Source organism: Carassius auratus, chromosome 12 (assembly GCF_003368295.1).
Source record: "Carassius auratus strain Wakin chromosome 12, ASM336829v1, whole genome shotgun sequence".
Taxonomy (NCBI): Eukaryota; Metazoa; Chordata; class Actinopteri; order Cypriniformes; family Cyprinidae; genus Carassius; species Carassius auratus.
Window position 1 is genome coordinate 8,124,655 of NC_039254.1, and position 60,948 is coordinate 8,185,602.

Here is a 60,948-nt window from a genome sequence, read left to right on the forward strand (position 1 = left end):
GTGTGTGAATGTTTTTCATCCAAAAATTATCTGAAAAGGACACAAAGTGCTCGAGGTTCCAAATGACAATCTGGGTTGCACAAGATGATTCCCCAAATGAAAGAAATGAACAAAAAGTGCTTAAATGGTCAGTTGTTGCTACAGTTACCTCCTCAGGCAAACAATTTCTTTTTGTTAGCATCCATTTACTGCTGTTGTTACAGATCCTATGCATGTGAAAGCTGTTTGTAATACCTAAAACATAGCGTGTCATTGCAATATTATTCTAGCTAATCAAAAGTAATTTACATCGCAATGGAACTGAATTAGCATCATGTCTTTTCTTACATATTAAGATGTACATCCAATTGAAATGGATTATCAAAAAAGAAAAAACATGTAGGATGATGCACTTAGTTGTGTCCACTGGTTGTTGATCTGATAGATTCAGATCTGATTGTGAGTTTGCAGTGGATTGTAAGAAAAGGCCAGAGTAAGATTCAATGTTTGGAGAAATCTGGCATACGTCACCAGAGAAAAGAAGAAGATCGAGTTATACAATTTTGATAAAAAATTCCATGTATGGAAAAAGAAACATGCACGGATTAATCATTCATGATAAGATCACTAATATGCTGATCTTATCATGCTGAAAGATATGCTGAATTTTAATTTCAAGCTGACTTTAACCAATTATTTCTATGCTAAGATAGTAGTGTTAATACTTTGTGTGCTAACTTTTGTGAAATTTGTAAAATGTTCTGAAATATATTTCCACCTAAAAAGACCTTTTAAGTATGTGCTTAAAGTATTTTTAAAACCCTCCCAATCTATTGTTGTGGAACCCTTTGGCCTTAATTATTCACACCCCGATCTCATTTCCTTACATCCTTCCCAGTGTACACCAACACCGCATCAACTCCCACGATTTCAGAAAACTGTCCATCTTGTAACATTTCCAGCACCAACAGGTTTACAAAAGGTGGTTAAAAAGACCGAGAAACAGCCGTTCTGTTCTTTCTTATCACAATAGAAAGCACACCCAATCACACACATGATTTAATTCCTCATCAGTGATTTGCATAAGCGGTCTTGTAGCGCTGTGATACAGGCGGCAGGGGAAGACCACGATGGAGGCTTTCATTTTGTTTTTTTTCTGTCTGCACAAAAAGAGGAGCAAAAAAATAGGGTTTTCAGCCCAGCCAGATCTCCAGGCTTTGTGTGAAGGAAAGATAACAAAGCCCACCCCCCCCATAACACCATCCCGACAATACGTGCAGAGACACACCGAAATACACACAAATGCTAACTCTCAGCTGACCGTCGAGCTTTCCATTTTCATAGGAACACACAAACTCGCTCACACTCTTGCCTTCTTTTCCTGCCTACAGATCAAATGCTCCCCAGCCTTTTGGGGTTCAGCACTTCCTGTGGGAGAGACTAAGACGGAGCGGTGAGGAGGGGGCCGTGTTTTTAAAGGGCTTTAGCCTGTCTTAAAAGGCAGCTCTAATGATAGCTAGTTCCCCCCGGGTCCGCCAGATTGGACTGTGTCCACTCACTCATCCTGAGGGACGGCTCCCCTGCCCCTGCTCCTCAAACCTGTTTGATCACTTTTATAAGCCTCATTTTAGATGGAAAAAAGCCTTGGCGCTTTCCCACAGCTTTTTGAGTCCCTCAGTGCGAAGTTGATGAAATAGTAAAAACAGCTGATCTTTTTCCTCTCAGGACGACAGCGTTTTTGTCGGCTAATTAGGCCCCATTGTTGTGAGCACAGTTTTAAAGGCTTGTTGCATTTCCAGGGACCGTTTAGGGTCTCCCTGCCAAAGGATGTTTTTATTTACACCAGCATCCTCTAGCAGCTGAGAAATCCCTAACGCTTACACCGCGCAGGGAAAAAAATCTAACCGCATTCGGCGGCGTGCGTCGTTTTCGCTGTTTGTGTGTGTGTTTTCCACCCGTATTAAAATAGGGATGTAATCTGCTGTGTAATTCTTGTCTAAGCAAGCTGCACTAAAGGGACTAATAAGAGAATATGATGAAGCTCTTTGCAGCGGGGAAGAAGTCATCAATAAACACACCCGCTGCTGAATTATTAAAGAACTGGAGGTGAGGCGGCCGCTCGGTCTGTCAGGACCCCGTCTCTCGCCGGCTAAAGATTTCATATGCGATTGGGTTTACTCTTCAGTGATTTACAGATTTGATTTCAAGCATTCTTATCTATGGCCGACATCCCAGGCGTTCTGCAAACATCCCTTGCGGTGTTATGGGCATTGTGAAGTATGGACAAATAACGTGTGATAAAATTATATAGATTTTGAGAGGTTCTTTGAAGTATTGTTGGTAGTTGTTATTGATTGGTCAGTGATCCCACAGTGTTCCCGCTCTTTTTTTTCTCACAGATCTCTAGGCTAAATGCTCTCAGAGAGCGTTATCTGTCTTCTCTCCTTCCCTCTCTTATTTTTATTTCTTTTTTGGGCATCAGATTTTCCATCCCACTTGTACGTCTTGCTTTCATGCTATCACTCTATCCATGGCTCCGGCCCCCACCGGCCTCGTTACGGCAGGCCGATGGGCATCGATTTCAAAAAGACCACCACAGGGCTAAAAGTGGCACGATGATTTCAGCTAGGTGGGAAACCAAAGACCCTCCCAGACCACCATAATCCAGTCTTCCTCATCTGGTCTTTCTTTCTTTTTCTCTTTCGGTTCACGTGTCTCGCTCACTTTCCGTTTCAGCTGAGAGATTTCCTTCATGTGGCTTTAATTCTTTTAAAGCCTGTACAACTTGTCTTTCGAACTTCTCTGACCTCTGATTTTAGGTGAATCTCACAGAATTTGTCATGAACTTATGAACTCCAGGTAACATTACAGCCCAAGAAGAAAAAAAGAAAATAAAAAATAAGAAAAGTATTATTGTTTTCATTTATTTAAAATTGTATATATATATATATATATATATATATATATATATATATATATATATATATATATATATATAGTCTTAATTTGATGTATAAATTAAGCTTATTTTTAGGGCCATTTTACATTTTTGTTACATTTTCTCATTACTGTATGCTGAAAGTCTACCCTGATGATTACAATTATTTATCGAAACCATATATCACTGTTTATAATTAGAATCATCATTGAGAATAATAGGAAAAACATAAAGAGAATTTGTAGGAAAATGTGCTTAATTGTCATGAAGGAAAATTCTTAATGGGACTTTCTTTGTAAACATGCTAGACAGATTTCTTTGTTGGATCGTTTTGTGTTTTGAACATTTTGTAGCTTAAATGCATCACCCTAAAAAAAAAAGAAAGTTAACTTTTTTTTTTTTATGTAAAAAATATTTTTTGATGAGATGTTCTCGGACAGTTCTTGTGAGATTTACAGTTTTCTCCGCTGACTTCTGTCCTCTAGTTCGGTTTTGATCTCCTCCTGCTCTCTGTGCGCAGGTCTGTTCGTGCACCATGCATTTCCCCTCGGAGGGGAAAATTGGATTCTTTCCATGTTAGTAATGAGGGGATGTTTACGAATAAATAGATAGCTCAATAAACACTTTACTTCTTATTGCCTGTCTACCCTCCCTCCCTCTTTCCCCCCTTATTCAGTCTCTCTCCACGCCGATCTCATACTGTGCCCCTGCCTTGCCGTGACGCAACAAAATAGCAAGCCGTGGACACCCGCTAACACAGACACAGCCGCTCACACACACACACTCATGCAGTCTTTTCAGTATCCCCAGGCCAGCTTTGGCTGTCATGAATATTCAAGCTTCATTGGCTGAGTGGAGACTGAGCATGTGGCCTGCCCTAATGACAGTGATAAATGTTGAGAATTCGCCCTTCTTCATCTCTCTCTCTCTCCCTCTCTCTCTTTTTCTCTGTAACATGGCTCCTGGCATCTAAGCCTCATGTACAGAGATAAGCTCTCTGGTTAATAGCTATCATCATTGCTCATTCAGCCTCTGAAAGCACAAAGTGCTGTCAGGAAACAGCGGCATGCTTAGAGGCGGCTTTGTACCGTTTGAGGCTTTCCTCTTTCCCTCTCTCTCTCTTCGACTCTCTTTTTATTTTTGCTTCTTTACAGGTTTTTTTCACTTGCATCTACTGGGACAGGCTGGATGTCTGTTTTGCTTGGTCACTTTTGAATATACATTGGGCAACAGAGGCCTCTGTTTACACCTGATATTAACATCTGTCTCGAGTGATTTTCACTAAATACACATGGAAACAGGGTTTGTCCCTTCAACCACATTTGAAAGGATAAAAATAAAAAATGTGACCATATCCTAATGCAACTCAGACAACAATGATCAGTTGGTCAACTGATAGTAAATGCAAAAGTGCACATTGTGTCACTGGTTACTCATCCGCATAACTGACTTTCTTCTATGTAACTAAAACTGTTTGGTTACCAACATGTGTGACCCTGGAACACAAAACAAGACTTAAATCGCTGGGGTATATTTTTAGCAATAGCCAAAAAAGCTTTGCATGGGTCCAAATTATCTATTTTTCTTTTATGCCAAAAATCATTTGGGTAATTAAGTAAAGATCATGTTCCATGAAGATATTTTGTAAATTTCCTACTGTAAATGTATAAAAACTTAGTTTTTGATTAGTAATATGCATTGCTAAGAATTCATTTGGACAAATTCAAAAGTGATTTCTCATTATTTAGATTTTTTTTGCACCCTCAGTTTCCAGATTTTCAAATAATTCTATCTCGGCCAAATATTGTCTGATCCTAATAAACCATCCTAGATGGAGGTCTCCCTGTATATTCTTCTTCTCTGTCATTGTTAGATCAGATGATGTGATATTTCCTTCAATTCCTTTATTTCTTCTCGTTCTGTGCAGAAGACGACATGTTGACCTTTGACCTCCAAAGTTTGGCAACCCTAGCTGCTGCCCGGGCCTTGGAACTGGTCCCACCCATACCAGTAGACTCAACTCCACCCCTTCGCAAAATCCTCAATCTGCGCAGGAAGTGCAAGTGGACGCCACGTCCCGAACCGGTACACGTAACTCGTGTTTATTTATTAACATTTATGTATTTTACATTTTCTCATTTATTTATGGAGCACAACAAGTAGCAAAAATTTTTCCCATACTTAAAATAACGCTCATAAATCAGATGTTTTCAAAAAAATAAAAGCTTTAAGGACTCCCTGCATTTTTCTGCCAACATAAAAAAAAATATTTTTATCAGAAAAATCATAATTCGATTATTTTCCAAAATCGACTTGTTTCTTACACAAATGGTTTGGTTTCATAAGACTTGAAATATAATGCATGACTCACATAGACCAATTTTAAAGATCAATCACTGTATCCTTTCACTGTATGGGAAAGAGCATTGTGAACGTTATTCAAAATATCTCCATTTGTGTTCTGTGAAAGAAAGACAATCATACAAAGCGACACAATGTTGACTGGCATTTAAAAATGATAAACTCAATGGAGATTTTTCGTTCTATGTGTAGGTGTGTCCTGTTAAGGGTACCATGGAAACGCTGGACCGGGAGGAGCTAGCGATGCGTGTGCGGCTGGCAGAACTGCAGCGGCGTTACAAGGAAAAACAGAGGGAGCTGGCCAAGCTACAGAGAAAACATGACCACCAGTGAGCAAACCACAGACCACTTTCACAAATACACACCCTCCACATATAAATGCTTTCCGCACACCTTTCAAAACCCATTTACACACATGCGCGGAGAGATCGAACTCTCTTCGATCCTCCAGCACACACTCTTACAGTCTCTCTCCAGCTCTTTCTCTGTCCCCTCGCAACGCTCTGCTGAGACCACCCAGTGTGTGCTGAGCCCTCTTTGCATAAGCTTGAGCCGTGCTTAAGTCTTTCCTCTAGTCCACTCTCACAATTAGGATGGCTTAGTGTTTCGTTCCATTCAGCATCGTTAATGTGAATTAGAGTGATTGACAGGCTGTGTGTGTGCGCGTGTTTGTGTGTTTACAGGAAAGAGGAGACCTCACGCAGTCCGGCTCGTCGAGGACCCGGAAGGCCAAGGAAGCGCAAGTCCACATCGGCACCCCCTATCCCCACAGACGCCCCTAAAAAAGTCAAGTGAGTGTTTCCTTTTGTTCTAATTCCACTGTACTTACAGTTTCTACATGTTTTTGATGGCCAAATTCCTGAAATGCTTTACAAATGCAGTACAACTCACTTTCCTGGATAAAAGAAAGGACCATAATTGTGCTGTAATTAAATTTAATGATACCTCAAACTATGCTGTTGTATTTCGAAGAACTTACTCAGATTCGTGATTTTACCATAGAAAATTTATTTAATTTTTTTCTTTATTTAAAGTGACGTATCTAGGGCTGACGACAGGATTTATACACTTTAGCAGATGCATATAATATACTGTAAATTAAGAGCTGGGTTACATGTAATCAGGATTTCTTGTAATAACAAGACTTAAATTTGATTAAATTACATTTTAAAATACACGCCATCAGACTACAGTCACTTTTTTATTGATTACTTATTGTATATATTTAAAAATAGCAATAATTTTTTCATAATCCCTAAGTATTTTTTTTTTTTTCTTTCTAAAATGCCTGCATGACATGCAAGTAAACAATATATTTATTTTTTGAAGTGTTTCATTTTGACTGAATTTATTTTAGAATTATTTATTTTAATTTTACATTTTATGACTTAATTTAGCTTTTCATTAAACTGACAAAGCCCCTGCAGTTCCTTCACGAACCTCAGTTTGGGAAACCTATTTTCTTTGAATATCAGTAGTACAGTATTATCCTATTTAAAACAATGTGATAAGCGAGTTACGTAAAAAGTAATAAAAAAGAACTGATTAAATAACCTAATAAGTTTAATGTAATGGATCACGTTACTAAATACAAATGTCATGTAATTTGGAATCAGTAATGGACTACAATTCATAGTAGTTTACTCTCTCTCTCTCTCTCTCTCTCTCTCTCTCTCTCTCTCTCTATAAATATATATATATAAATTAAGGATTGTAAGCTCATCTAAGTGCTGTATAAGTATAAAGGCAGTTCTCACAAGCATAGATTTGTATGTTGTGTGTATGTTTAGAATCATATCCTGTAGAGCAGTAAATAATGTTATTGTTCTATTGCTATTTTATAATAATAATGTAATGTAATGAAAAATGTTCTTCCACAGTTTACAGAGAGAGAGAGAGTTGGGATTAAATTAGCTCTTAGCTGCGACCAGAATTAAGCCTGGCTCGGGAAACAATTCCTTACCTGTCGCCAAACGCTTCACATGCATTAATAACAGTCTAGATAGGAGATGTTTTGAAAGATTATGTTTGTGAACTCATTTGGGACGTGCATGTGCAATCTGACGCTACAACGCATTATGAGCGCGTGTATGTAAATAAGTCTAGAAGGCTCGTATCACTTCATACAAGGCAGACTAAGTACTTAATCAGTGCAAAGAGCCGTCATTAATCATATTTACAACTTCCATTGATTATCTACAAGTGTTGCGACTCCCTTCTAACCCATGACGCGTCTGCGATATTAATTTGATAAAGCGCGGAGACCAATTGCCTGCACCAAGTCAGGGCTTTAAGTTATCACTCTGATGGATGAGCGTTTTCCCCTGAGATACACCTCTGTTTACGCCAAGCCTTAGACATTTTGATAAACTCGGTCAAATCAAGTTTACCCTACCTGATTAACAAAACTCCCATTTTATTACTAGCCTGGTTGATTAGCAGCATGCTAATGAAAAGCAGGAGCCAGAGCTTAATTACACATGCTATACCCAGCACACATTTATCCCTGTCGTTAATAAAGCTCCCCTGTTAAATAAAACAAATGACAACTTCCCGCCGCTAAAATTTATCCGTGTCGTAAAAAGCCTTTTTTAGAGTCCTTTTAGGGAATGGCAGAGAGAAGCCGAGGTTTGACTTTCTCATCATGGTTTACGTCAGTTTGATGGCAGACAACATGAATTGTTGAGCAATTGAACGGTAACATTTATTGTAGTGTTTGTCAGCATTATTGGATTTGAGGTTATGTGTTGGGTGTGTGGGGTTTTTGTCAGTCCCTCATGCATTTGTGTACTAAAAAGTGTAACATCTTTTGGTGTCGGGCCAAATCTGTTTGAGGTCAGAGGTCATTAGACAAGGTTAAGGGTGTTGACGGGTCGTTGCGGCATTGCCAAGAGGATCAAATCCAATCTGAGAGTGAGGAACGGGCTTGTCATGTGATGTGTGCATGCGCACGCTGGGCATTTTGCCCCAGTGAATCCTGGGAGCATGGGTTGGAGACCTGCACAGTCTGCAGATTTGAGTCTGGACAACACCCAGCTCTATGTCTGAATATGCTTTGTTTTCTTTGATGAATACTTTACTGTCCCAAGAGGCAAAGAGAGACTTTGACTTTTCCAGGAAAAAATATCTAAAAGTTATTAAAAATAAACAAATACAAAATGCAAATACAAAATGCAAAAACAAAATCTATTAAGGCTTGTTTTTATAGATTCTATTTTAAATATAAGTGTGTCTTTCAAACGTTTTGAATTGAGTGTTAGTGCGGGCAAAATACACTTGCATTAAAGATACATTCAGGCAAATAGATCTTGTTCAAAGATTTTTTTCATATTTTAACTCAAATTAGACAAGTTAAATTTTTATTTTTTATTTTATTTTATTTTTTAAGCACCAAATCAGCTTATTAGAATGATTTCTGAAGAATCACATGACACTGACGTAAGTAGGCAGGAACAAATTACATTAAACAAATCAGTTATTTTAAGTTCCAGTATAATGTCATCAAATAAATGCAGCCGTGTTGAGCATAAGATACTTTTAAAAAAATCTTAATTTTAAATGGTTTTGTACTTTAGCCACAAAATATATAAGGACACTGTGTAAATATTATTGCATCAGCTAACACAATATAAAACCAAGCGATATTTATTTTAAGGAGGTGAAAAATAGCAAGTACACATTTTACCCGAGTGTTTTGGGTTAGACCAAAATAAAACATATTTGGTCACTTTGTGGTTGTCAAATGGTTTCCTGCACAAGAAAACTCAGCAGAGTGCTCAAATGCTGGGATTTATGCACATATATATTCATTTTCCGGAATGATTGAGGGTTTTCGATGGTAAATAATAGCAACATACAGCATCTTTTTCAGTTCCTAGATTTTGATTATTGGACTGTGAAGGAGACCATGGCAGGAACACACACACAAACATGACCGTTTTCTCCTGCTCTCTTTGGCTGTCTTCCTCTTCTCTTTCTCTCTTTATTCTTGATGATTGTGTCTTGCTAATCAATGCCCTTCCCTGAATAGCATTACTGTGTAATCCTGACCTCTCTGAGGGGAAGGGGTTTGTAATTAGAGGACTGTGAATTCTCCTACCAGCATACCCGCTCAAGTACACACACACACACACACACACACACACACTCTCTCTCTCTCTCAACAGCAGGAATGTGACATGGAGTTGACACAAGGACTAGAGGGGCCTTTCGGGGTCAGAAGGTCAGAAGGTCACCTTTGGGTGGCGACAGGCAGAGCGGAGAGGAGGGCGGAGGGCTGTCAGCTCTGCTCTTTAATAGACGCCCATGCCACAGTCCTCATCAAGCCGAAGCAACCGCACACCAAACCCTGCCTCGGACCTGGTGTCGGGTTACTAATCAGGTTTCCACGGTTACCTGGTCTCCCGGGCCTTGGGGGTTTTACAGACTCTGTGGCATTTAAATGCAGTAGAAGGGAATCAGAGATGCACACGGTCAGGGAGAAAATACCTCCCTGCTACAGACCAAAGCTTTATTCTCTGTTTTGACAAAAACAGGGCCTTTGTTAAGGCCCTTAACGACTTCATAAGGCCGTAGTTGAGGATCTGTAGATAGATGTACTTGTGCCACAAGGAGGAGAAAGGGAAGTGCACTCAACACTCTCTTTACTCTGTTCAGAGCTGAGCAGTTTACTCTTGGTAATGCTTTTGTTCTTTAAGATATTTCCTACAGTTCCACTCGGTGTTGTTGTGCTCAGTCTCCCAAAAAAACAATAATTAATCTCCAGGTGTGTTTTGAAGGGGCATTCGGAATAGGGATTATGGGTGATAATATGACGTGTTTGGATGAATTTATTGAATGCAGATGTAGAGAATGGGGCGTAGACGGGCATGTTCATGTTGCATGTGGTGGCGGGTCGATAGAGGTTAGTGTCCATTGATCCAGCTCCGGTCAGTCGAGTGACTCCCGCTGGATTGCTTTCTCCCTCTCTTTCTCTTCTTTCTTTCACTTCACTACAATTCCTCTGTCTTTTCTGGTTTTGTTTACACAGACTAAGTTGCATTTTTCCATAGTAATACTAATTTCCATAATTACTTTTTTTTACACAAGCAAATTACATGTTTATTTATAAATACATATATTTAATCAATTTAATACTTTATAAACGTTTTGAGTCGGTTCGATTTTAGCACTGACTCATTAAACTGAACAAGTGACAGTGAAGACTTTTGTGGTGTTACAAAAATGCTTATTAGCAATAAATGTTGCTCTTTTAAACATTGTATTCATCAAAGAATCCTGAAAAAAAAATTGTCACTGTTTCTAAAAAAAAAAACTGTTGGATGAGCATAATAAAATGTTGCTTAAGGGCCAAATCAGCATATTAGAAATATTTCTGAAGAATCATGTGACACTGAAGACTGGAGTAATTAAAAAATTGAACCATTAGAAAATAATGCCATCACAGGAATAAAGTACATTTTATATCAATATAAATGTAAATATATTTAAATACATTTATTATTTATTTATTAGTGTTTCACAGTAATATTGTTTTACTGTATTTTTGATTAAGGTAAATGCTTGGTCGGCATAAAACAACTATTTATTAAATATCTATATTAAAATATATAATAGATTAGGGTTAGGGTTAGGGTTAGGGTTAGGTTAGGGTTAGGGTTAGAGTTAGTATTTTTCACAGGTTGTTAGTATGTTTTATTTCACGTACAGCACCAAGACACGAAAACAGACTCGTGATGAGTCTGCTCAACCTTTGCAGATGTGTATTTGGCAACTTTGGTGAGCATTATGAACTATGTTATATTAGTTTAGAAAGTTGCAGTCTGCAAATCTATTTATTTTCACACACAAACATGATTGTAGACAAGAAGTTGATGTTCTGCTGAGGTTTTTGGACCATGGTCTATGTTTTTCCACCCATCTGTCCTGGTGAAGTATCTGTGCCTCACTGTCTCTGCGGGATACTCCCTCCATCTCCAGATAAAGCAGGGGCTCTTTGTATTGAGGAGGAGGGCAGGGGTCTATGTGTTGGGGACACTGATTCTTTCTGACAGCACTGGCCAGAGTAAAGGGCAGATAGCCAGTGTTCAGACAGCTGAAAAGAAGAGTGGAACAAAACACAGCCAATGCTGGGCCTGTGCGGTGAATGTGTGTCTGTGTAAATGAATGCCCTCATGCATGTATATATGCATCATACATTTCTGTCAGGTCTTCTTCTAACTGGATGAGTAATCAATGAGTAATCCTGAAATATCACATGTATTTATTTTGTTTTGATATTTCTATTCTTTGCATGTGCATGCCAAACTATTCTTCTTTATCTTCATGCAGCCTTTTTATTTAGCTGCTAGCTGTATGAGAGGCTAAATGCTCCAAAAGTAGCTCAAAATTGTGGGCAGTGCAAGTTGGTTGTGCACTGATCAGTTTGGCCAGTGCTTCACTATTAGATAAACAGTCTGCCCAGTTTGGACGCACCATGAAAAATTGGTCCACTTTTATGTTGCAGAGTTATATGATGTATAAAGGAGGAGATGTTGCCATGAGCAATATTTTAAAATGAGAATTTCTGACAAATAGGAACATGACACCTTGTGACAAGTGTATGCTGGGAGTCTTTCATATAACCATTAACATCATACACGTCATTATGGTAAAGATGCACTTGAGTTGAGCGCAAGTCAAGGAAACACTTCAATGCAGTTGCATAAATTGTAATAAACATTTAAACAATGAGGCAGTATGAGATTTATGCATACTGGGAAACAGTCCAGCATTCAACGTTGTAGAAATCATGGGGTCAAGTTGGTGTTATGGCACCTCGATTTGCAAGAAAATTGTATATATCTTCATGGCTTGATTCGGGAGCCACTTTGGGAGTGACTGGCTATAGCTGTCTCTAGGACACAGAAGGGAGGCTGGAATTCATGAAACACACGTCGACACGACTTCCGACACTCACCTGTCAATCATCCCGGTGACTGACGGGTCAGCTAATGTCACCCCCACCCCGAGCAACGACTAAGGCAGCCCGTGGCAGGGTTTGAAGTTGTCTGCTTCTCGGGAGTAAAAACACTGATGCTTACACACTGCAAAATGAGAGGCCGATCGCCGCAGAGCGAGTGTATGAGCCTTATTTCAGTGTAATAGGTCTACTAAATGGTTGGCTACACATACACACTCACTCACTCTCCTTGCCCTCCTGAAGGCCTTGCATTGTGCTGCTTTGTGAAGGAACAGATGCATTGATATGGTAATAAGACAGAGAAGGGTTTTTTATTAATGTAATGCTGGAATTCACAGCCCCGAAACCACTGGCACAGAATGGAAAAGGAGTAAGCAGAGACGGAGAGACTGAGACGAGGGAGAGCGAGGAAAAAAGAACAAACAAAATTATGAGTGGGAGGTTGCTTTACCAGCACTTCTCTCAGATATTTCTCGGTTTGGCGTCAGATCCCAATTTTTCAAGCGTGCAGCGGGGAACCAGGCCCCTGCCTCTCCATTCATCAAAGCCTGAAAAGAAGGTTATTAGAGAGCCACAGAGAGGGAAGGCAAGCCCTTCGCTCGCCTCTGATCTCTCCTTTTCATCCTTCGTTCTTCTTTCCCCTCATGAATACCTCTCTGTTGTGATGGACAGGTCGACTGGAGCAGGGGCGGGGCCGGGCCTGCTTACGGCACAGGACTCGACTGGAGGCGGAGACAGGAAGAGGAAGAAGAGGAGGATGACCAGTAGCCCTTACCACCATCTCAGCAGCACAAAGGTTTGTAGCTAATCGATTCTAAATGGATGAAAAAAAAATGTGTTATGTTTTTGGAAATGTCATCTTAAATATGCTGTTATAAGCTGTTGTCTTTCTGTTGGGTAGTTGGTTTTCTGTCACGTGGTTAAATTCATGTAAAAACAGAAAGACTTTTCACACTTTAGCATTCTGCTACATGCAAGAAGAGACCATTCACAACCAAGTGTACAAATATCACATATATCACACTGTATGTCAGTGTTGTCAGGTAGATTTTAAATGTATATCAAATAGTAAAGTTTATAGTCATCTTAAACTTTGCTATTATCATGACTTTCAATACAGTTTTCTGTTAGTTGGTCAGTTCTTTATTCTCTCACATGGTTAAAAACATGTAAAGACCCATGACAATGATGCATTCAAATAAATGCAATAAAGAGACAAATCACAATTTAGTATGCCAGTATCACCATTATTTTATCATTGTTGGTTAGTTTTTGGATTTCGAGCCTTGCATGTTTAAATACAGGTAAAACATTAAAAACCCATTCAAATAAACAGAAGAAACGAGACCAATCACAACTGATTTTGCCAAAATCACAGTTATGACACCATTGTTGATAAGATTTTGAATGCTGAATTTTAGTGAAGGACACAAACGTTTGGTTATGACAAAAATGTATTAAAATATTCAGACAAGGATTGTTTGAGAAACATCGACAGCGCAGCCTTGTTATAATGTAATTCACTTTCTCTCTTTGTTTCGGATGAAGGCTCACTGTAGGCCAAGAGGCAGGCCAAGACTGCTCAGCACAAAGTTTAAACAGAAAGCTTGCTCACAGCTGAAGCAGAAAGCCAAAGCCAAGCGTGGATCGAGACTGGTGAACTTGTTGTGTCACAGAGAAACCAAAACACCAAGCGCAATTACAGAACATATGTCTCGAGAGCACGGTGGAAAAGAAGAACACACACATAGTAATAAAACTGGAGAGCACAGGGACACAGGTAAGCATAATACATGCTAGATTTAAATGAAAGGTATTTTAATTGCATTGATATTTAGATCACTTTAGTTTATTTTAGATTATTTTACAATGAATCTGTCCAGCAGGCAGCGGAGCAGCAGTCCACCAGGGATCGGATGGGAAGGGGACTATGATGAGAAGAGGTGTGAGGTCAAAGGCCATTCTGAGCTCCTCACTCCTGCCAACCCGAACTCAGCAGCTGCTATGCAATACAGCTGTGACCGATAGCAAGCTAGAAGCTACCGAGAAGGGCATCTCTCCCTCTGACAGTGACACAGGTGAGTTATGGGCCGAGAGATGCATCCCACCATGACGATCAGCGGATCCTCTCATTTCCCTGCTCGACTGTCATGCCATTAAAAAAATTAACGACACCTCCTCAGGCATGCATTGGGAAAAACCCAAGCCGTAATGCTAGCCTGCGTCATGCTGTGTTTGGAATGCCACACCTACAGAGAAAAAAGAGATGCACTCCCTCCACCTCCCCAGTTCCGCTACGTTTTAATCCACACTGCCTGCAAGCACACTTCAGTAAGTGAACAAAGTGGAGATGAAATCATGGCGGTAATGAACGCTAATGTGAGCTACGCCTGCGGTCGAGCTAGGCGGTGTTGTCGCCGCTCTGTTAATTGCCCTGAAAGTTATCCTTTTCACATTTCACGAGCTTGCGAGAGTGTTGACGAGCGCCTCGTAAGTGACAAGTGTGTCAGCACTGTGTTGACACCCGACACTGCTGCCACCGTGCCATCTCCGCTCTATGCGAGACACATAGCCCACAGACGGCATCTGCCAATACGTATCTGTGACACCCAAGCATGCGAGCATGACTTTGTGTGCGTACATTACAGTTCAAAAGATTTGGAATCACAAAGGTATTTCTATGTTTTTGAAATAAATTCTAATTTAAGTGATCGAAAATACAATAAAAACTACAAAACGATTCAAAAACTGCCACAGAAAGCATGAGATGTAACTTTATCTGAATATCTTAATAAACTGACAGCTAGAATGCTGCAGAAGGTGTCAATAGCTGTTTCTATTCATGTTACAAACTTATATCAAGAGAGCAAACTCATCACCTCTGGGGAAACTGGTGAAGTTGGAGGCATCGGGGAAACAGTGTTATTTTAAGATCATTTATATCATATCATAATTATTTTTGAGTTTTTGTATTTTTGTCTTTTTTTGTTCGCTTTATTTTATTTCAGTTTTAGTTGAAAGTGCAGTGCAGAAAGTAAGTGTATTAGTTTCAGAAAGTGTTCATTGTATTTTCAGAGTGTTTTCATTCAGCAATCTATGCATTTTGTTCTAATATTCTTTAGAATGTTTAAAAAACAGAATACATTTGAAATAGAAATGCCATTTTTGCTGATACTTGGTGAATTGAAATATCAGTTTCTTTCAAAAACTCCAAACCTGTGAATAGTCATTTATGTGCGGCTGTAAAAAGGAATCAGACACTTGTGGGAAGCAAAGGTCTGGTGGTCAAACCTGTCAGTGACTAGGCTTCTCTGACCGCCACAGTTCCTGTGAACGTTGACAGTCACAGCCACATTTGGCACCCATTTCGTGAACTTTGCTAAATATCGAATAAATCATACAGTGAGAGAAAGCGTCAGGCTGCGTTCACCATGACTGATTAGATGCTCGCTGTGAACTGTAGTCCAGTCAAGATGTCAATGCATTCAATCGATCTATCATTTTCACAGAGGAGGAAGATGACGGCATCTATGACAGCGAGGAAGGGGCAGAGGGCATCAAGAATCTATCATCTAAAGAGCAACTGTCTGGAGTCGGCCGTCCTTCACAGTGCTCTATCGTGAAGCTTGAGGCCAATCAGAAAGCCAAGAACAAAACGGAAAGACAAGGAATCGGTAAATGTTACATCCTTATTCAATGAGACAGCAGGGATTGAAAGATATCACCTTAGTTCGCAAACACTAATTTTTCACTGTCACATTTTTTGTGTGTCCCCTTCAGGGTCTATGAATGTGTCCATCGCTAAAGAAGAGGTGAAGAGAAGGAAGGCCCCCTGTAGGCGGACCCTGGTCAGTGTTGACCATTACCACTCGGAACTGGAGGAGGAGAGGAGATTGACTGGCCCCAAGTGGAAAGAGGGGTCAAGGGAGAACACCTTTGACCACACTAGGGTTCTCAAGACCTCACCTACTCAACGAGAAAAGACCACCAGGAAGAGCGCTGTGCTTCTTGGAAAGGTATGTCTATGTGTTGTAGCAATACTAAAGCTACAAACAAGGCTCTGTGGAGGTCTTACTGTGCTAACGTGTCCCCTTTGGTTGTTTCAGAGGAAAAGCTGTTGGTTGGAAGCACTGTCTTCTCAGTATGATGACATCACTTGGAGCAGACGAATCAGAAACAAGCAGGTATGGAATGGTTCCCATGCTTACCTTCAATGAAAATTGGATGACCAGCTTGGTCCCTTTATTAAAAGTCTTGCTGGTTAGGCTAAGCTAGTTAAAACACCTAGTAGGCATCCAAAACACAAGGTTTACTGGTGAACAGCAATGCTAAGTACGTTTGACTTTATTTATTAGAGTTCTGATGAAAGTTGGTGAGATCTAACGAGGCTGCAGCGCCACATAGCGAATTATCCCCTAGTTGCCTAGATCTACCTGCCTTGGCCTCTTGGCGCCCATAAAAAGTCATCCCTCTGAGAAGGATTATGCAATCTTGCATGGTTAGTCCTGTCAGGGGCTCTCGTAAATCTGCTCACAATAAAGATAAGATGGGATCCGCCTGCTAATTCACAGGCTGAATCATGCATTGTCTAAATAAAACAGTCAATAGTTTTGAAAGGATTTACACCATAGGCGTCAAGGCTGTCACCGTCGGCCCTTTGTGAGGTCATCAGCGAGGCATGCAAGGGGACTTTGCCTGCCTAATCAGCAGGCGGGGAAAATTCCTGCTCTGCTCAAAGAGCATGATAGAGAACAAAGACATGCATCATTCTTCACCTGGGCCTCACCCTAGAGACACACTTGTAAAATGAAAACCGAACAGCATCACCCCAAGTGACGAAACCTCCATCACAGTAATATATGACAGCTTTTTTGAGCAATGATAAGTACCGAGGGCTGTAAACAAAAATGGACCTGTTAAGGTGCAAGAGGTTATGATATATTTGGATGGGAGTTTGAATGAATGTTGGAGCCCTGAATCACTCTCTGCGGGGCCATTACGAGTATGTGAGTGTATATGTGTGTGTGCGTGAGAGAGGGACTCACATGCCATTTTGTGACTGTTAGCAGGCTAAGGGGCGAGCAGTTAGTCGTTTGCTAGAGAGCTTTGCTGCCGATGAGGGATTCCAGATGGATGACGACAGCAGCTTCTCAGAGGGAGAGGAAGAAGAAGAGGAGGAGGAGGAATCCGAGCCAATGGGGAGTGGACTACAGGGTAAGATATGTACAAACGGACATGCATAATGCTGTTACATTTACATGCAACTGAATGCATGCTGAGACAGGAAATGCATGTGGTAAAAGGAGAATGCCCTCTTACTTTAATCTGTCTTTGTCCCAACCAGCCCTGCCCAACTGCATTCTCACCAAAGAAATCCTGAGGGACGGGCTGAAAGTGTTAATCTCAAAAGAGGACGAGTTACTGTATGCTGCCTATGTACATACACTGGACCTACCTGATATGTAAGACAACCACTCTGTATTTAAAGCAAGATGTATATATGGATGGATGAATGGATGGATGAATAAATAGATGTATATATGGATGGATGAATGGATGGATGAATAAATAGATGTATATATGGATGGATGAATGGATGAATAAATAGATATATAGATGGATGGATGATTGATGGAGGGATGGATGGGTGGAAGAATGGAGATATAAATACATAGATGAATTGAACAGTGAATGGATGGAATGATTCACATGTTTTACAATAATGAACTAATAATAAATGTCTTTATTTTTTTGTCTCTTCAGCTATAGTGTTGTTGTTGAAGGAGAGCGCAGAAACAAGCAGAGGATCTACTCTCTGGAGCAGCTGCTTCAGGAAGCGGTGAGGCTCTTTAAAAAGCTTCTTCAGGGGACTCATTCCCCTAAAGACCTCCTCCATCTTCCCATACAAGCCTTGGGTCAAACCAGCCCTTCAGGCCACCCTCACAGGCTCTCACAGACCCCATGTTCTCCCCCAAGAGCCCCATCAGCTCAAGGCTGGATCTAGCCCAGCTCTGTGACTCTCTGCTAAAGCAGTTAAGAACTGGGGTTGTGTGAGTGTGTGTGCACTGATAGGCAGTTACTAAGCCATGAAGCATGTAAACTGCTATTATCAGCGTGTGAAGGACTCTGGTTCAACTTTAGACATTCTTTCACATGTGACTCTTTTATTGCTTATTTTTTAATCTCATTGAGCATCAAATTCATGTGTTAAGAAACATTTCAGCATCTGGTTGTGATAGAGAAAATCGACAACCCAAGGAACTCGCTAATATAGCCTTTTTTCTAGGCAGTACCCTTGGTTAGCTGCTTCTAATGTGGTCCAGCAGTCCATTAGATTACTGCATATACAGTTTCACTTTTTGACTGTATGTAACTGTTCCTTATTAGTTCTGCATGGCCCCCCAGGAGGACGTACAGAGTAGCATGTTTTATCTTTTTTTATTTATTTAACTTCTTATTTAGGAACATCTTTGGGGCTGAACTGTGGGTTACACTTACACGCATAGTTTATTTAAGCCGACGGGGAAAAAGGGAGCTGATTACACACCGTAAACCAACAGCTTTTTGTCGGCATGCATTCATTTGAATACATTACATGCGTTACTTCTCTCATTCATCTCTCAGTATCATAGGCTGAAAAATAGTGTTTCGCTGCCTAGGGACCGCCTATCACAAGCTTTACCCACCCGTCCCCAGTTTCCATCAAAGACGTATAAATGAGCATGCTCTGTGCAACTCTCCAATTCAGTACAGTACACAAAACATCTGAAGATATATCGCCTTGATACAATCCATAAGCTGCAACACAAAAAGCTCTTGATTGTTCACAAAATGCAAAACAAAGAGAGGAGGTTGTAGTTTGTGTCAGTGTTGGATGCGATTGTGCATAGTTGTGGGAGAGATAAAGCTGGGAGAATAGAAAGAACAAGAGAGCTAACGCTATATTCTCATTGAAGGCTAGAAGAGTAAAAGCTTTGACATTGAAAGCTATACTCTACTCCAACAAATTAGACTTGCCCATAAGCATGCAGCATTGTTCCTACAGTATGTGTATGTTTGTGTATAAGCATTACTGGATCTAGTGTGGAATTACAAAGCGAGTACAACTCAGCTTTACATAAACTAAAAGTCAACATGAAACCAAAATTCACCTTATTTATTTCTTTAATTCAAATAAAATTTGTCTTGTTAATTTTGGTGTGTAAATACCTCTCTTCATAGTCCATCCCAATCCATTACCAATAGCTAAAACCCCCTTTTTTTTGATGACTATTGATTTGAAGGGGCAGTCCACTCAAAAGTTTAAATTAAACTCATCTTCAACTCAACTCTTCCTCTGCAGTGTTTTGATAAAAATTACTATTGTTTATGCTTTTCAGGGGAATCAGCCTACAAAAAGTTGAATTTAAACACTGCTAGCCACAAGCATTAGCCCCCCAGTGCAGTGATACCTCCTTTTTCCTGTGCTGCTTTCAAGACATCTTATCAGTCGTTTGCTTCCACAACCACTACCTGCATTTCCCTGGCCAAAAAAATTCCTAGTTTGCCATTTGCTCTCTCTATCAGAAAAGCTGTATCTAGAGCAGACCCGTTTGAAATGGGCCTGAAAGAGCCCACAGTGCATGTGATCTGTGTAGTGGGAGGGGAGCTGGCAGCCTGACAAGAAAGTCATCGATTTAGGCCTTTTTCACCTCTCTGCTCTTTTATTCCATTATTTCAAAGCAGACACCCCATTCAGTGCTGCTGATTTGCTCTCTTTTTATTCTGGTTCAGTATTCGAAAGTGTTAATGGGAACAAAATCAAACAACAGCGTCTCTTGAGAAAGGTATACCCATGGTTGTAATTGCCTAAAGGGGAGGGCCTCAAAGATATCTATGCTTTTGCAAAGTGGACTTGTCTCATGTTCTTCATGTGTGCCTTTTAACTAAATCAACTTGTTATGCTTGATAAGCTGCCTGTCTGCGAGATATGTAAGTTAATATTTAAAGTCATCTATGTGTTTCAGGTTTTAGATGTGCAGCCTGAGACGCTGGAAATTCTGATGGCTGGAACAAGAGTGTGTGCTTACTGGAGTGAACGTTCCCGCTGTCTGTATCCTGGATATGTCCGTAAAGGTGAAATCATTCTCATATGTGCAAACACACACTCCATTTATACTCAAATGCAACCTAGAATACCCATCACCTATAATTTTGCTTTTTTTTTCAGTATTTCTTGATATATAAGGATAAGAAAGTCAACATTTTATTTTGAATCCATATCTACAGTAGTCTCAAATATATGATAATATTTTTAGCATTACAAATCATTTATGTTTTGGGGTTCAGAATTGTATGTTTGTGTCTTCCACAGGAAGTGCAGGCGAAGAACAGAAGGAGGGCTGCATCATGGTAGAGTTTGACGATGGAGACCGGGGTTGGATTTCTCTTTCGAACATTCGCCTGCTTCCACCAGGCTACCAAATCCACTGTACGTTTCCGCAGATAAGCACATTTCATTTCCAGTATAAATAAAGAGTCTAGTGTTTAGCAATGCTAGACATTGTGCCAAGTTTCCATGCTTGTCATTAAGCCTGTGGCATTGTTGATGGTCTGCAGGTGCAGAACCATCACCAGCCCACCTGGTCTCACCTAGCTGCCGCAGAAGGAAGACCTCCACTCAAGAGAAGATGACTCAACAGGCTGATGTGTCCTTAGAGTGTTCCGTTAACGCAGAGCACAGGAAGAATGTTGTGAAAGCTAAGCCAGGTGCGTGATGACAGCTGCATCATCCACATTCTTTACGGTTTCCCGAATTCCACATTGGTTGGATTAAAACTATTTTGGGTTACATGTATTAAACGGATGCTTTTTGAATTCTAAGATTAAAATCTATCGTGATTCACATATATCCCTAAGGTGTAACATTTAACCTACAATGAAAGAGATAAACATGTTGTTTCAGAGGCACGTTAAGAAATATATATCAAACAAGATTCCACAACAGGTTTTTTTGATTTAGTGTTTTAAACACTAATCACAAGGACTGTCAGGGAAACTTGCTGGGTAGATGTTTCTCAACCTGTTTATTCCCTAAGGTCACGCTTCACCACTTTTCTTGGTTCCTGTTCCTGGAACTGACATACTCACAAAATTATTTATTTAATGTTTGTCAAGAGCCCTAAAAGTCTTATCAGATGTAAGGTTGGATAATCTGTGTAAATGTAAGAGAATAACGCATTTTTGCTCATTACTTAAATGAATTATTAAATAACCCTGTGTAATTAACACATCAACATAGATGAGATCAGTGTTTGGTTGACTAATGGAATGAGCCTTATTTGACTACACAACTGATGAGGGAAACTGGCGACAAGGTTGAATGCCACTTAACTATAGAGTCTAACTTAAAGCCCTAGACTACCAGTCCAGCAGCTTTAACTCATCAGATGTTATCTGCAATGATACTACAGCATAGAGTCATCAGATGTTCCGCTGTCAGTCAAATCTGTTTGTATCTGTTTTCTCTAAGGGGCTAAAGGCTTACGGGGGTAGAGTATGGTAGTAACAGAGCTTGGAAAATGCAAATAAGTGAGCATTGATGGAACAGTTGTTTTCCTACATCCCCATAGCAATACCTTTGTTTGTCTCCCTCAACAGGAAGGCCCAAATCCGTCAATGCATCATCAAAGAGCTGTGTATCTGAGAACGTGACTGAAACCGCTTCCCCTCTTCTTGGCTGGCCGGTTGCTGCCATGTCCAGGAGGAAACCCTCCATGGATTTGTTCCAGTTTAATGGGTTAACAAAGAAAGCTCTAAGGGGAAAGGAGTCAGACATGTTCCCCTTACTTAGCTCCACCATGACCACTCCAGCCAAAGGCATCTTCAGCACTTCCTTTGAGGTGGACTCCTTCAGCAGCATTGCAAATGGTTGTACTTCCTTTGGAAATCAGCAGTTGGCAACAGGTCTGCCTCTTAGTCACAAAGGCATCCCTGGTTTACGGTGTAGAAAGTCAGGAGACAGGAAGGAATTTCTGGTCAAACTGGATCATGAAGGGGTAACGTCCCCCAAGACAAAGAATGGAAAAGCATTGTTGCTTCTTGGAAACCCAGAGGTGCAAAGAAGTGGACGGATGGAAAAGGGCTTTGGAGCCAAAGGAATAGGAGAACTGACCTCAACAATGGGCTACTCACAGTCCGTTCTTCTAGTCAAAGATGCCAAAAGGAACAGTTGCCATCTCCTCAAAAGTTCCTCAGACATGCGTAAGCACCCTCAGGGTCTCGGGCTTAGTGAATATGCAGATTATGGGCCAAACTGCCACAGCGACTGCCTAAGCTCCTATTCAGATATGGATGAAGATGAGGAAGAAGATGCTAGAAGGGCGACTATGCGCAGCTCTGGACACTTTCTGTCTCGTCTTTCTGTTTCATCGTCATCCTCAGGGTCCTCCAGCGCGTCTAGTTCAGGCTCATTGTCCAGCTCTAGCATTTGTTCATCTGACAATGACTCATCCTATAGTTCGGATGAAGAAGAAGCATCCCGCATTCTGCTTCAGAGTTGCCTTTCTTCACATCATACATTGATCCAACAGCAGCAGCATCCTGAACCTCCCACCGCCCCACCACGACACACTTTCGGAGCCAAAACAATGTCTATCTCTAATTCAAAAACTTCAGTCAGTAGTAGTACAGGAAAACCTCAGAGGAGAAAGGAGATTGCCAACAACTCTTCCTCTGTAGTACAGTCCAAATCTTCCAAAGCCTTCCCTAAAAAACATAAGATACCATCTTCAGAGGGTCCACCCAACTCATCCTCATTCATGCCAGGACGGCAACTGTGGAGGTGGTCTGGGAACCCCACTCAGGTAATTTCCTGTCCAGATTTTTCAGTTTTAATGGCAGTCCAAAATGGACGGTTGTAGTTTCTGAAGTAGTCCCTTAAACTTCACTTTCTTGTCATCAGAGACGGGGTTTGAAAGGAAAAGCCCGGAAGCTCTTCTACAAGGCCATTGTTCGGGGGAAAGACACCGTCCAAGTTGGCGACTGTGCAGTTTTCCTCTCGGCTGGTCGGCCCCATCTCCCATTCATTGGTCGCATTGAGAGTCTTTGGGAATCCTGGTCCAGCAACATGGTGGTCAAAGTAAAGTGGTTCTACCACCCCGAGGAGACCAAGCTTGGAAAAAGGCATCGGGATGGGAAGGTACAGTAGTCACCAGAAGTCTTGTTGGATTTTGATTGATTTCAGGTAGATATTAGATACCTAACCAATTTTTTTTCTCTCTCTCTTCACAGCATGCCTTGTACCAAAGTTCCCATGAGGATGAAAATGACGTCCAAACCATCTCCCATAAGTGCCAGGTGGTAAGCCGAGCTGAATATGAGCGTCTGATCCATATCAGAAAACCGAACAGCAACAGTCAAGATCTTTACTACCTGGCTGGAACCTACGACCCCACCAGTGGCCAACTGGTGACGGCTGAGGGAGAGTCGATCATCTGTTAACGTTAGAAAATGGCTGAAAGCACTACTGAAATTGTGAGATACAAGAAATGGCTGATAATCATGCCAATCTTACAAAACTAGCATGATGTGGAAAGTGAGTGTAACCCACAACCATGGAGTAACAGTATATTATTGAACAGATCGTGGGGAGGACAACTCGTGGTGATCGCTCTGTGAAGGTTCCACAGACATGGAATGATTTTTTTTTATCTTTTAGTGAAAAAGGCACTGGACTCGTTCAAAGTAGGATTAGACTGACAAACATGAATCGGGGCTGAAAAACATTGACTGTGTTTTTGGTTTGTGGAAGGTTCTTTCAGAAAGATCTTCACTGGTCAAGCACGTCAAACTGATGTCCCCAGGACTTTTTGATATCCCAGCAGGACCAAATACACTGTTACTTTGAGCTGTGGTATGATCTGTTTGTTTGTGTGTTTGCGTGAATGAGAGGGTCATTTTTTGCCGTATGCAAATATGTGAACAACCATGTTTGTATGTAGAGATCAGCCACAAAAAATACAAACAAAAGAAACAGGAATGGGTGTTAACCTGGAGATTAAAGGCCTAACTGGTGTTTTAAATTGAATAATGCTCTCATATGTGTTCAGTCTTATGACCTCTTTTGACAATACCAGGGATTTTTTTATTGTTCTTTTCTTGTTCATTTTGGCGCCAATGTCAATTTATTAATAAGTCGGTTTATGAGCAAACAAAAAACAAACACAGACTAAAACAAAAGGAATGATTTTTCCAGTCAAGCCATACACTTCTGTACCTCTTGCGTATCTTCTCATTCAGGTGTATAGTTGTACAATTGATTTAGTTGATGTGTGTAAATATATAAATATATATAAAAAACTACAAACTGTAAATATAATATAAATGAAGAGAGAACTCTGTTCCTCTTTATTGCTCTTGATTGTGTTATTTTTTTAAGATAAAATAACTGTTCTGATTGGGAGGTTTTTTTCGGGGACAGGCATGATTTGGGAGAGTTACAGAATACCCTCTTCACTGTTGTATAGGAGGGAAGGGAGGGTTGGGAGACGTTCTGCTCACGGAGCAAACGCTAAAACTGACACAATGCAGTCCAGTCAGAGGAAACAGGCTGTCTGTGTTCACTCTTTCATCTTTTCTTTTGGAGTTTGATTTTGCCTTTGAAATAATGGTTTGTTTCTATTGCATTTCATCGTCTATGTGTGATCTAATTGGTAACAAATTGTGCAAAAAGTTAACACTCCATAGTTAAAAGTCCCATGTCCGTATAGCACATGTGGAGGTGGTTTTACCATCCAGAAATTCATTTTAAATACTTACTGAAGGAATCAGGCCTCCAAAATATCAAACCAAAGTATGTCCTTGGAATTACTATACTTCCAGCTGCAATAAATATGTAGACTGAATCATAAACAAGGGGCACTTGCAATGTTTTTGCCTGATGTAATTTAGATGACTGACAACTACGTTTGCAGATAACCTTTTAAATGCATTTGTGTTTGAAAACAGCTGAAATATTGATCTCTCACAATATTTTAGCAATTTTGTAGCAAAGTGTGGGCCAAGGATTTTATGTCTGCAAGGAGTGGGTATGGAAATACAAAGCGTGAACAGACGCTTCCAGCACTTGAAGCCTCCTGCTGTCCTGTGTCACGTGATCATGAAGGACAATCATAACCTGTAAGTGAGGGCAGTTTAAAACAGATATAATCTAAAATATTGCCTCTTGTCACTTTTTCTTCCTGCTTTGCCAAAAATTGTTCTGTTTGTTTTGTTATATTTTCCATTGTCAACGTTATACTCTTATTTGTTCAATATGCAAGCCTGTACAGATTGTTCCGTGTTGGAATTGTGAAAAAGGACAGATATGCCTTTCAATCCTAAAGGATGACTTACTTTTTTAAGGACATTGTTGCTGTTACACTGCAGAAGCTAAAGCTTTAAGAAATCTGATGTGAAAATAAATGTAATGTCACTTTCTGGGTCTATAAAAAAGAAAAATGGTATTTTTGTAAACAAACACTGGATTCAACGCTTGATATGGTAGGACTGGCACCACCAGCATGCCAGGAAGTTGGCCAAGTCTCAAAGGAAATAGAATCATTGTGTAACCTGAATTTGAGACCCACTTGGAACTGATTTTTACGGTGGATGTTCTTTTTGACATTGTGAGGAATATAACTCTTAAGATATTTCCACTGTTAAAACATGTTATTTATCTTAATTTTATTGCATTCGTGTTGCATTTAATTAAAAAAAATTCTAAATTACCATGCTTCATTGTTTGTTTGTTTTTCAAGCTTGTTTGGTGCATGTATATTGAAACCACTGATTTACTTTAATGTATACACATATTATATAAAATTGTCTTTGCAACTTAACTTGATTAACTGTCTGCAAACCAATTAATGTTAAAAATGATATTCTGAAAAGTGTTCCAGAGTATTGACTGATCTGTTGTTGTTCAGTTTGAGCTCAGCAGTTTTGCAGCAAAGAGCAGACAGCTGGCTAACTAAGGTCATGAACATATAGGTCGTTTTCCTCCAGTACCTTTTGAGAATGAAGAGATAAAGAGAGAGAGAGATGTAGAGAGGAGAAACAGAGGACATGCAATATATAGAGATATAAAGTCAAACAATAGTACACTACAAATCTGACTAGTAATTCTGCAGGAAATAAAAAAGCTTGAATACTAAAACTGATTAAACCTGGGTGAATGTCAGGAATATGTCATATGTCACTTTAAAATCAACAGAAAGAAATAAAATATTTTGTATAAAGGAAATGAATCATTCTTAATTAAATAAAAAATGTCATGAAAATTACACTATAATCATGATTACACAATTATGTTTAATGAGAAGATTAATTAACCTAGACTAGACATAAAGGTTCCTTGTATTTGTACCAATGACTTGGCTTTATGGTTATTTTGGAGATTAAAAAAAGTTTTGATGTTGCATTAGGCTACAAGTTCAGTGTGTCGGTTCTGGAAAAATTAAGCCTTTCTAGTTTCTTTGAAGCACCATAGATGGCTTTCAAAAGAACCACTTAAAGGTTTTCATATGCATCATGCAGTAAAACCACTTTTTTTTCTTTAAAGAGTGTGTAATTAAATGTATTATGCACACCTTCACCATGCAGGAAGAAGATGGTGGGTGCAAAGCTAAAAGTACAAGAAGATTGTTCTGCATCCTGTGTGTGATTGATGTTCTTGATACCTCCTTATTTTTTGGAAAGGGACTTTTTCCTAAGAAAAACAATGAAAACGGGTCCCTCTGATGTAGCTTCTTGGATACACCAGTACGTTAATATTCAAAACACAGCAGCAGCTGGAATTTATTTGTTTATTTTTATTTCTTCATAAATTGTTTTGCTGTCTTCCATGTATAATTATGTTTCCTCAAAGTTATCTTATGTGTTAAGTCAGAAAAAAAAAATCTGGGAAAAGGAGAAGAAAACCCCTAAGCCTAACTTTAACATTTTATACTTTATACTCTACCTGTCAAAACGTTGGAATAATAAAGATTTTTTTTATGTTGTTAAAAGAAATCCAATCAACAAGGTGGCATTTATTAGGTAAAAAAAATACAGCAAAAACTGTTATTTTAAAATATTGTAATGTATTTTAAAATGGAATTCATTCCTGTGATTGCAAATCTGAATTTTCAGCATCATTACTCAAGTTTTTACTGTAACATGATCTTTCATAAATCATTCTAATATGCTGATTTTGTGCTCAGGAAACATGTATTATTACTATCATTTTAAAATCAGTTCTCCTGACCCTTCTAGTAATAATTGAATATTTATGTGCATAAAAAAAAGCTTTTGTAGTATCAACAGTGTAATTTTTTCAGAAACTGCTTCTTAACTTTTATTTTCAGGCAAAGTTTCTGTGTTTTCCTTTTAACATCGGTGAGAGAGGAAGGTTTGGGATGCTTGTGACTACTTTAGTACTGGAGGGAGAGGCTGACCCAAAGAACCGGAGTTAATGAGCGCACATCAGTCAAACCCGGAGCCGGAGGCCTGTTCATGCATCAGATGCATGTGACCACTGAGGAGGAATTTTTTAGCTGTGTGTTCACTATAAAGGCAGTTTACTTTTACAGTATTTTTTGGGCAGCACTCCAGGATTTGATCATGTTTAGCTCAACAAATAAACACAAACACAAATAAACAAATATTCTGTTTTTGCTAGCTGTATAAGACACGTCCAGCTATTCCAGCAACTCGCTGAACCTGAAACTTGAAAACCTGAAAGTGCAGAAGCCAGACCGTGTCAATGCCACAGTGTGTTTTTGTGAGAGAAGGCAAATATCTACACCTCATAAATGTCCTGCCCTCAGCATGACCTCTTGTGGCCCGCCTGCTGAGTGGCTCTCAGGAGGACGAGAGGAGAGTGTGTGGAGCGGGATGGGGTGGGGTGGGGGTTTGGCATTCTGAATGAGGTGCTGGTGGGAAGACGGAGAATGCACACAGACCCCTCCTATGGTGGGGTTGGTTTGAAGGTCCAAGAGCTCATCCATCATGCAGTGTCATGCTGCTCAGGGGTCCCAAACCTGTCGGTGTGTGAAAGGCCTGAGCAGAGAGCAGACACATACATGGAGATGTGTGTGAGAGAGACAGTCTAACCTGATACTGCTTCAGCAGTACAAATACACCACAATTTGTGTTGCCAGTAAAGCATACTGAAGTACAGAGACTGCAGAAAGAGTGCTGAACAATGAAAAAGTGTCTTTATTAATGAAAATCAGAGCTGTTGTGTATTGGCAGCACAGCCTGTTTCTGGACACCTGGTGGACAATAAAATGGGTTAAAAAGCTAATTAATAATAAAACTCCATTGAAAGAGGGACCCATTATTATTTAAGGCTACCCTTTTTTTATTTTGTTAAGTTATGTAGGCTATTACAATAGTTACATAGAATATAAATATGGTTGAATATTTCTTGAGCCAATGAAGTACATAAAATATCGATATAAAAGCAGTGGTAATAAAAAGTTATAGACTATAAGTAATAAAAGAAAATACAAATTTAGAATCCGCGTCAACATCCTGTCCTCAAATTTGATTGGCTGAGCGGCCTTCAAAGTGCGCAAGAGGGATATTTCATTGTTTATTTGTGTCAACCCATCAAATAAGTGTTTACATCAAACGAGAAGACAGATTTTTTTTTTCTTGCGGACAGACGCTAGAACTTGTATGATTTTATCTGCCGAGGTTTCTCTCGCCAGTGAAAAATAAAAACCGGAGTGGATTTCAAATAGGAACGATTACAGATCGTTTCTGACAGGTGATAAATCCGCTCCACGCATACATGTAGTTCCAGACCGACGTTTAGTCTGTGGGTTTCTTGGCGACTATGAAAGCGTGTAACATGGCGAAGAAGAAATACACAAACTACCTGGACACTTCATAGACGTAGTAAGTTACTAAATATCACTTTCTTGGTTAAAGTAGTATTGCTCTATATAATCATTAATACCGTCACAGTTGTGTTGTGGCATTGAATATCTGAATTGAATATTTGTGTATCCTAATAATATACCGTTCTCAAGTTTGGAGACAGTAGATTTTTTAAATGAATACAAGTAGTTATTATTAGTTGAAGAGTGACTTAGCTTTGTCATCACAAGAACATGTTGCAGTTTTAGGTAGGCCTATATTAAAATGCAAAACAGTTACTTGAAATTGCAACAGTATTTCACAATATTAATGTTTTTACTTTATTTTTGATCAAATAAATGTAGAAGTAATGTGCATAAAAGACTAATAATTTAGAATAATAATAATTTTTGAAAGCTGCCACGTTAGCTGGAATGGCTTGTTTGGTTTGCTTTGATCAAATATACTGCTTAATTTTGTTGCAATTTAGATAAGTGCAGATACTAGGCAAATAAATAACAGTGCTCAAGCTAACATACAAAAAAGCAGACACTGAGACAGTAAATGAGATTTATGTACAAATTATGCCATCAGGCTCCTGTAATCAGAGCATCCAGAATATTTAGGGATTTAAGAATTGAATTTAGCAATTGCACAGAGAGAAAAACATGAACATATGTTAGATAGCTAAACTAGAGGAAAAAAAAAAAATCCTCTGTCTTTATACTGTCTGTCAACACACTCTATAGCTTTACAACATTTGCAGCAGTGACTTTCATTGTCTTTGTGTGCTCCCAGAATTCCTCATGTGCATATCCCTAAACTGAATATCCCTAAACAGCTAACTCTCTAAATCCACTATCCACCTGCCACTTATCACTTCTGACATTTACTGAATTTCTGATGCACTGGATTTGAGGACGCCTTTAACCTGGAATTACACAGGATTAGGCTGTTTCCTGAACAGATATACAGGCAAAATCTTCTCTAATGCTGGAATAGACATCATTTCTGTGGTGTAATACATACGTGATCAGGAGTTATTTGCTCATACTTGACATTACCTTTTGTGTGTGTGTGTGTGTGTGTGTGTGTAGATTCAGCTGTATTTCCTATCATTAAATATTAACACGGTTACATAGGGGCTTCTGCTGTAAATCAGTTTTACTGTCTTTTATAGTTTATGTTGGCAGTGACAGACATCGATATGTGAATATTTGGGGTTATCTACGGATCCTTTTGTTGACCCAACAGAAATGCTTTTGAAGATGTCTTCAAGCTGTACATCACCAGAGTTTATAGGAAGTACATGCTATGTTTTACATTTAAACCATATACTTCTAAAAATATTTACTGGTTTTGGATGGTCTCACAGCCTGGACAAGCTGGTTTAACTGGTTGCCAGTCTTGGTTTAGATGATCAACCAGCTTGTTTTCCAGATGAAAAGTGCACAAAAGTTCTCTAAAATGGCCAACAGATGAAAACCTGACAAGGCTGGACAACATGTTTAGTCTGTTTTAAGCTGTTTTTTTTCTACTGAAAAAGTAATAGGAGTACTATTGAAAGTAATGTTTCTCAACACCACATTCCATTTTCTAACACCCTTTCCATTCTAAATTTGATGCATCTCTCTATGAGCCACGTGTGTAAATGAATGGCTGTCAGCTGCGTAAAAGTGCTGGATATGGTGATCCAGACCAATGCTGCGGAGGTTGAGGAGGGGGATTAAGGGCATGGAACCCATCCAGCTCACCCCATCTATCCCTCTTACTGCCGGGGCCCCTGTGCACACAACATATCCATCCACAGCATATTCAGTGTGTGCTTTCAGGTCAATGCACGGAACGACGTGCCAGCAATTATATTGCACTCTGCCCTTGCGCAACACTGCATTTGTTGATGTTATTTTTTCTTGTCTCTATCTTTTCCCCTATTGGTTAAAGGGATGCTCCACGCCAAAATGAACATTTTGTCATTAATCACTTACCCCCATGTTGTTCCAAACCTGTAAAAGCTTTGTTTGTCTTCAGAACACAATTTAAAATATTTTGGATGAAAATCAGGAGGCTTGAGACTGTCCCATACTACCAAGTAAGTTACACTGTCATGGTCCAAAAAGTATGAAAGATGTCGTGAGAATAGTCCATCTGCCATCAGTGTTTTAACCGTAACGTTATGAAGTGGCAAGGATGATTACTTTACTCAACAATTCCTTTGTCAACAGTGTCCTCTGTGTCTCTCCATATCACTCAAACTGCCTCTGCCCTTCTGTGTCAGCCGTGCCGCAAGGATGCGCTGTTTTTTATGTGTAGTTATCACAGTTGGGGACGTTACTTTAAAAAAGTAATTAGTTATAGTTACTCACTACTTGTTCCAAAAAGTAACTGAGTTAGTAACTGAATTACTCTATAATAAAAGTAACTCGTTACCAGGGAAAGTAACTATTTGCATTACTGTAAAAACGCACATTCTTGCCTTTGACCACAATGAATTTGAAGTAGCGCTTATATGTCCCCTTTGAAAATGCCAACTTTTCATCAGATTGCTCCTGACTCGCCATTTCTGCTGCTGCTGCGAATATCTAGCTGTTGGGTGTGTGTGTTTGGCGCTGGCGCTGGCGGGTGTGCCGGCATGTGTGTAAAAACACTGGCTCTGATTGGCTACCATGACTCTGCCTTAGCCAATCATAACCGCTTATCTCGTTTTTAACCCACCTCCACACTCGCTGTGTGAGCCAGGATTGCATAGTTTATTAAATCAATGCATAGTAACGCACCGCATTTACCTTTCAGTAATGGTAACGGTGTTGTAATGACGGGAAAAGTAATTAGTTAGATTACCCCGTTACTGAAAAAATAAAGTCGTTACCTAACGCCGTTCTTTTAAACGCCGTTATTTCAAACACTGGTAGTTATGCTTTGATTTGAAAGAAAACAGTGCATCCTTGTAGCGCGGCTGACACAGAAGGATGTAGGCAGTTTGAGTAAAACTGAAACAAAAATAATATAAAACTATTAAATAATATAAAATAATAAATAAATAATCGTTTTTAAATAATATAAAACTATAACTCCTAGTATTTAAAATATGTGAATATTACTTTTATTGCATAAAAAAACTAATAATTTTCAGTAATACTTTTGTATTTTTTTGTTAAAAAAAATAATTTGTGGGAAATTTGAGCATGCTACATAAATGTAGTCATGCTAATGCTAGTCATGCTAACAGTAATGCTAATACACACTAAATAAATGCAGTCACGCAATGCTGATATTGTAACAATACCAATTTTAGAAAACAAAATATAACTATTAATAATTTGCATGCCTTGATGTGTTATGATCTAACCATTCATTAGATTTCATTACCATCGTTAGCATGATTTATTGTAATGTTTTTTTTCCCTCAGTTGGTCAGAACAAAAGTGGCAGACTTGTTACTTACTCGTTCAGATGACAATATCTGGTGAAAATTCTTACCTGGGTCCAACTTCCTAGACATAGAGTCTGGCTTTCTGAAGTACAGGATCCACACTGGTGTGGTGATGTGAGCCACATCTGCTGGAGCTATGATGAAGAACAAACCACCTTAAGAAAATAATTATACAAATAACTACAGGTGCACGTTTCAAATATTGGTGGAGAAGAAGAGGCAAAACGTATGGAAATATTAAGCAAAAAAAATGTTTTTAACATTTAATAATAATAAAAAAATTGCTTCAAATATGCTTCAGTGCCACCTGACTCCAGGGGAACCGGTTTTGCTGTGGACATTTTATGGGGGTATATTTGAATCCACACTCTGTAAATCCTGTTTAAGATGTACTGTAGCAGGTGAATGCATCAGTGATAGTTTTTGCGATCTGTGTATATAAATATTCACCTGCTGTATCCAAGGCAAAGCAAGACTCTTGGCAAGAGCACTTCTGTAACCCACCACTAACTCTAATTTATCAGTATGTGTGAGTATGCTTGTGCTCAAACCACCTTACTGTTTGATACTGTTTCACCTGCACAGTATCCATCAGGAACCTGAGACTGTCCCCCTCTAAACGGCCTGCACCCAGTATGTTTTCCATCATAACTCCTGCTGCCAACAACTCTGCTAATAAAAAGCATATATAAAAATATACATCCACCTGCTGTACACATCATGCCTACTGCATCTTTACGTTGACTTAATGTAAGCAGGTGCGTTGCCCCAACATATGGAACCCGGGCATGTTGGTATCAGGGTGGGCGTCAGGCAGCTGGGGACCCCCGCAGGGTGCTGTAAATCAGGCGGATGTCACACAGGAAGGGAAGAACTGGCAGAGTTGGGCAGCAATAGCACAGCCATGGCACAGAACGCTCTCCCTCGCGCATACCTCTTTCGGCCAAACAACACACATCACCGTCTGTCAGACAAGCCAGCTATGCAGATTTACCCATGTCCCTCAGGCAGGCGGTCCAAGACCCGCAGAGACAGCGCAGGGGAGACAAGGGGGAAGGGGCTCTCACTATGGGAACTGGGGCAGACGCCTGGAGAGACACTGGGAGCTCTGCTTAGAGAAGCAACCGCATAAGCATAATGCATCAGCTTATTATTCTTAAAGGGATAGGTCACCTACATATGAACATTCAGTTTTCATTTAATTGTGCCATTAAATACCTGTATGAATTTCGATCTTCTGTGGAACACAGAAGAAATTTTGCAGAGCCCATTGACAGTTGAGAAAAATTAATTTGAGAATTTTTTTTTTTTTTTTTTTAATGTCCTTTTAGGGTTCCACAAAAAAGAATGTAAGATTTGAATATCATGAGCAAATGATTATAGAAATAAAAATGTTCATGTTTCCTGTTTCATGTTATTAGAAATTTCATATTGCTGATTTTTAAACAATGTAAGCAATGGTTAGTGAGCAGGGGCTGTCAAGCTATTTCTTTTCTCTTTCTCTTTCTCTTTCTCTTTCTCTTTCTCTTTCTCTTTCTCTTTCTCTTTCTTTTTCTTTTCTTTTCAAGAACACACCAAGTTTGAGGAAAATGTGATGCTGCCTTCTGAAACTTTACTACTGGTGCTACTGTTTGACAGTGTAACTTTAAGAAAAATAATTGATTTAATCATTTGTAATATTTAGTCTTATTTTGGCACTGTTTTAATGAAAAAATAATTTATTTTAATATTTATTTATTATTATTATTATTATTATTATTATTATTATTATATTTATTTATTTTCAATACCTGTAAAAAAATGTCATGCTTCAAAAGGTATAAAAGATCCTAAACAAAAGCAGTACTATTTTCCAAGTTTTCTGAAGCCATGTAATAGCTTTGATAAACCACCAAAGTACAAATTTGGCATCATTGACATCAAATATTGCAGGTTGGAATAATGTAGAAGAACAAATGACATTTTACAGAATATTTCATAGGACTTAAATTTTGCTCTGTTCATCGCACATAGCCAAATTATAGCTGCAGAACACTTGAAATATAAAGCATGAGTCATATAGACAACTTTAATGATATGGTTCCTTTTTTGATATTTGACACTGTTCGCCCCCATTTATTTTCATTGTAAGGAATAGAGCATGAACATCCTGGATAGCTTGTCTTTTTGTGTTCCATTAAAGAAAACGTAACAAAATTGGCTATATATTATATTATATTATATTATATTATATTATATTATATTATATTATATTATATTAAAGTCCATGGAGACATTCCCACAGTGCCGTTGAGTTTTTTCCTCTTGAAATTATGAATACGCAGCCAGCAACCGTCCAGCACAATCTCTCCATCTTGTCTAATCACGTCTCATCTTTTAGTCTCTCTGCTGATGTGTTCACTCGCTCAAGCAGTAACTGGGGGCGTCAGATGGACCAGCATGCACTGGCTGTATTTTGTCTCTGTGATAATGTGAGTGTGACCATGAAACCTCACTCCGCTTACTCACCGCTCTGCGTTTTAAAAGCCTCCATTTGGGTGAGATGCACAAACAAAGTCATAAATCTCTCTCTCTCTCTATTTCTCTTTTGTCTTTGTGTGTGTTCTCGGATTGTGGAAGAATGTGAGAGGGACAGAAAGGGAAAAGGAGAAGTCCGAGTTTCCTACTTGGCAGGGGGATTTCCTATGCATATATATGCAGGTGTGCTTTGGTGCATGTGAGCAGCGGATATGATCCGCAGCAGCGGTGTGTGGTGGACTTCTGAATATTACCTCGTAAAAGACAGGGCCTCAATTACGAAATGAACGTACGACAGAAAATTGGACGCACGGTCGTTTCAACACAAACATTTGGTAAACTCTAGGGGCGAGGCTTCTAGGTGCGTGATATTCAAATGACAATTGTTTTCTGCCGCCACATTTATCAATGTGCGATCATTCGTACGATGAGATTGGCGGCATATGAATGTTTCATGAACTACACGTGAACTCTGTCCTAAGTTGATTTGTGCACACAGATCTGTGCTCGTTTCTACGTTAGATTGATAAATGAGGCCCATACTGTATAAAACAGCATTTACATCACACTCACAGATTGTTTTATTTCATTCAAAGATGTTTTGTTTTGTGTTATTATATATTTTTTTATTTTTAATTATATTTTGTATTATTTACTCATTTTGTTTTGTTACTGTTTTTGATTCATTTTAATGTAGTTGCTATATTTATATTTTATTATTATTTAAATAAATTTTACAGTGCCTTTCTGTTATTGCAGTATTATCTATTTCAGTTAAACCCATTCCGTTAATAGCATGCAAAAACTGAACTGTGGTTGGTTGCTTTACATTTTGGTCAGACAGTCTCTTCCTGTCTAAGTGGGTGGGTTTTGGCCAGTGTAATCTGCAGTTTAGTTCAGAAACCTGGCAGTGTAGTCAAAGTTCTGGAGACTGGAGTGTCTACCAGCAGGGACTAACTGCAAAAGGCATCAAATACGTACATCAGGGTTATTCTAATCTTGCCCTGGAGGGCCAATGCAGGGCAGAGTTTGGCTCCAACCCTGATCAAAGTCACCTGCCTGTGATTTTCTAATGATCTCAAAAACATTGATTAGCATGCTCAGGTGTGTTTGACTAGGGTTGGAGCCAAACTCTTCACTGCATTTGTCCTCCAGGGCAAGATTTGAATAACCCTGAAATACATATTGCAATTGTTTTTTTCTCCTTTGTGATAAGTATTGGAGTGAGATGGCTTCTTGAATGAGGAAAAAATGTAGGCCATAACTTGACTGTTCATTGTATCCATTTGGATTGGTGGATCAGTGTTGTTTTCTAAGTCATGTTAATGGCAGTTTGCTCGAGAGGAAGAATTATTGTCTCACCCTCATGCCAGTGCACACGTCATCAGAGAAGAGGTGTTGTAGTCAGGACAATGGGAACTTCTTTTCTGTGATATTATTAAAGATTATGCACATAACAAATAATTTATAACAAACACAAGAATAAGAACATAAGAATGGTCAGTTTTTATTAAATGGTGACTTTAAAAGCTAACCAGCCAACCCTTGATCCACTGATACAGGGACAGGAGGGGACAGGGCCAGGCTTCAATCTCGCACCACTCAGAATTTTCTCAGGGTCTCCTACACTTGAACGGCTGCATGAAATCACGTATAAAATTCTGACAGCATTAAATTCTGAAATCGACATTTTGCTCTGCATGCTTCTCCTTGCATTGTATTGCAACAGCGTGTGTGTGTGTGATTGTATATGTGAACGCACACGTGTATGCTTCTGATGACAGACGATTTCCTCCCACTGGGTTTGGCTGACAAAATCCAGACGGAAGCTGATATTAATGGGAGGAGGCTGCAGCCTCTGCGGACTTTTCACAAGTGAATATTTGATCTCGCACACACTCCTCGTCCATGTAACTGTAACTCCGCATGCTGCCCAGGGGATGGTCAGGATTGCAGCTCCATCAACACACCTTAGCTCTGTGCTCCTTTCCTCTCCCTCTTCCCTGATCTGTGAAACTAAAAATAAATTTATCGTAAACTTAGACTGGAAATCCACACCCTACAGGAAGCCACAAACAATGCATATGACATCATGGAAGTGATCATTTTTTATATATATCCAGCTGCTTATTTTTGTGATAACATGTAAAGGGATAGTTCATCCACAAATAAATATCTGTCATAATTTAATACGTTTTAATATGTGGAGTTAACATTATTAATGACTGCTGCCACTTTAAGAGCAGCCTGGATCCAATGTACTGTTACACATGTGATTTTTTTTTTTCAGCTTTTTGCTGAAGTTATTATGTTTATGAGGAAATTTGCAAATACAGGCAGTTTGACATAAATTAAAAGTATGTATATTTAACTGTTCAAGGCCTATAAAGCAAAATCTCTTGTTTTTAAACCGCAATGCTTAAAAACGTAAAAAATAATACTTTTTTATAACCACATAGAACAGCAACGTCACGTGAGCGAGTGTGTAATCGCTATAGAGACAATAGTCCAAAATATCCACCTAACAAATGTCTACTGGTTAATCGTGTCTACCAGTACATCGCCTGCCCCCTACGCAATAATCTAAAGTATAAAGCTGTATTTTTTTGGTATATTTGATATTGTTTGTTTTAAATGTCATTTATGTGCAGCGGTGTCTTATCTGTGTTGATACTGTACATAGACTAGTGAAAGTGAATTTGTTTGTTTGAGGGTTGGAGGGGGAAAAAAAGTGTATGATGAGTACAAATCTGTTAGCACTTGTGACGAGGGATCTATGTTTGTGTACATAAGCTTTTGCCTCTGGCATCGATATTGCCCATGCTAAGCTCATCTGGTGGTAGCTGATCTTTGTAACCACTTACACATGTTGGTACAGTGTAGTCGTACAGTACATGCCTGAAGCTCCCCCTGCAGTGCCATGCTGATGCACCATGGGGGTAGAAGCATCACACAACTACAGTATCTCTCAAACTGGCCCAAATAAGCTTTTCCAGACATCTGCCTCTCCAAAGCAAGCAAGGCCTCTCCTGCCTGCCGCACATTGCTGCCGATGCCCCACTTCACATCAGAACAGAGCTTCAAAATCAAACTAGGAAAGGAAAGTTCGTCAAGAAAAACTTTGATGTTGGCTTAATAAAACCTTGCCTGAAAGTTAAAAAAACTAGGACTAAAACTATTAAAATTTTAATTGAATTCGTTACACGATATGCCAGTTAATTAATCAAATTAATTACAATTAATTGCATACATCAATATTGGCTGAGCCCCCAAATGAAGAAAATTACATTTATTATGGTGGATGAGTTAAGTTTTGAATAGACATTAAAAAGGGGGCTTTTTAAATGAATATATTGTTGTTTTATCACCGTATCATGTAATACTTACACAAAGTTAACAGTAATCCATTCTGCAGTCAAGTCTGTCATAACATTGTATGCTTATTTGTTTATTCAAATATTTGGACCGTGTATATAGAGGACTAGGACTGCCAATTAAAAATAAAGGACCTAAATTATGACCTTACAACAGATGAACGAGTGACCGCCCAAACAGCCAATCAGATCACTGTACTGAGAAGCCCTGTTGCCTTCTAACATTTTGAAATCTGTCAGGCTTTACTGAAGTTTCAGACATAAAAAACTATTTTTTTTTTAGCAAATTCCTATTTTGTAATTTTTTGTCAAAGTTGTCATGCACCATGTCATTTGAGTATTAGGTATCTTCAGTGACTGTTTAATGGGGCTTAATTTGCTTAATTTCCAAATATGCGATACATGCGATGGATCAGACTTGATTGAAAAATAAAAAGGTGAAAAAGTCACATCTAAAGTAGCTTTTTTTATGATGTCACTTATATAATTAACTAAGAATTATTCTTACATAGAATTATAAGAATTATGCTCCAAGTTTGCTTTGCTTGTCCAGTATATTTCCCACTCTATAGGCAAATAAAAAAGAAAAGCTTTCTGTAAAAGAAGAAAAGTTAGCTGAAATGATTTATAAAAATGCATTTTAAATGCATGGACTGTGCAGAGTTTAGTTCATGTAGCAGTCTCTAGGTTGTTGGTGTAACAGTCAGAAATTTCATCTAGATAGACAGCTCTGTCAATGTAATTAAGTTAAGAAAACCGAGTGGACAGATCACCTGTCACAACAACACAGACCAAATCCAGACTAGCAATCAGTTTCTGGATAAATAATTACAGTGATGATCAGAGTCTGGTCATGCTAAAGATTTCCACATTGCAGCCGAGGCTAATGAACCACAGTCATCTCGGCTTTGTTTACAGTCCCTGTGTTTGTAAGCCATAAAAGGATTTGTATATTCTGTTTACTGTTCCACATGTTTATCTGTCTCGCTGTCTCTCTCCTGTGTATCCAGCTGTTGCTATCCCGTTCCACTCACCGCATTCTTCAGGACGGGGTGTGTGACGTGTGTGATGGAGAAGAGAAATGGACCTGCAAGCCCCCTTATGAGAGACAGATGGCTGATGGTGATGTACGTGTAGAAAAGAAAGAAAGAGAAATGTATGCAAACATAGAACAAATACGTAGAACATCTGGACCGGACTAATGAGTAGGTGTTAAGAGAGTGTTGATTGAAAGTAATAGGCATCTCTTCAAAGTGATTTAACATTGACTTTCAGATCTCTTTTTCTCTTTTTTTTTTTTTACAAAAGACACTGATGGTTTTAATATAATTGAGCATACCAGCGGTATGAGGTGATCGTTTGGTGCAACAGTCGTCTTGTCTTAGAAGTCTGTCATTATTCAGAAGAGGTGTGGCCAGGAAACCATGGCAGTATTGGACATTTGGGAAGAGATGCGTTCTGGGTCACATTTGCCTCTTTTAAAAGTGTAGCTCGGAAAGGAAAGGAAGCATGTTCTCTGGCACTTCAAAAAGGCTTTTATCAGCATGAGTGTATCATGAGTGCTCCACCGAATTATGTCAGGCACGCACACACATGTATGGTCAAGGTTTGGCTGGTTAGCTTTAGAAGTTAGGAAGTGTTGGTATATGCCATATCTACATCAGCATGAGTGTATCAGGAGGGCTTCGACACACACACAGAATACAGCTTATATAGCACATGCTTTCACAGATGCACACAAATACACAGTCCATGTGAGTGTGACAATGACACTGAGAGAGAGTATACAGAGAGAGAGACAGCGCATTGTCTGGATTGTTTGTGTGTGTGTGTGTGTGTGTGTGTGTGTGTGTGTGTGTGTGTGCTGCCGACACTGAGCCAGTGAAGAATGTGGCAGCAGCATCAGCGTGGCAAGAAAAGCCTCCAGCCCTCGGCGGTCTGCTGTGCTCTCAGCTGACGGGGGGTTGGCTGTGTATGTGTGTGTGTGTGTGACTCTGTCTGCATGCTGAGTCAGTACAGAGAGCGTAAAGCCCTCAGCCATTCTACTCCATTTTCATTCTTTGGTGTCGGCAGACTCACTCTCGGGGCCATACGATCATTCACTATCAGCATGACAGATGTGTACGAGTGTGTGTGCATGGTTGTCACGTGGTGTGCATATATGTGTCTATGTGCACTGTGACATGATAAGAGACCATTAAAGGGATAGTTCACCCCAAAATTTTTAATCTGTCATTGTTTGCTCACTCCGATATTTTAGGTATTTAGTATGTCATCCAAGCTGTCTTTCTGCATCATTTTTAATTCTAGACATTGTTTTTGAAAAAAAAAGAGATTAATCAATATACTCCAGTCAAAATGGAGTACTTATGTTTTTTTTTTATGTCGTTAAAAGAAGTCTCCTTTGCATACCAAGATTGGATTTATTTGACAAAAAATACTGTAAACACAGACATTAGTATATTTAAAAATGTAATCTATTCCTGTGATGGTAATGCTGAATTTTTTGCAGCCATTTCTTCAGTGTCACATGATCCTTCAGAATCATAACGTACTGATTTGGTGCATAAGAAATGTTTCTTATTATCACAATTGCGGTCAGTTTTTGCTGGTTAATACTTTTATTTAAACTGTAATACACTGCCATTTTAAAAGTTTGAGGTGAGATTTAAATAAATAAATACTTTTATTCAGCAAGGCTGCAGTAAATTGATCGAAGAGACAGACGGTAAAGACATAATGTTACAAAAGATTTTTATTTCAAACAAATGTCGTTCTTTCTATTCATCAAAAAATCGGAGATCCTAAAAATCATGATTTGCAATAAAATATTAAGCAGTAAAAAATATTTTCAACAACAACAAGAACCATTAATAATAATTGAGTACCAGTAATATTTGAGCAGCTAATCAGATTATTAAATTGATTTCTAAAGAGAATCATGTGATAATAGCTAAATATAATTTAAATCGTTAAATTATATTCAAATATAAGCTATTTTCAATTTCTAATAATATTTCACAATATTACTGTTTTTACTGTCTAGTAATCAAATAATTGCAGCCTTGGTGAGCATAAGAGACATCAGACGAAAACATTTTTAAAAAACGTAATTATTTCAAACTTTTGATGGGTAGTGCATTGCATATGATTAGTCGTACTATGAGCTGTAGCAGGTCACAGGTTTGAATGTTTCAGTCATAACGTGTGTGTGTGTGTGTGTGCGGTGAGCGAGGACTCTCCATCCTTTCATCTCACTGAATCACTCACAGCTCCATCAATCACTCCCTCTGACGTCTTCTCATCAACAAAGGGTCCAGCTTTGAATGATAAGATCTGTCCACACTCACATAAGCCTCTATCACATGACACACACAAAGAACAAACGCGCTGCCACCAAACACACACATATACAAGCACGGACACACACCTACAAGCTCTTGATGGTGTGAGACTCTATGTTCTGCAGTTGTTATGATGCCTGCATTCTAATGTATGGGAGAAACCAAGACCCCCCCCCCCACCCCCTTCATTAAACTCCCACTCAGCAGTGGCCATCACCATGAGCAGTTTCCATGGCAACATACCAGCAAACACTGATGGCAGACAAAAAAAAAGATCCCTCACGGGGCTTTGGCCATTTACTTTCGAAGAGGAACAGAGGAAGATTTTCCCTTTCTACAGAAGTGTGACCAGAACTGGCATCTAAACTTTTTAACCTCCCCTTAGAAGAATTATACGATGCCATATCTTTTTAAGTAAAATCAATGTGATGTATTATACAGTGGCCTTAAAAAGTATTTGGATGCTTGAGCCTCACTTAAACTATCTGAATGTCATTGCATTAGCAAGTGTCATCTGCAAACACATTTCTCAGAACTTAAGATACGGTATTTTTTACAAATATTTTGCTTTATCAGTTCTCACAGCTGAGAACTTTCTGTTCATCAACAAATTGTTTTCAACACTGAGAATAATAAAGTTTTTTTTTTCTGAGCACTAAATTAATTAGAATGATTTCTGAAGGATCATGTGACACTGAAGACTGGAGTAAAGGGTGTTGAAATTTAGCTTTTAAAAAAAATATATATATATTGAAGTAGAAACAGTTGTTATAAATGTTAATAATATTTAACAATATTACTGTTTCAACTGTATTTTTCAAAAAATAAATGCAGCTTTTCTGAGCATTAGAGACTTTCAAAACATTTAAATGTTTTAACAACTTAAAATGTTTAAATTGTACATATGTTTTGTTTTATAATCTACTCTTTAACTCACCCTCGTATTGTTTCAAACCTGTATAACTTTCTTTCTTCTGTTAAAAACCAGAGATAGATTTTTTATTATTTTATTTTTTTACCACAATGAAAATCAGTGTGATTGAATGCATAATCAAGAACAGTTGAAAAATTGCTCAAAATATCTGCTTTCATGTTTTGCAGAAGAGAGAAATGAGGTGAGTAAATGATCATTTTTGGGTGAACAGTTCCTTTAAGTGTCCTTTCTGAGGCCGTTGTGCTATATTGTGCAGCTTGGTTTTATATGAGTAAATTTGATGGATTTATATCACAAAGAATCTGTTAACTGACTCTCAAGGAGCAAGTGAGACTAATGACATACTGTCTGCACAATTGCTTTAGTGCTGAGACTACACTTTGACGACATCTGTCCCACTAAGCTTGAGTTACAAGCCTCCGCAGTTAGATTTCAGTAAGAGCTCCACTCTTCAGTAAAACTAAACTCTGTGAGGTTGATTTGAGCCGTTGTCGCCCTTTAAACAAACAGCATCTCTGTCATCATCGTAATCTGCGTAACCTTCTCGTATATCACGGCTAGTTCTTTCATGATGAGAGAGTGTGAGGCCGTTCTTGATGGAAGGCTGGAGTGTCATATCTCTCACGCAAATAGTTTACCATGAACTCATGAGTCACTTCCTCTCTGCAGGTGGACTCAGTTGGTGGATTCCAGAGATATCGTAAAGTTCAAGCTTGCAGTTTGTCAGGCCGTGGATTTCAGACCTACACTAGTCAGAAATCTTGAAGAACCAATGGATTAGTGCTTCAGAAGCTTGCAGTCACATCTCAGACTTTGAAAATGTATTTTTTATTAGTCTGATAATGTTCCCAGACCATTCTTAGGAAACGGTGCCTAAAAGCTGCAGGAAGTAAATACTTAAATTTTATGTATTCTTGTTTTCTTACCTCAGGCCCAAAGTACCGTGGTTGTAACCAGCTCATTGAGGGGAAAATTTCCCCGCAGTGTTCAGATTAGTGGTCAACCGACATAGTTTTTTAAATGGCTGATACTTAATCTATTATCATCAAGTGTAGCTATAGCCTAAAATGCTAAAATGTGTGGTTGTAGTCTTATAAAGTACCACTGTCACTACTAACCCTAAAGTATAACTTAAACTCAATCACAGTTTGTGTTAAATGTAAATATAAATATTGATAATTACAGAGAGAATCTTTTTGAAGCATGTGGTGTGTCACAAATTCAGATTTTGATGTTTAAATAGTGTTAAAAAGTGTCACATCGTAAATTGAATAGAATTTCAAATTCTGTATTTTCTCAGATATTTAAAAAAGCTGGATTTTTAAAAAATATTTAAATTAACTTTTTTAACTAAGTAAAATATATTAAATTGGCTAATATCGCAATGAATTTTATTTTTTATTATAAAATATTTTTGACATTACACCACTAAATCTACAATAGAAATAAATATCTTTTAAATGTTTTACCTGTTAACTATAAATTAAATATTGAATAATCCATCGATTCTCAAAAGGCACCATTCCTTGAGAATAGTCTTCTCACTCTATACTTAAAATCATAAAAAAAAAGAGGAAAATAAAATTTCACAACTTAGAGACAAATATAAAATGTCAAAACAGGGGGCATTGGAAATAATTGTTAGACTTAAAAAGATCATTATTTCTCTCCAGAGAGTTGCAAAACAGGAGTCTGCAACAATGTGTATCAAAATTATTACTCACATTAAGTTCTTATATTTCAAATAAATGGTAAATTTAGCAAAGGTCTGAAAATGAATGTGGGTTTACTGTCCCTATTTCATATTTACTGAACTTTATACATGATTGTACAATCTAAAGTTAAGAACATGCCAGTGGTTGCACACTGTAAACAATAGAAACTCTGTCTGTGTGGGCTTTAAATGCTCTTTTTTTGTTTCCAGGTTTTTTTTTTCTGAAAACAGCAGTCAGTTGTCTCAGATTTGTCTTGTTTTTGGGATTGAGTAATAGGGTTCATTGCGATGACTGTTGCTGATTTCAGTCAATCCGTCTTGTCTTTTTTGAAACCATACGGCCTTCCCTAGGGTTCAGCTCTCCTGTCGCTTACAAACACTGGCCCCCATCCCCTCAACAGCAAGCATGTGGAACATGTCATACAGCTTTTTTAATGGGAGTACGTTAAGCTGTCAGTCACTCGCTCCCAAGGGGGTGTAACCAAGATCCCCCCCCCCCCCCCCCCACCACCACCTGCTGATATCCCGTCCCGTCTCAGTGCTGTCCGGGCCTAGTGCAGTCCATCTCAGGCAATCCTTTTTGCCTGAGACATGTCTAAATTAAACTTTATATGGCAGATTTTAAAATATCACTTCTGCTTGGATACAGGGCCATAAGACTGATGCACAACATCACGTGCAGTACTGTATATGCCACTCTACTCAACGATCTGTAAATCAGTGCAATATGCTTAATGACACACCTGGTGTGAAATGACACATTGAGAAATATCAGTGTGACACATTGGGCTGTGAATAGTATTTTGTGAAAATGTCTTTACATCACTTAGAGATGCACAATGTATCAGTACAATATTGGCTATATATATATGTGTGTGTGTGTGTGTGTGTGTGTGTGTTTGTGTGTGTGTAGTATATTTTAGTGAAGTTATATACATACATATATATAACTTCACTAAAATATAAATATATGTGTATACACACACACACACACACTATAACTATATGTGTATACACACACACAATGTGTGTGTGTGTGTGTGTGTGTGTATAAAGATAATATATGCAGATAAGCAGACACAATTAAATTTCCAATATCGAATATATATATATCACTTCATTAAAATATCAATATGTGTACACACACACTTTGAATATATATATATGCAGTGTAATATATGTAATATATACAGATAAGCACACACAATTAAATTTCCAATATCGAATATATATCACTTAACTAAAATATCAATATGTGTACACACACACACACACACACACACACACATATATATATATATATATATATATATATATATATATATATATATATATATGTGTGTGTGTGTGTGTGTGTGTGTGTGTGTGTGTGTGTGTGTGAAGTGATGTATATTCAATATTGGAATTTTAATTGTGTGTGCTTATCTGCATATATTACATATATTACACTGCATATATATATATATATATATATATATATATATATATATATATATATATATATATATATATATATATATATATATATATATGGTCCCACTTTATATTAGGTGGCCTTAACTACTATGTACTTACATCAAAGAATAAGTACAATGTACTTATTGTATTCATATTGTATTGTGAAACACTTTTGCTGCTATTGAGGTGGGATAGGGGTAAGGTTAGGGAGAGGGTTGGAGGTATGGGTAAGTTTAAGGGTGGGTTAAGGTGTAAAGTATGGGTCAACAGTGTAATTATAAATGTAATTACAGAAATTAAATACAGATGTAATTACATGTAGTTTTTAAAAATATAAGTACAATGTAAAAACATGTATGTACACAATAAGTACATTGTACTAAATTATTAATTAAAATGTAAGTACATAGTAGTTAAGGCCACTTAATATAAATGTATATATATATATATATATATATACACTGTGCATGTGTGTGTGTGTGTGTGTGTTATATATTGATATTTTAGTTGAAGTATAACTTCATTTGCAGCATTTAAATTGACTGCTTAATGTTTTGTTTTGTTTTGTATTTTTGTTTTACATAGTTTAACCCCCAATTTCACAGACAATGTAAGTCTGAGCTGTTTCAACTGAAAGAAACTTGCACTGATTGATCTTATAAAATATCACTGCCTTTGTTTTGTCTCAAGACAGACACCAGTAATGTTTTTTGTAAGGCACATTTATAAAAAATAATTAAATGTCCTAATTGAACTATGGCTTAATCCTGGCTTAGTCTAAGCCCTGTCTGTGAAACCAGGCCTAAGTGTATCATGTTAGTATATTATATTCCAATATATATTTTAATTTTAATGTGGGCTAGTTACCATTTATCAGACATGAGATTAAATTAATTATCGGCTTATTTGCAACCCATTAACCGATTTATGATAATGTATCATGAAGACAAAGATTTTTTTTATTTAATACTGTATGCTCTGATGAATTTTACACAATATTATAAGAACATCTATTAAAGTAATAAGGCTCAGTTTTGCTTTCATGTTGATTTTATGTATAAAGAGCTGTCATTAAAGCAACATATATGTTTCACCCTCCCTACAGTGTGTTGTGTCTGAGTGTTGATGTGACTGTGGGAGCCGAGGGAGCAGAGGTGTCGGTGACACAGGGAGAGGAACGGAGGGAGAGACGATAGATACGGAGGGAGTGACATGGTGAGAACAACAGACCTGCGGGAGGGAGGGGCGCATGGAGAGAGCGGAGTTCCGTGAACAAGAGAAAATGAGGAAGGAGCGAGACAGGACCCTGGTGAGAGTGGCAGGGGGAGAGAGAAGGGGAGGGGGTGATAGTGGAGGAGATCCGCCTCAGGGAAGCACAGACCGAGAGGAGGTGGTAGGGAAGCGTAAACGCTCTTTGTCTATGTCCTCCTCAGGCACTACAATAAGCACTCTCAGAGAGCGGGAGATGGAGAGAAAGGATGGAATAAAAGAGATAAAGAGGGAGAGAGAGAGGGAGAGAGATAAATGGAGAAAAAACTGTTAAAACCGATGAAGCCAAAGATTAAGTGACAAACGTAGAAGGGTGAAAGATACGGACAGTCACTGGGGAGAAAACAGAGACTGAGGGAGTTAAAGAAGAAACGGTGTTGGGAAAGCTACTTTGAAACTGTAGTTTGCCAAGATACTCTGAATTTAAAGTCACTAGAGTCAAGCTGTCCTTTAGAAAAAGTATCTTTATTGCTATTAATTTATTGTTAGTGTTTGACTATAGCACACGATATATGTGATGCAAAAAGTAACTTGTTATTGGAGATTATACTCTATGTTGAGATTATACTCTATGTTGAGATAAGTGTTTCTTAATTTATGGATACTTTTTGCCCTATGGCAAACTAAATTTCACTCTTTTAATGTTTATTAATTTGTCTACTGGCATGTACAGCTGTGTTAGCTGACATTTCATTTCATTGTCATTTCTGCCACTGTGACATTTTATATAAGATCCATAGATCCTTATATATAAGAAATGTTTCCTGAGCACAAAATAATTTTTTATATAAATTCTTATTTTTATTCTGCAAATGCACCAAAGTAATTGTAAAGACGTCTCTCTCTCTCTCTCTCTCTCACACACACTCTTTTAGTACTTTTACACTGTACTAACTTTAAATATATATATATATATATATATATATATATATATATATATATATATATATATATATATATATATATATATTTATTTATATTTAAAGTTAGTACAGTGTAAAAGTCTCTAGAGTCACTTTGGTGCATTTGCTGAATAAAAATAAGAATTTATATAAAAAAAAATCCTACTGACACCAGACTTTTTGGAGTGCTAGTGTGTCTTTAACAATTTACACAATATTTTCACATTTTTTGCATACTTCTTGGAAATAATGCATTGTGATAATAACCAATAATCAGTATTATATTAACAAAAATATCATACATTTATAGGACCTTCATAAAACGAAAAGAAAAAAGTAGAAATCCGTTTGTTAATAGAAATCAGCTCTTGGGTCATAAAAGTGGCCAAAGTTGAAGAACCACCCTGATAAGTTGTTAGTGTTGCTTTTACCTGTTTACTCACTTATACAAAGATAAAGAAAAGTAAATAAAGGAGTGGGTGCTTAAAGAAATAAAGACGGATAGTGAAAGGTGGAGAAAGAGTGAAAAAAGATTGAGTGCACTGCTGAGAAGAAAAATGTTGACTGAGTTTGTTTTGTCACTGAAAGCTTCCACCTGCCACTTCAGCAGTTCCCGCTCAACCGACTCCCCAACCCCCTTAAGCAAATCCCCGCATACACACACACACTGCGAAAACAGGCTTTACGTTTAACCATAACACAGGTGTGTCGGGGGCCTGAGGCAGCACTGACTGACTGACAGACACACTAAACCAGTTTGCCGCTGTGCTGTCATTATCTCCTGTATAACCATCACGGTACGGCCCACCATCTGACTTCTGTAGGAGTTTATAGAGGCCTTTAGTATGCTTCAGAGATCAGTGGCAAAAATGCACAGAAGGAGTGTCCTGTTAGCTTATGTAGTAAAGTATATGCTTAGTGCTGCTAGATTTATACCTTTTTTGATATTAATTATAAGTAGTGCTTGCTCACACCCATGCAAGAACCCAAACAATCAATGTCTGATATTCCACTCCCTTCGTAAATGAAAGTTAATGGGATTTTTTTTTCTCCCACTTATTTTATCACCCACCAGTCAAAAGTTAGACAAGTAGCAGCATATATGTCATCATAACACATAACATAAGGTTCAGTGAATCGTGTGCAAACAGTTTTATAACACAGTGAACACAACAACTTCTGGAAGACAGAATACAGCAGATCATACTGCAGTCTATCAAAGGAGATACAAATTAAACAATCATAACCTTTGCAAAGTGGAAGTGTAACCATTTGGGAATGTTACTGTTTTATTAGCACTATCACGATTGAGGAATCTCCTGTGGCTTCACTGTGTCTCCATGGAAACACTTCCCTCAAATGCTGAAGGGTCTGTTCAGGTTAAAGGGCTTTGTTGATGTAAATACATTTGAACCCCCGTTTCCCATAAAACAAAGAGGACAAATCCACTCATATGTGAAAGACTGAACTGTTTCCATTTGAGTCAAATAGTCAAGATTTGATGTATTTAATATTTTCCAGAATCCAGATTCATGAGCATGCTCCTCACAGTTTGACAGCCAAGTATATATTAATAATTAAAAATTCAGATTTGGAATTAATTAATTAAGAATGTTTCATGGCTGTGCTTTTTTAAATGTATTTTTGGTGTCCTTTTTGTGCACACAAATAAATTAAGAATGTGAATGAGTTAACTAGCTTTGATGCTTTTCCTTTTCAGGCTGTCAGTATCGGTTCTGTTTGCTCCAAGCCAAGTCAGAGTGAAAACCCCGTTACGCTGTAAGTCTAAATCAATGAGCGTTATCTCTTGGCATGAATCGAATGGCAAATTCGATTCAAATGAGGAACAATTTAAGATCCAGATGTGGGCTCCCCGGTGAATGTCTTTGCATGTGAGCTTTGCCTCTATTTCTTCATTTACTGGTGGCAATAAACCTTTATGAGTGCAGTCAGGACTGCTGTGGCTTTAATGGCATGTGGCATCCTCTAAAATGGGCATCTGGTAATTTAGAAACGACGGAGGGGACTGCGTGGGTTGCTTTGGCCCATAATAAGCGCACCTTTAGAAGCCTTCGTCATGTTGCCTGATCCATTATTTTCTTCACTATTTTAATTTTGCTCTTAATGATTTTCTAGAACCCGTTTTCCCATTTTAGCGTGCTGAGAGGCATAATGGATTTGAACAAGGTGTGTTCGGCACGCACTAATCATCCCGAGCCATTTTCGACGAGTCCGTTGCCAGGTGTGGTGTCAGAACGTGCTGACCTTCCACTAACGACCCGTTCGTGATGTAATTATAACACCAACTGTCCACGCCACCACTTGTTACTGTCATTCTAAGCCTCCGTGTCCCAGCCGCTTACTGCTTGGTCTGTTTATTCCCACTCTGTATTGAGAAATTCTAATCCTGTTCTGCTCGTCAACAGTGTGGAAAGCACTGGATCATTTCACCTGTTAAGAACTAACCTGCGATGTGGGCTGGGTGACCTGATCTAGTCTATTTCTCCAGCTCTTTCTTCCAAAAGTAACGTTATCGCAATGAGGGTGGTGGGTATTTTCTTTTCTCGTCTTTGCTTTGCACAAAGATCCAGCATTGGGCAGGTGACTTTAATGGAGAATTACATCTTGATAGTCCCTTTAGGTGGTGGTTTTTTTAGTAGTAGACATCAACAGGTATGCACACACATGCACTGACCACACACACCTTATGTTATCAACAAGTACAGACCCCTAGGGATAAACGCACACATATTGTGGTGTTGGGGGTGGGGGAGTTGGGTCGGTGTGAATTTCCAATGGAAAAAAAAAACTTTTTGGCCTTTTGAAGGACCTAGCGAGAACACCTTTGGAAAGAAGCATTCTACTAAATTTCGGCTTTTTTAATTGATGATCTGAATTCTTGAGTAAACAGCGCTTTGATTTACAGCTGTTTTTGAAAAATGACAGTGGAGCCAGAGGGCTGTAAACTGTTCTGAAGAAATGCACCCCCCCTCCCAATCAGACAATCAGTCTGGAACGGCGGGCATGCTGAAGGAGGCTGGCAGCAAAGCCCAGAGCCGTTTTGCGCATTCAGAAACTAATACGAAAGCCCCCCACACCTCCCCCTTGAGTTTCTGCCAAAACCATGCTGGCGAGAATCAAAACTTTCAGTTATTGACTTTTGCCATGGTTTGTTGAATATGTACATATACACCCACCTTACACAAATTTCCATGGAAGTCATATGTTTTTTCGTAAAATAAGAAGCCTGAACCCTGAACCTATGCAAATAGGCATGTGCAAAGCACCAACTTAGCCGATCTATGCGCGAGTTAGATATCAGAAGAAAATGACTCTTGCAAATGGCTACATGAATTCTTTCCCAATGCCGTTTTGGCCTGCAGGGTAATGTGAGAGATGATATGCACAGGAGGCTGTGAAAGGTCTCTATGTGCTCCGTTTATGTGGGGGGCAGTGCTCATAACGATTGATTTGCAGTATGTTTGGGGTTTCTAAATCTGCAACATGGTGTGTTTTATAACCCAGGGAATGAGCTGTGAGACTACTCTGAACCGAGGCACTTACTGTATTACGAAAAATTTATGAAACTCCGAATTTCATATGGAAATGTGCCAACTTGGCTGATTGATTTCTTTATAGATCCATTAGAGGTGATGATTTATGAGCATCTTGGAAGATCTCACAAATTAAAAAAAAATGTAGCCACGGACAACTGATAAATAGATATTCAAAGTAATAAAACAACAACAAATAATGTTTATTTAATATTGGCAACCTGATGGAATCAAATAACAAGTGTAAAGGTTGTCCCGCGGGACAACTACGTACTGTTCTGAGTAAACTGAATTGAAATTAGAATGCAGCACTGGGCTCTTGCTCAAGGCGACTATTCTCCTTCAGCAGCACCGTAGATGACAAACAGAAGGAAGTAGTATCAGGAGCAGACACTCGTCAATGCAAAGAAACCCTGACACTGTCTCCAATCAAAGCGGGAGGAGAAGTCATACTTAGCCTGGTAGGATTTGCCCCGTTTTCCACAAATCCCGCGGCAGCGTGGTGTAATTGAAAACAGGGGTGAATAATCAGTGAAACAACTCTGTTGAAAAGCTAATTGATCTCATATGCAAACAGAATTAAGTTAAAAGCTGTTGGGCTGTGTCTGGTGCTCTGTTACCCTCAATTCTGAGCCTTCACTTTCTCACTTTTCCAGAGAGAGAGGAAAGGAAATGTTCAAGATTCTGGACGAGGGACAGAGCGGATGGAGAAGGGGAAAGGCAGGATGGATACAAAGGGAGAGAGAGGTGAATCCACCCCAAATGATACATTTATTCAATTAAATATTTCACAAAGCTTGAAGAAAGTGGGTGTCTCATAATAGAATCACTTCATCAGGAACTCAAGTGCTTGAACGCAGGATCCATCTGTTCGGTGCATCGTCTGATTTCCCCCTCACAGCTCCCTCCTCTTTCTCTTTTCCTCCTTCACCTCCCATTTGCCCCACGTAGGCCTGATTCATCAAAAATTGTCTCTCAGGTGTGTGTGTGTGTGTGTGTGTGTGTGTGTGTTTCTTAACAGAACTGAGGGAACGTATAACTGTGTTTCATTACCGCTGTAAGAGACGTTAAGATAATCATTCAAATCGCTCAGAGTCGAACCCCACCCGGCTGCTAATTCAATCTGCCCACAGCAAAACATGCCAAACAACATCCATTATGGTCACACAGTTAATTGGCAGAGGGTGGGGGCTCAGGCTTGAGTCAGGGGGGGAAGCGTTGCAGCGGACAAAAGCAATCTTGTCTTTTCACCGGTTTGAGATGGTGGAACACAGCAATGCTCTTGCAATGCTTCATATTGTCATTAGGCGACGGACAAAGACACACAGGACAATAATATAAACCACTGGTGGGATGATGTTAAAAAATATGTTTCAGCAGTTGCATGAATAAATCAATTAAATCTTAAATAAGATTTTAAAAAGTCCCTGCACAGCATTTTTAGAATAAATGTAGTACTTTTTATATATAAAGATTTTATTTGTAATTATTTTCTGCAATTTTATATATTTCCTATTAATCATATTAGTAAATATTATAAATGTGTTTCTAAAATATCACTGCGTTTGTAGCTTTTAAATGTAATTAATCTGTTAAGAATTAAGATTTTAAATAATTTTAGTTTTGGAGCCAGAAAAATAATGTTCAGGTTTAAAAAATAATAATAATTCTATTATGTAATTAGTTACATATTTTAAATATTGTCTTCAAAGTAGTTAGCTATTTTTTGTTAGCTCTCACATTTGTGAAATAGACTTTTAGAAATGAAATACTTATAAAAATGTACATCCACCTTATAACTATAAGGGAAGGCCTTTTGTATTATTTTAAATGAATACTTTTAAATTTATTAATTTACAATGGTTTGGGTAAATTTCTTGATAAAATTTCTTGATCAAACTGAAATGTATAACTGAAAACTGAAAACTGAAATTGTATATATATATATATATATATATATATATATATATATATATATAATATATATATGTTCCCAGTATTCATAGTATCAGTTTGTTACATTTTATGGGCTTCATGTTTTTTGTTGTTGTTCAACCTATTTTTATAGGCTTATTTGAACATTAATTCAACTCACCTGTTATGTTTGTTTATTTGACTTAAAATTAATTGTAATTGAATGCATGGATATGGAAGTACCTGTGTTCCTGAAAGTTTGTGTTCAAAATGGTAAGGAAACCAAAACACCCTTAAACAAACATTTTTAGCATTATTTATTTAATGTGTGTGTGTGTGTGTGTGTGTGTGTGTGTGTGTGTGTTACATACAGCACATGCTGCAGGTTTCCATCTCTATTTGATCCTGGGCACATAGCCAGCTCTCTCCTAGGTCCACAGCTGAAAACAAACAAACCTCAGTGTACCATACACAGCTACAAGCAGCCGCCACCACAACCTGTTCGCCTTCCCCACCAGGTAGTCTAGCGTGCTCCAGCCCTGTCAAAACGTCCCGCTTTTAATGGCCATCCAACACTCTAATTCAGTCAGTCTTCTGACTCCTAATTTCCGCTCTTTTTCTCTCTCGCTTTCCCACCCTCTTGTGTGTCAGAGTGACAAAGGCCTTTGAACGAGGTTCTTAAATGTGAAACACTCCGTCATACAAAGCCAGTGAGGACAAGGCAGTGTAATGCAGGGATGGCCGTAACGAGCAGAACGAGGGTGACAATTAAGACCAAACAAAAATAAAAATAGCGTCACTGCTGCCATGGTATTAAAAACGGTGACATTTACAGACCTGTATTTAATTACCAGCTCACGCTGTTCGCCAGGTACCCCATTACACCATGTGATAAATCTTTTAAAGCTGGAAGTGTATGTGGGTGTGTTGGGTCGGGTGGTGTTCTACAAAGATGAATGTATATAGGCATTGATCAGCAAAATAAATACATGTACATAGGAAGAAAGAAAGACAAATATTTGGGTAAGGAGCAGGGAGCCCCTTGAAAGGTGCATGAATGCTTAGTGTATGTAAGAGCGTTTGTTTTTGCATGGTGGTGGTGCCTATTGAGGGACTGTAGCTGGCGGCTATTCGCTGTCAGTAAACTTTCTGTAGATGTTGCTTTTCAGCACTGTAGTTCTGTTTTCAATGAAAGTGGAGAGGATCTCGCCTCCACTATTTTTGTGCCAGAGCCAAAAGCATGGAGAACATTTTAAGCGTGTTCATAGGCTATCATCACCCATATGCTTGTGGTCTTGAATGGCACGAGCATGTCAGCTGTGGCAAGTGCTGGAATTCATTCAAGCTTCTCCGCATTCACGCATCTTGCGCTGGACAACAGATGGAAAATGTCTAAGTATGGAAATTACATGCATGCAATTCTCTGATTCCTGTCATTTTGCTAAATTGTGGTTCTAAATCCTTAATATTTCAGTTCTTTTTAATAAAATATCGAATGTCTGATTTCCACACAGAGCACCTGAGATGCGTATCCAATGATCAGATGTTTTTGTAAAACACATAAAGATGTGAGATATTAAATCGTAAGAATTTGAGAAAATCTAAAAAAGTGTATTTATAAAAAACAACATGTGTATTATGTACAGTCATATGCTATGTAAGCTGTCTCAGAATAATAGAGTTTAAAATTAGACATTACATTACATTTGAGAGATATAAAGTCACAGTTATGAGAAATAGAGCTACAATTACTTTTTCTGATATAATTACAAGTTTCTTTAACCAATAAAATGTTTTCAGTGATGTGAAAAACTCATGTGTGCACATGAAGAAAAAAAATCAGCTGTTCATTTCTGTGCATTATTTCATATTTTATCACTCTTTTTCCTCATTATTATCTGTTGAATTCTTAGGGAGCGTCCCTCCTGCTGTACCCACCTGCCCCCCTACATATGCCGGGAAAATGAGAATAGATTGGCCCATCCGTGGATGATGCCAGGTGGCATTTAGACCCCCGAGAAGATACGAGTGCAGTCTATCTACCTCACAGTGACAGACGTTGGGCCTGGAGAGAGAGGAAAAGAAAAAAGGAAGCAAGTCGGAAAGGATGAAAACGGAGGAGGGGGAAAGCAGAAAAACCCTAGTAGGTCCAAACAAATGTGTTGTCCTGCTGAAGGCACGCTTGTTTTCTTGTCATTATCCCAAGCTGCTGTGGCACAGCGAACCAGATGTACATGTGGGAGTACGCAAACGGGCTAGTGACAATAAGAATGCCCTTTTTTGCATTGCCATGTAATCTTAGCCTTTTCCTTGTTTTGAAACCATATTTGAGTTGGATTTGAAATCCTGTTAAATGGATTAGTGAACACTTATACATTCTGGAAATTAAAAATCAGGGAGCACAGATGTGATTTTGCAACACACATGCCTAAAGGTATAATGTTCATTATCACAAAACAATTGTTTCAACTTGTACATCACTTGCTTTATTAAGAATTTTGGGTTGAATTAAGAATATTTCAGGTTAGGTTAGGTTAGGTACATGGTATAATGTTGGTTTTATTTGAGCTGCAAAACTATTTAGTTCATAATTTTTACAGTGATTTTAGGGCATTACCTTGTCGGGGAATTGCAGATACAATTACAATTGTATATACTGTATCTTTACAAATACTAAGCAATTTGTCATACTAAAATAGCATTATATGAACACACATTTTGTTCATATCTTGTGAATATACTTTTGAAAGAGCAAATAGTTTAATGCATTCACGTCTGAAAGAAAAGGAAATGAATTTTTGTGGTAATCAACATCATGCCACAATGGCTGTCACTTGTAACTTGTACTGTACCCGGAACGTTCCTTGAGTTTTGATGCTTTGTCAACAGGACAGCATTGGAAGTCATGCTACATTCTGAGCAAGTCAGCTCTTGCAATGTGTGTTGCAAAAGAATATTAATCATGCAGGGAGGATGGTGAAAGAGTGTCATGTCATTGTTTCCATTGTTGGGAAATACCTGTTTTTCATGTTCTGCAATCCGTTTTCCTCATTCAGAGCAAAAGCCATGACTTCCTGCCATCTGGGTAAGCAGTTTTTATTGTTTTCGAGCATGAAAACAAGAACTCTAATTATAGCATTGTGATTATACTACAGTATGCCAATGACCATGATACCCCTGGCACAGGAGTGGAACGGTTTCTACAGGCCCAGAATGACCCCTTAGTGGCTAATGTTATATGATGAGGCTTTTTCAGGGTGATTAATGAAAAGGATGGGGAGGACAAGAGATGGAGAGATAGAAGGTGAAGGAATGGGGGAAGGGTGATGGTGACAAATCGTTTGGGGGTTCTTCAAAACAACACTGGCAGATAGATGGTGGCAGTGTGTGTCTTTCATTATCAGTGACCCGCTGTTCAATCAACGCCAGAGAAAGACGGCCACAGTCCAGAGAACTGGGCTACAGGACAAAGTATCATCCCATCATCACTCAAGTCCCCCTCTCTTAACACATACGCACACACACACATATATCTTCTCAAACACTCGCCTCTACCCCTCAAACGACCCCACACACATTGATGAGATGTGAGGGTTCTGACCCCAGACTGGATGTGCCCTCTTGCCCCTCAGGACCCAAAGAAAGGGCGCCATCCATGCAGGTGCCATGGTAACACTGTCGTGGCAGGTCGAGTCTCATGAACGATGATGCTGGTGATGTCATTAACCCGGTGGGAGGAGCATCCCACCAGTTTTCCCATAATCACCAGCTGCCTCTTTCCATTAGCATTGAAAATAATTCCTATTGCTTTAATTCCTACCGTATTTAAAAAAATATATATGTATCAAGCCCCTTACAGCATATGTAGCAATATTTCAATTTATTTCAAATTATATTAAACAGACTTAAAATATCAAGTGAATTCTCATATAACTTTAAAAAATGAAGTTGAAATTGGTTAAATTAATTTGATGAGTTAAAGTGATGGAAAACCTTGTTACTAATTGATCATATCATTTTTTATTTTTTTGCAGGGGGCTGCAAGATGGATTATATGTATGATAAATATGTATTTTAATTCAATAGAAAACTATAGTAGTAATAATAATAAGATATTTTGTCTATTATTATTATTATTATTATATAGCTTTTTGAAGACTATGCTTGCAAAAAAACTTTTCATTATTATCCTTACAACTATTCTACTGACAAATTTCTTTTTTAAGGTGAATACATGTAACATTACTCTTACAGTGGGTAGAGAAATTACACTGTCAGCTTAATACAAAATAAATATTCTCCAAATAATATGTTAATATGGATACAGTGTTTGCTTTGGCTACAGAACAGTGACAACATAAAAGCCAACTATTTAATAAGGATCCTTATATCATGCTTAACATTTATCCCAGAGACAAGATAAATAGGTATATAATTACTCACTCTCTCACTCTCTCTCTCTCAGTCTCTCTCTCTCTCTCTGTGTCTGGTTGTGTGTGTGTATACCCTGTATATGTCCTGGCCCCAAAAAGCTTGAATACCCCTGTTTTAATAAACCAAGATGAGGATGAGACAAATGTTGATGGAGGAAGGGTAGCAGGCCAGAGACCTTCTCAGATGTCATCACCAGCCTCAATCGGGCACATTAACGCTGATAGGACAGTTGATTCATAGTCAGATTTTTCTAGGGAACTTTTCGCTTGGCTAAACATAAATTCATATGGGGGGCTTATATTAGCAGTGTACAATAAGTGGAACAAGGGCCAAATAGTGGAAATGGTTTGAGGCAGAAAACACACACAAACAGGCATAGGAGAAGGAGAATATTTGTGGGCTAGCGCTGACTAGATATGGTGATAGATTAAGCACTGTGCCACCCTTTGAAGCAGGTATCATCATTCAGAGTGGCAGCCGATCGGTGAGCACTATAGGACTACCTGCTGAGGATCCTGCAGTAATACAGCTGCTCCACATAATCATAATCTTCACTACACCGCTAAAACAGCCAAAGAAAAGAATAAAATACATGGAGAATAGCAGAAAGAGTTTGTCAGACAAAATGGAACGTCCAGAGAATTAGGTATGACATTTAACAAACACCAAAATTGTACAGATTTGGCATAAAGCAAATGCAAGAGGAAGAAATGTACGAGGAGAAAGATGGAGCTCTGATCCTCTCAATCTCGTAGCGAAGCCGTGGAACAGATGCTAGCAGAAGCATTAACAAAAGAGCGGAGCTTCTGACCGCGAGCCCCTGCGCTTGGCAAGTCCTAGAGGTAATAATGGTTAGCAACCTGAAAAATGTTCTTATCTGAAAAAAGCCCCAGACAGTAATAAATGAAATAATTGTACTAAACACATTAATCCATGTCGGCGGCCCCAGGGGGAGGGTCTGTGAGTGTTAGAGGTAGTGAATGGCACTAACCTGCCAACAAAAAGAGTCTCTCTCTCTCTCGTTCTCTCTCCCTCTCCTTCTCAACCCTCTGCAAACAGTGTATTTTTTGCCCTGCCTTTCGGGAGGCAGGGGTCGTTATTAATCTTGCTGGCTTGCTTAGCTTCAGGCATCACAGCAGGGCAGCATCTGGGAGTGTGTGCACGAGTGTGTGTGTGTGATGAGAGTGTCTGAGCCAGGATATGGATAATGCATGGGCAAAGACTGTGTATGTGTTTATGTGTGTGTGTGTGTGTGTGCATGTACTAGTCTGACTCAGAATGAGGAAGACCAAGCATCTTAAGTCATGTGTATCTCTTAATCGGTGTGTTTAAATGTAAATTACACCAGTGTGTTACGCTGTGCAAGTCACAGGATCATGCATGTGAGTGAAAAAGAATACAATTCAGGACATTTGACTATGATGAATCGCAAAACCATCCCATATTGCTTGTATACTTGCATAGGACAGTGGGCAAACTGAGAAAGAGAATGCATCGATGCTATGAGTACTTGATATAATCAAGTGTTCTGCATCTGCATGCAGCAAGGTCCATTTCCACTGTGCGGACATGATGTAAAGCCTGTTACCAAGTAAAAACTGGTGAGAAAAGAACACGATCAACACAGTAACCATTGCAGGACTGTGGACCTTAAGTCATGCATCCCACAAGCAATGTATATTCTCATTTTACTGGAATCTTAAGTGGACACTATAATGGACAGGCATGTCGGTAAAACCTAAGGCCTTGTTTGCATCTCTTAGAAATACAATTCATCCTCTTGTACCACCGGAAAAAAATAATTCAAATATATCCATGTATGTTTTGTTTTTTTAATGAATTGAAATGTGAAATTAAATTTTTCTTGTTTGTTGCTTTTGGACAGTGCCATCATCCAATGTTTTTGCTCTGTATTTGTTAGTCACATGGCAAATTCAGATGATTTATGTAAAAAAAAAAAAAAATCTTATTTTTTGCCATAAGAATTGCATGCTTACAGTGTCCTGCACCAGTCGAGCAAGTGCCATTGAGATGCACGGGAATATTAAATTATAGGTTTTCCACTGAAAGTCTAAGTCTAAACTACATGCATAATTACATTTGGCGGGTTTTTTTTTTTTTTTTTTTGTCTCAAATTGATCAGTGATCAGATTGCTATCAGTCTCCAGTGCATTTTAAGGGATTTTTATTCTGCTTTGTCAAGTCAGTAAAAACCGCATGCGGTATACATTTATAAATACTCCCTACAGTTATGCACTTTTCTGTTTTTGGTCTGATCAAGCTATTTTATATGCCCAACGTGTAATTGCAGGCGCACGTCTGTTTGATGCATTCTACAATGTCCCATCTAATTTGTATGTTGCCAGCAAAATATAACCTGGCTGTAACTGGCCGAGAATGAACGGGATGCAGAAGAGCAACACTGAGAGGGAGAATCTGACTCCAGTAATTCCTTGCAGCACAAGCAGAATGAAATAAAACACCCCGGGCTACACGAATGGTGTTTCCAGACAGGCAAAGGCGGAAAATATAGAGTTAAATATCATATCTAATAATCATGTTTTTAAAGAAAATCATATTAAGGTTGTTAAGAGGTGCGGCACCAAATGTCAGAACCGTGTTAGTTTCACGCGCTCTCTGATAGATGCGAAGCGACGAGCCGAAGGCGCTCGCGCTGACTCTCAACTCGCGCAGGGTTATTTCCGCAGACGGAGAACAAGAGAGGGAGAGAAGTGTGAAGCCAATCACGTGGCGGGGGAGGGGCTTCGCGAAGTCCTCAGCCAATGGTATCTCCTCAACGGTAATGCGACCCACGTGGGCCTGGAATCTTGTACTTATCAACGAACATGCATTGAATCCGCTCTAGCCAATCATATGGGTCCGAAGTGTTAATCTCAATACGGATTGGCTGGCAGTTTCATACAGTTCTTTATTCATCTCCGTTGTTAACTCATTCCTGCCACACTTTTTTTTTTTTTTGCTATGACTGCCCCGTG

General features: G+C 38.7%; 1 protein-coding gene and 1 long non-coding RNA gene across 8 annotated transcripts in view; both read left to right on the forward strand.

Moving 5' to 3' along the window:
- bahcc1b (BAH domain and coiled-coil containing 1b) overlaps nucleotides 1-25,987 on the forward strand; it is a 99,922-nt gene extending 73,935 nt beyond the window's left edge. For 4 of the 6 annotated variants that reach the window (XM_026276688.1, XM_026276690.1, XM_026276689.1 and 1 more), the window contains 18 exons: nucleotides 4,845-5,002; nucleotides 5,471-5,607; nucleotides 5,962-6,069; nucleotides 12,912-13,035; nucleotides 13,788-14,019; nucleotides 14,123-14,317; nucleotides 15,749-15,913; nucleotides 16,020-16,255; nucleotides 16,346-16,423; nucleotides 17,306-17,453; nucleotides 17,584-17,701; nucleotides 18,003-18,078; nucleotides 20,246-20,354; nucleotides 20,593-20,709; nucleotides 20,838-20,987; nucleotides 21,879-23,083; nucleotides 23,182-23,418; nucleotides 23,511-25,987. In XM_026276688.1, coding sequence (XP_026132473.1) covers nucleotides 4,845-5,002; nucleotides 5,471-5,607; nucleotides 5,962-6,069; nucleotides 12,912-13,035; nucleotides 13,788-14,019; nucleotides 14,123-14,317; nucleotides 15,749-15,913; nucleotides 16,020-16,255; nucleotides 16,346-16,423; nucleotides 17,306-17,453; nucleotides 17,584-17,701; nucleotides 18,003-18,078; nucleotides 20,246-20,354; nucleotides 20,593-20,709; nucleotides 20,838-20,987; nucleotides 21,879-23,083; nucleotides 23,182-23,418; nucleotides 23,511-23,720 — 3,803 coding nt within the window. In that variant the 3' untranslated portion in view covers nucleotides 23,721-25,987. The remainder of the gene's footprint in view (nucleotides 1-4,844; nucleotides 5,003-5,470; nucleotides 5,608-5,961; nucleotides 6,070-12,911; nucleotides 13,036-13,787; nucleotides 14,020-14,122; nucleotides 14,318-15,748; nucleotides 15,914-16,019; nucleotides 16,256-16,345; nucleotides 16,424-17,305; nucleotides 17,454-17,583; nucleotides 17,702-18,002; nucleotides 18,079-20,245; nucleotides 20,355-20,592; nucleotides 20,710-20,837; nucleotides 20,988-21,878; nucleotides 23,084-23,181; nucleotides 23,419-23,510) is intronic. The other 2 variants (XM_026276692.1, XM_026276691.1) reach the window with 2 other exon arrangements.
- Nucleotides 25,988-28,881: 2,894 nt separating this feature from the next.
- LOC113111692 (uncharacterized) lies at nucleotides 28,882-60,037 on the forward strand. Of its 2 annotated transcripts, XR_003293348.1 has the most exons (6): nucleotides 28,882-29,144; nucleotides 39,440-39,556; nucleotides 49,771-49,829; nucleotides 52,261-52,351; nucleotides 55,432-55,661; nucleotides 56,575-60,037. It is a non-coding gene; the product is annotated as an uncharacterized LOC113111692 (long non-coding RNA). The 2 variants fall into 2 exon arrangements; XR_003293347.1 differs by having other exon boundaries at nucleotides 55,432-60,037.
- Nucleotides 60,038-60,948: the final 911 nt, after the last annotated feature.